We start from the raw sequence: 72,089 nt of genomic DNA, 5'->3' as shown, positions 1-72,089 counted from the left end.
ACCGCGCTGACTTTCAGCATTTTGGATGAGGTTAATCACACAAAATTTGCTTGTAGTGAGCCCACACTGGCTGCTGGTGACTGCAGATTCCTTTCCTAGGTGCTCACAGGCCAGCCCTTTAATCTTCCATTAGGCATTTTTAAAACCTATTCAGTTGCTGATTCCATTTTCTTTCTTGGCTGGAAATCCAAATTCTATTTTCTTGTCTCCAATTTTCCTCACCACTTGCGATCTCCATAGTTCACCAAGACCACCCATAGCAGGTTGGGTGATGTAGTTTGACAGGTTTCTTTTAGTAACATGGGTATAGCTCTCTATCCTAGAATACCACAAATGTCTGTTTCATCATCTATAAGATGGAGACTGTAATAGCAGTACCCCATAGGGTGGTTTGATTATTAAATGCGTAAGGCACCTAAAGGACCAGTGTCTAGCTCATAGGAAACATTCCCCCAACAAGATTTGTAACAAGCCACCATATCCCTTCATTTTCTCCTGAATGTCAGGTCACCCCCTTCAGTTCAATTGGGTTAAAAACCCAATTCTTCTAAAATCGGCATTTTCTTCTAAGTTCCTAATTCTATACATCATGCCATTCCTCTTGCAGCCGCTCAAACTGGACACTCAAAGACATCTTTGATTCATCGCTTGCCTTCACCCCCACATCAATCAGTGCTAAGTCTGGTAGATTTTAAGCCTGCGGTCCCTCAGAAGCCAGCCCTGTATTTCCACCCCACGGCCACTGTGTATTTGCATCTCCTCAAGGTACATATATTGAAGTTCTAACCCCCAGTGTGACTTATTTGGAGATAGGGCCTGTGCAAAGATGGTAAAAGGTAACTAAGGTCATAGGGATGGGGTCCTAACCACAGAGGTTTGGTGCCCATGTAAGAAGAGGAAAAGACACCAGAACCCTCTCTCTCCATCACATAAGGACAGAGAGGATGGCCAGCGACAACCTAGGAAAGGAGTTGTCACCAACAGCCAAATTGGCCAGCACCTTGATCTTAGGCTTCCTGGCCTCCAGAACTGTGAGAAATACAATTCTGCTATTTAAGCCGCTCAGGCTGTGGTTTTGCCATAGCAGCCCAAGCAGACCGCCACAGACCCCACCTTACTTGCAGCCTTCTTTACTTCACACACAACGTGTGACAATAGCCTCCTGATTTTTGCCCTATCTCCAACCTCTCTCCACTCCAGTCCATCTCTCACCACTTCCAGATTAAACTTCCTAAATGCTGACCCCAAATCACCAGTAGCAGTAGTTTCCTAGTGTTTACCAAATTGAATAAACCCATCCCTACTTTCAAGATATTCCAGAGAAGCTCCACATAGAAACCCTCATTATGATCCCAATTTATCCCTGAAAACTCATGTCCTCCACTCCTGATATACCCTTAATTCCAGCCAGATGAAACTTCTCACCATTCTTCAGAAGTATCTTCAATCATTTGCATCTTTTATTTATCTCTACTGTGTTCTTCAGCATGTATTCAGCTGCAAGAAAGAGCAACTGGTTGAAAGTGATTTAATCATTTAAGAGTTTATTATTCTCATATTAACAAGTCCAAAAATGGAAGTTGTGGTTTTCAGTTTAGTCATTCAATAATGCTACAAGAGACCAGGAATTCTTTTCCTTTGCCTTATCTCAAGATTGAAATATGGCTGCCACAGCTCCAGACACCAAATCTATGTTCAATGCATGACAATATGAGAAGAGAAAGGGCATCACAGCCGAGTCAGTCTCTTTTTACTGGAAAAAATCAAAACATTCCATAGCCTTCAGCAGGCTCCCACTTGTGACTCATTGGCCAGAATACTATCACATGGTCACCCTTACCTGCAAGGGAGGCTAGAAAAATGGATATTTCATCTGAGCAAGGAGCACAGTAGTACCCACACAAAACTGGAACATTGTTAGCAAAAAATAAGCAGGCAGCTTGTATAGCTACAAGTACTTGACACTCATTTGGGGTGGCATGATTTTTATCCTTCTCTTAAAACATCTATTGAAATTTCTTGCCCATACTGGTGTTCAGTGCATATAGGTTGGTTGTAGTCCCAGTTTATGATTGCCTACAAATGGTTCCATGCTCATTAAGTATTTGCTGGTCTCCATTAGTTATGTTGTTGGAAGAAAACAAGGAGTAAAGGAAATTATATTTGTCCTTATGTTAGACTAAGTGATTACTGCTAAATTACTTCCCCAAAACACAGAAGTTTTTGGAGCCATTTCACATCCCCAGGACCAACACTCACCTTTGCTCAGCAAAACCTTTCTTCACAGGGTAATATACATAATAATTCTCAGCCTGGGCATGGTCTGAATTCAGATTACTCTCATGTCTGCTTGTCCAGCTTGGTTTCTCTGGCTTGATTAGACAAGGTTTTACTATAGACATATTGAGAAAACTTTGTTGTAAAGCAATGTAATTAAACATTATTGCATAAAGAATGTTAAAAGGCAGAAAGCAGTCATCAAAAATGATGCTACAGAATAGAGTAACAATCTGTAAGTAAATATTTAAGTAAATTCAGACTATAAAGCAGAGCACACAGTGTACATATCCATAATCACTGATAAGATACTTTGTGTGCAGGAGTGTTTATATATAGATAGTGATGGGTCTGGAATAGAAATAAGATGGAAATAAAAACAGAGAGGCTTAAAAAATATTTACCAGAATCATGATAGTGGGGTCATCTCTGAGCATTGCATCATACATGGCTTTTATTTTTCGCTTTTGCTTGTCACTGTTTTCCAGATTTTCTAAAATGAACCTGCATTGTTTTTATAATAAAAAGAAAAAGGTTTTTTGTTTTCTGTTTTTCTTAACTTGCAGGAGTACAAGAGGCAATCTAGCCTTCTGATGCTTCTAGTGATGATCCAAATTTGATTAGATGAGACAAAGGCTAGTGAACTTAAGGAGCCACATATTTGAGAGACTTTCTATTTATTACACCAAAACCATTTGAAGAGCAGGAATGAGTCACTAACTCTTCTGTGCAGCTTTAGAAAAGATATGGAGACTGTAAAACAGTACCCCATAGGGTGATTTGATCATTAAATGCATAAGGCACCTAAAGGACCTTTGGAGCAAGGTCCAATATTTGGCACAAGGGGCAAAATATAAAGTGAGTTTGAACCTGGAAGTAAGTGATACACTACTGAAAATAATTTTCTATGGAGGTTTCCTTACACATTTCATATCTTCAGAGGTTCCCATTCATTGCAAAGTATAACCCCAATACAATGTAATCATTCAGCAGGGAGAAACTATCTTCAATGTTGTGAACGCTAACACCTGTACTTCAAGCCTCCTTGAATAAATAAACGCTGGAAAGCTCATTGCTCCTCTTGCTTTGTTTTAGTAATGGAAAAGCTCTGCACAGGATGGACTCACATCAATTTGACAACAATGTCCATGACATTCAAGTGATTCCTATTTTACATGCAGTGCTGAGCTGAGTGCCTGCTTTATCATACTATTCACAGGACACAGCAGCTGCTTATCAGTTACAACTGGAGCAGAAAAGGCTGGGAAGTCCTAGGGAGTCTGGGCTAATGGCACAGATGCTGCTAGATCTGGTGTCACCCTTGGAAATCCCAGCAAAATCATGATATTACTCTGTTACATTCTAGCTCCAACAAGTTACTCTTCCCACTTACAAGGTGCTGTGGTTAAGACTTGAAAATTATTTCAGTCATGTATCACCTACTTCCAGGTTCAAACTCTCTCTCTCTCTCTCTCTCTCTCTCTATATATATATATATATATATATATATATATGCAATTACTGTAATACATGACACTGAGTTTGAAGATATACTATTATTTTGTATTTTATGAAAAGAAATGGAAAGGGTCAGAAACAATACTCCTGGCCTTAGTCTATGCAGTGATAGAAACCACATAGTGAGAAAAAAGATCTTGAAGGTTTAAAACACAACAGATCCTAGACATCTAGATTTCATTCCAGTTTCCAGCTTCATTAGACATGTTCTAAGCTCAAGGGTGAAAAAATACAGGTTTATTTGGATTTTCTTCTAGGTTGTCCTGCCTGGATCCCAAGACAGAAGGAGGCAGCAATTCAAAAATATGCTCAGCCCAAAAATAAATTCAGCACAATGGGCTGTTCCTCTCTAGAAACTAAATTTGCCGGGAGGGTGAAGGACTAATGCTATAGAAAGGTCAATTATGAAAAGGTTGTGGTCAACTTAGCACTACTAGTGCCCTTGAAGGTCTCCTTAGTTAGGCACCACTTAAGAAAAGCCAGATGAGTTTCCTAGAATGCCCTTCCCCACATGGTACTGAGGAGTTTCCCAATAAGAGGCAATCATTGGAGATTTGGAAGGTGGAAAAAAGTTCATTACTCTCTGAAGCAGATGAAGCAAGACACAGTCACACAAGAGATTTGCTGTCTTCTTAGTGAATTCTTTTGAACCCCCCATTTTGGTGCATCAGGCTAAAATCAGTGACGATGGATTACCACAGACTTCATGTCAGTCCCCTATGTCTTCCAATGGCTAAAGAAACCTCTAAATCCTACATTTAAACTGGACCTGGAGCACAGAGGACTTTTCGGGCAGTGAAACCATTCTGCATGATACCAGAATGCTGGATATGCTGGATACATGTCATGAGAGATTTGTCAAAACCCGTAGATTCCAGTTAACAAATGGGCAGAGGATATGAACAGACAGTTCTCCAAAGAAGAAATTCAGATGGCCAACAGACACATGAAAAGATGCTCCACATCACTGATCATCAGGGAAATGCATATTAAAACCACAATGAGATATCACTTCATACCAGTAAGGATGGCCAACATCAAAAAGACTAAGAACAACAAATGCTGGTGAGGATTCAGAGAAAGGGGAACCCTCCTACACTGCTGATGGGAATGTAACCCAGTGCAACCATTGTGGAAAGCAATATGGAGGTTCCTCAAAAAACTAAAAATAGAAATACCATTTGACCTGGGAATCCCACTCCTTGAAATTTACCCAAAGAATACAACTTCTCAGATTCAAAAAGATATATGCACCCCATATGTTTATCGCCATACTTTTTACAATAGCCAAGATATGGAAGCAACCTAAGTGTCCATCAGTAGATGAATGGATAAAGAAGATGTGGTACATATACACAATGGAATACTATTCAGCCATAAGAAAGAAACAAATCCTACCATTTGTAACAACAGGGATGGAGCTGGAGGACATTATGCTCAGTGAAATAAGCAGGCAGAGAAAGACAAATGCCAAATGATTTCCCTCATTTGTGGAGTATAACAATGAAGCAAAATGGAAGGAACAAAATAACAGCAGACTCAGAGACTCCAAGAAGGAACCAGTGGTTACCAAAGGGGAGGGGTGTGGGAGGGTGGGTGGGGAGGGAGGGAGAAGGGGACTGAGGGGTATTATGTTTAGTACATATGGTGTGGGGAAAAGAAAAAAAAACCCATAGATTGCACAGCACCAAGAGTGAGCCCTGATGCCAGCTGCTAACTCTGGGTGATAACAGTGTGCCAGGGGCTGATCACCTACTACAACGAATGTGGCACTCTGGTGTGGGATGTGGGAGCTCCTGTGGGATGGGAGGACTTGGGGTAGGTGGAAGTTCACTTTGCTGTCTGCTCAATTTTGTTGTGAAACTACAACTGCTCCAAAAAAAGATGAAGTCCAATTTTTAAAAATTTCCTTGGCACCCAGAATTCAGGGAATAAGTTCTGTTTTCCTCACTAAACCTGATGAGCCCATGGATTTGCTACTTGATGTATACTAGAAACCTTAGGAAGAGCCATTTGAAGACTTCCATGGAAAGGTGGAAATCAGATTGTGAATATAAATATGAAGTATGAATCTCTGGTAAAAAGACTCTGGTTAGCATTGTTGCTATATTCTCTCCAAATGCATACAATTGCTTTTTTTTTTTTACTATTTTACAGTGCTGACATTTTTTTCCTTTATTATGTTATGTTATGCTATGTTTTATGTTACCTTATTTTTGGAATTTAGCTACATCTCTCTGTCCATTTTTCTCCAGATTCAAATCTTGCAGGATGTTTCCGAAGGCCCCAAGCACACAACGGAAGCTCCTGCATGTGGAAGCCCCACTCTGCACTGCCTGTGTGATTAAGCATCTCTCCTGCACCTAGGCTAAGAGATCATCCTTTCCTTCAGGGAATTTGTAATCTTTTTAAGAAGACAATATACAGCTAACAAATTAATAATAGAGATTGTAATAGCAATTGAAGGAACATTCCAAGGTAATGTGTGGTTAACTGCCAAAGAGGGAACGCTGGCAGTAAAGCAATAGGAGTTGTGAGATGGTACAGACGCTCCTGAACATTCATCTCATCGTGTTGGAAAACCTGAGGCACTCCTGGAAGACCAGCCGGTAAGAGTGAGCCAAAGAAGTGGAAACCTCCTTTTCCTCCTCAACATTCTCCTTCAGAATCTCATATATCCGGTGAGATTCTTCAGGTTGAATGGAGCCAGGTATCTAAGTGGGTTAATTGTTACTTATAACAACATTTTGAATCATGAAGCATGGTGACCTCCCATCACTTGCTCTCCACTAGATAATTGTGCAAGAGTAATAAACAAATAAACAACACATTCCTCCCTGCCAAGGATGCACGGCTGTCATCTTCCTGCCGTGGTCATCAAGTAAAGGATTAAATAATGAAGGATCTGGCAGAGGTCAGCTATAATATTCAGACTCAAACTCCAAAGATGCTCCATGAACAGCAGTATGGGATTTAAAGTTCTCATTTTCCTTCACCGCCATGAGGGTGCACATGACCATAAACACAACCATGCACAGTCACACACACACACACACACACACACATTTGCACACTGCATCTCCCACATGCTCATTCCCATGTTTCTCTCGCCATTTGTATGGCTTTTTCAATGAGGTACTAAACTTATTAAAATCATGGAGGGAAATGTATTCATCTTGGAGGGAAGTTGCTTTAATCCTTTCGCTTGAAACAGGAGAGCTCTGGTAACCTTGGCCAGCAGTCCCTACCAGGACTGAGGCCAGGAGAGGAAAACAGGCTTTCGAAACATCAAGCCAGCAGACACTCGGCTTGACATGTGGAACCGTGACTCGGAAGAGGGACTGTTGCACACAGGGACTTCCAGCTGCCCAGTGCATTTTCTCCAAAGTCTGGTGAAGCTACAAGTATGCACAAGCTCAGCAAAGATTTAGATAAAGACATGATGCCCATCTATAATACAATACTGTGAGCTTGTTAGAGATATTGATTAATCATAGTAGTAACTTACATTTATAAATCCTTTACAATGGGACAGGCACTCTGCCAAATACTTTACATGGATTATCTCATTGAAGCCTCACAATAACCCTGTAATGTAAATACAACGATTAACCTAGTTTTTGAAATGAGAAACCTGGTGCTCAGGGAAGTTAAATAACAAAAATCACACAGCTTGTATCTGGAGTAGAGTTGAGATTCAAACCAGTCAGATGGATTCCAGAGCCCATTCCATGTCACAGCCACATGCCTAACTCTTCTATTTTTTAGCATTCCTAAACTTTTGAGATTCCTTATACAGAGAAATATACCCACAAACTCTCCCTTGATATCATAAGGATAAACAGACTAAGTATATGCAGGCACAGATACACATGCATGCATCTAAGTGTGTGCATGGGTAGGCATGTATGCACACACACATGTAGCCAAGGAGGATGACTAAGGGCAGGCCAGAGAATTCCCCTAAATCTCTCTCTGCAACCATGCAGGATAAAGCAGATTGAATCAAGCTCTCAGGCACAGTCTCTTCCCATTTCCCTGCTATATCCCAAACCATCAGAATCAGAGGAATGTCACAGGCTTGTTACTACCCCAACATCACGTTCATTAGTCATGAACCTGAAAGTTCATGACACAACACGGACAGACTACATATAGCCCAAGAGCAGGCAAAAAGTTTCCATATGAGCTCACAAATTAATTATCTGCCATCAGCAGCCTCTCTCAGCACAAGGGAATAATGATCCTGTCTTGTGCTTGGAAAACACACAGCAGGGTCCTGAGGTAAAGATAAAGGTGATCCACTCTCAATCCGCTGCCGTTCTACCCAGCACCTGGACAAATAGGACTGTTAGTCTGATCCACCCCCTTTCCTATTCTCCCCACCAGCCCTCCTGTGACACCAGCCCTGCCTGATTTGCTCTAGTTAGCAGTGTTGGCTGAAGGTGGTCCTGGGAAGAGGGCAACAGAGGGAGCAGCTCTATGCCTTCTTAGGAATGAGCATGGCTCCCCAGGCCCAGGGCAACCATGCTGCCTACAGCTCCTTGCAGACCTTGGCTTTTGCCTCCCAAAGGCACATGTGGCATCTGGAAACAGTCCTGTGCCTTGAAATCTCCATCTGCTCCCTGATGGAAGCTGCCCACGCAAAGGCCAAACTCCCCTCTGTTGTTTTCTAAAGAGCAGAGCCTTCTTCTCAAGTCTCCAAATAAACTCCTTCTCTCTCAAACACAAACACTGACATCCAAACGTCTGGTTTTATTGGGTCTCTTATCTCAAGTCACTCACTAGGGGAGCCGAATCCAGCATGGTGTTTTATCAAAGTCCTCTGTACCTGCCAGAGGCACCACTTAAAAGGAACACAGCTGCAGCCAGCTCCCCACCCATGGCCTGACTGAGGTCGAGGGAAACAAGAAGGAAAACACCTCACAGACGTTGCACACTCTGAAGGGGAGGAGATCATGGCACCACTTGGCATTCTTGCAAATGCTAATACATTCATGCAACTAAGTTACCGGGTGGAGATGGGCCCATAAAAGGAGGTCATAAAAGGAAGAAGAAATCTTCCTTCCCAGGTTGTCATGATTTCCACCTCAACACCAAGAAATAATTGTACTTATTTAAATCATAGGTCTCTGCTGAAGTTTGGGTCCCTTAGATAAGAAAGGGTGGTACACTCTTTCTAGAAAAGGCAAAAGGCCAGCTAGGTGCAGTCTTGACTAGAGACAGGGGAAGAACAAGTCAATGGCACCAGAATTCAGAAGCCCTTGGCACGTCAGACTGGCCTCCTCTGCCAGGGAAGCCTTGTGCCAGCTCCAATTCTAGCTGGAGCTCATTACCAGGGCAGAGGAGCTCCTCCTCAGTCTTTGGTTTGCTAAAGATGCCCAATATTTCCTCCCTACCCACATTCCCTTTTTAGAGAATGATCCCAATTACCCCACCCGGACCCTGCAAGGATTTTACATGCCAGGACTGGATATCTGACTCGAAATCATCCTCTGGGCTACAGCTGTTCAATTGTACTCTTTAAGAAGCTTTATCTTAGAGATCCAGATCTGTGGATGGACATGATAACGGGCAACAAAAGGCAATGTGTTTCACAGTTCCAGCTTTGCCATGCCTCAGCTGTGCAGCTCTGGGAAGTTGCTTTGCCTCCTCTATGCTCCAGTTTCCTCATCTGTGACATGGAACTTCTGGTAGTAACCACCCCAAAGGGTTCTTGTGAGAATGACTTCAGGGCTAGCCCTTGGAACAGGACCAGACCTGTGGCAAGCTCTCCCCCGATATTAGCTGTCTGTCATTTTTGGTATCATTTCCATAGCCATCATAATACCACAGGAAACCAGAAGTCACACCAGAATGAGAAGTAAGAGCGCTGGAGATGAATACCGGTCTGCCAAGACAAGCCAAGAAACCAGGTGGCCCCAGAAGGGAGGTGGAAAACATACCACTCAGCTGCTTTTTCAGTTCCTTGGGACCCAATCTTCATCCACAATAGGATGCCTTAGAGTGCCCATATCCTCACTATAAAGATGCTCTTTCCTAAATTAACATGTGTGGGGGTTTCTGTTCCTGGCAGTAACTGATCCCTGTCTAAGTCTCAGGGCCTCCTCCGCCATCCATGCCACATAGTTGGTTCTATCACTAACTCCTCCTGTTAACTGGGGTGCACCTGACCTCCCCCTCCAGGGCACACGGCACATGTAGGGCTGGCTGTCCCTGAAGCTCTGATGTCTGTGTCTCTTCTTTTCCAAGGGCCTGCCCTCACTCTTCTGCCCATATCCTCATCCCTTTCCATCTGTACTCCATGCTCACTCTCTCCCTGGCGTATTAGAACAAATCTGAACATTTCAAGACGAGCAGCCAGCTTGAAGTCATTGAGCAGTCTGAATCATTTCTGTGGAAATTCCCCACAGCAATGACAGTGAGGAAAGCCCACTGAGCTGAGAGTGGCCCAGGTCCTCAGTGGTGGTCTCCACCTTTCCAACTTTTACTCCAGTTTTCAAGTTTACCTATGTGGTCTACATTTTACACAACTGGTCCCAAGGTAGTGACTCAGAATCAAGATATACAACCACAAGAAAGGGTTGTCACTTGGGAGATGTTAGTATGTTCTCTGGTTAAAGAGAGTGCATCACAAATCACCCCAAAACTTAGTGGTATGAAAGCACAGTGTGACTTTTGCTCATGAGTCAGGGATCTGCAGAGGGCATGGCTGGGGGTTCTCATCTGGGAACTTCCCCACAGTTGTGGTCATCTGAGAACTCAGTGGGACTCGATGTCCTGTATGGCTCACACAGGTGGCTGCCACCTGATGCTGCTGTCAGCTGGTTGCTCTACAGGATGTGCAGAAGTAGCCCCTCCAGGGTAGCTGGACCTCTTAAACGGTGGTTGTTTTTCTTGCAGGATAATCCCCCCAGGCAGGGACTGGGTGGTTTTTATATCCTAGCCTCAGAAGTCACGCAGCCTCACTTCTGCTGTATTCTACTGGCTGAATCAGCCACAGAATCCACCAAATCTGAGGGAAGGAGACATTAGACACCCACATTACAGTGGGAGAAGTATCAAAGAATTTGGGGCCAGTATTTAATTGCCACTATGTGATCAGCCCCGATGTGAAGTTGGGAAAACTCAAAGAGGATTGTTAAAAATTGCATTCCCAGAAGTTAAAGGGCTGGGAATTCAAAGCCAACCTTGTCTGATTCCAAATGGAGCATGCCTTTGGCTAGGTCCTGACTGCTGGGTAAACTGGCCAGCCCTGCTTTGGTTGCTGCAGTAATCAGAGGGGGAGAAGGGACTATACATGCACTCTAGTTATAGAAACCTTAGAACCTGTAGAAATTCCTCTTTCTTCTTTTTCTTCTCCTTCTTCTTTTTGTATGCACCAGGTGACCAGGTGACTAGGAAGGCATTCCTGAGTTGTTTCCAAACTAGTAGGTCAATTCTAACCCCCACCTCCATGCTGGCCACCCCAGGGCTGCAGAACTTATGACACCAGGAGGTGACGTCACCATGCTGAAGGCCAGAGCAGAAGGGAGCTCTCCAACTTGTCACCATGCCACCAGCAAATAGTGCCTTCCTAAAGCTGAAGCCGTATTGATGTCTTGCTTGGAAAGGGTGGACACAGCTATCAAATTAGAAGCTCTAGGGTGTGTGGGAATACTCCAGATGGGAAGGCTCAAGGGCCACTCAGACTCCTCCAATTGTTCATTTTGAAAACTCTGAGCTGTTTCCTGCTTGTCCATCTGGAATGAGAAGCACAGGCATTATGGGCATAACATGAACTGCTCATTGGAAGGAGTCCTCATTTCCAAATGATCCTTCAGGTGACCGTAATAGATTATAGACTTAATTGCATCCTGCTCATAGCCATGGAACATTTCAGCTGAGTGGCTTCTGTTGCCAATTTTTTCCCCTGGAGGATGCAGGGGTCCAAACCACCCAGTGCTCTGACCACTGCCTCCAGTGAGTCTAGCAGCCAGGTGGTACTGATAAAACTCTCCAGCATGGCAGCTAAGCACCGGTTTTAAAGTCTTATGGTCCTGGATTCAAATCTTACTTCTGCCACTTATTCAGTTCATTTCTCAACCTTTTTAAGCTGCAGGTGCCTATCACATGTAGATAACAGTATCATCCTCATTTGGGTTGTTTTGAGATCATGCTGAGACTGAGTGACATCATGCACCTAGCACAGTGCCTAACACCTGGTAAGCACTAGTAACTGTTGTTACTATGCCAGAACAACTAGAGAGATTTGGGATAAAATCAGCCAAAGCTCAGGCTGAAAAGAAAGAGGACAAGTCAGGCTTCCGAGAAGCCTCCCAGACAGAACAGTGTCTTGCCAATGGGTTTCAGCCCCTGGCAAGTTCACTATGGATTCAGTGTGACCAAAGAAATGTCAGTAGAACATTCTTGGGGAGCAAGGGTTATACCCAACTTTATTCCCATGGTGGCATGTCAATCACTAAAATCCCGTTCACTCAGAGCAAGTCTGCATGCAGCAAGGCGGTCTCTGTTTCTGGGCCTCTCTACCCACACAGCTGTCCCCTGGGCCTCTGTCCTCAGCGCTGCCACCTCTCTAGCCTCTGCTCTGCTCTCCTGCAGCCTTGCAGCCATACCACCATACCGCGTAGAGTACTGGGCAGGGCTCTGTATATAGAGTCAATAGCAATGTATTCCCCACACATGTGTAGTGAGCTAGCCAACCCGAGCCAGGTTAGAATCCTGGCCACAGGAACTTTCAATTTATCCACAAGCAGTTCTGTGGCATAAAGACAAATCCCAGAGAATCAACTAAGGAAAAGAAGAGGCAGAAAAGTGCACAGGATCTGGTATTTGGAAGATTAAAGAGTCAGCAGGAACCACACTAGTCCCTCCAGCACTGGCCAAAGGCTCTTGTCTCCCTTCCAAAACAATATTCTGAAATGTTGAGTAGCCAAACACCCATTTTGGAAAGAAAGAATTGTAAGGTCAAACAACGTCTAATGTCTTTAATACAGGAAGATACAGAAATTAAGAAGAAGTAACATTTATTAAGTATCTATTATGTGCCAAGTATAGTACAGTCACATCTACATGCATTATATCATCAATTTCTCACATACACTGAAGAATTGGAATCCTTGTCCCTATTTTTTGCAAGGTGAAGAAACTGAGGCTCAGACAGGTTAACATACTCAAGGTCATGGATTTAAGACATGGATAAGCCAGAAGCTGAAGTCCAACTGGCTCTGAAACTTGCAATCTTTTCATTCTGCCTTCCAAAGAAGTTCCACAGACGGCCAGCAAGTATTGAAGGGCTTTGAGAGATGGCTGACTCCTCTGAAGAAGCATTGAAGAGTTGTCCAGAGGCTCTTAGCCACAACTGAAACACCATCTTCTCATTTTTTCCTTCAAAATTCCACTGTCAGATTCCAGTTGTTACTTCCTGTCGGAAAAGCGGAAACATTAGGACTTGACTTTGGATCTGTACTTTCCTGACCTTAGGCATTTACTTCCTTGGTAACCTTAATTTTCAACTTCCATTCAAGCACATTAAGAAATTGTTTGACCTTAAGAAATTGTTTAGCAGCACCCAAAACAGAGACCCTGAAGGTTGGCAATCATGCAAGAAATTTCAACAAATGGAAACACAACTACAAATTGCTCTTCCAGATCTTAACTTGAACACAAATTAATACACACTGGTGTGACCCACCAAATAATGAAAATTAGGTCACAATAATGAAGTGGCTTAAAAACATAGTGTTTTTATAGCCACGCTGAAAAGTTAGTGATGATTCTGTTTCCAGAAAAGCATTGTTCTATAGGACATTTAGAACTGTGGTTTGTCCCACAGAATGCAGCTGAATATCTTGTCTCCTGTACCTAAGACACATGATAACAATATTTATGCATATTCCTCATCCAGCCCCATATATGGAATCAATCTGGAATTATTCTTTAAAGAGGCTTTGAGTTTAGCATTGTACGGGAAATGCCTGTGTCAAGAATTCAATAACATGTTAGCACACTCTGTCAAAACAACTGTACTAGTAGAACATTTCACACTGCACCATCGGAGAACAATAGTTATCACATGAGTGTCAGCAAGTGCCACCTGGTAAAGTTTTCAGAAAATGTTATCATCTGTTTACCTGTGCTGATTGATTTTCTTTACCTACGCGGAGGATTGGAGTCATCACTGGAATTCGGGATTAGCTACTAAAACTTTTTTTTTCTTCCTGCATTTTCCCCCAAAAACACTAGAGAAAACTAAGATCCAATCATATAATGCCAGAAAGAAACTTGCCTGTCTGACCCAAGTGCTGCTTTCTTCAGATAATGAGATGGAAGCCCAGGGAATGTGAACAAGGTACACAAATCCACCCAGACAGGGAATGGTGGAACCGAGTTCAAAACCTGCTGACTTACAGATATGTTTCGGGAGGTAGGTATTCAGGTGGGCAAGACATTAATTCCAAGGGGAGAAAATGAAAGAAAAAGTTTCATCTGGTTTAATTTGGTAAAAAAAAAAAAAAAAAAAAACATGAAAACACAGTTTCTCATATTTAAAAACAAACACTTTGAGTAGGCAAGAAAAGCAGTGCACTTGTGGGGTAGGACAGGAATCTGATTTTATACCAGCTCTACATATGAAATTTCAGATATTATGAAGCAATATCTAGTAATATATAATAACCTGGAAGCTCACATTTATAACATTTTAAGTGTCTAAATAAATTACAAAGGGTATCAATATCATACAATTTTGAGTATCTTACATATATTCTGAGGACAAATAATTTTTTGGCACTTGCTGTGATGAAAAAGGTTGTGGAATAGCAGTCAACAGACTTTGGTATGAGTCTCAGGCTAGACACTACACAGCTGTGTGGCCATGGGAGTTACTTAATATGTCTCGGTCCTAGGTTCTTCAGCTGTAAAATAAAAATGTTGGAACATACACTCATCATGATCCTTTCTCTATCACAAGTGCATAAATTGATTTTTTTTTCCCCAAAAGACAGAGATGGAGAATAGTGACAATATGGATATGACCACAGCCCTAAAGGATGCTAGAAGCCTTGCTCAAAGGGAGAAGCCAACAACAAGGAATCTCACTGGAAGTGAGTCTGTGCTCTTTCCCAAAGACCTTTCAACTTTTCCCTATCTACTACATTGTCTCTCTACTTTCATAAGGGGTAATTTCTAGAACATTTCAGCTTAAGCAGCTTTCAATGAAAACACACATTCAATTCTGCAAAGGGAGGAAAGTGGAAAATAAGATTCCAAAATCAAAATTTCACTCTATGAAAATGTTAGGAAGTTTAAGGGGAAAAGTGACAATTCAGCTGAAAGCTGACAGTAGGTAGTAGCCACTATGTGGTAACTACAGCCTGGCTTGTGGTTGAGGGTGGGGGATACTCTGTTCCACTTTTTAGGAGGTCCCAATATTTGACTTGCATCCAGTCTTCTAGGTTAGGAATTTAGATAACTATGAAAATGGAGTTTTAGCTTCTTAAATTGATGTGTATTTTGGGTGGGTTGGCTCTAATTTGCTTTCCCTGTTTCTTACTTGTCCCTATTCCTCCCCAATTATTCTTTCTTTTAGCACTTCAGGTCTCCCAAACACTCTTCAGTGCTTTGACATTTATTGCTAATAAAAATAATAACACTTATCATCTGAAAGTTAGTAGTATAGTTTGAAAGTTTTATGTATATTTATTTTTCCTTGGATTTATGTCACTCTGTCCTCCAAGCAAAGAATAAATAAAAGCACTTTATCAAATTTATAACCTACTCAAATGCAGAGATTTCTGAACAGGAAACAGACCAGGGAAACTTAGCCAAGATTAACTTAAAAAGAAAAGCAAAACTCTGCATAGGGGGCTTTGAAGAAAGATGTTAGTCTTTAGAGATTGTGTCCACACAATGAAATGGGAAGTGGGTAACCAGAGCAACTGCCTCTCTAACAGAGGCCTTTGAGCTTTACCTTTTCCCAGAAATGCTCAGGTGACAAAGGCAAAAAGGAGTTTTCTGGTCTCAATTATATCCTAATAATTGTTTCAATTCTCTGCTTCCTTTTGAGTGTGAAGATCCAGGCTAAAAGGCTTTAAGAAAAACAGGCTGAAAGGTTTCCCAGACATGAAATAGATTTTACAAAAGAAACTTCTGGCACGTTTAATGTAAGTAAATCAGAAACATATGGACTATGTTTCCCTTCAAATACCCATGGGTTTGAAAGCCCAGAAAACACATAAAAAGTAAAGGGAAACTGTTTTCCAAAGCTGAGCTTATTTGAGAAACTGCATGCTGTACCAGAAAGCCTGGCTCAGCAGCCCCAGAGCAGGGATTGGAGCCAGTGGTCAGGCAGCCCCCCAGCTCCTGCCCTCGTGCTTATGTCAACAGTCCCCACTTCTAAGGATGCTGTGATTGATGGTGCCTTGGCCTGTGCCTAAGGCTGTGACTGAGAAAACCATTGCTCAGGGCTTCCCATACTGAAGACATGACTTCATAGCTTCTTTGCAACCATCTGTAGAATATGTTTACACAGCCTGTTTCTATTCTTGAGGGCCTCTCATGCTGAATGACCAGGCTGGTGGTAAGCATACATTTACTGAACGCTTAGCATGAGCCCCATGGGGAAGGATAACAAAGAAACGGACAATCCTATGCCAAGCCAGGAGATGAATTATAGACTCAGACTTGGAAGGGACTTTAAGATTCCTGAGTTCCTCCTTCCACCCCCTGTGGGAATTCCAGGTACAGCTTGCAGTCCAGATATTGGAGGGGGAGACTCGAAAAGTAGCTCAAATGGAAAGAACACAGTTTAGAGGGTTAGAGGACATGATATGAGGTCTCAGCAATGCCACTATAGCTATTATTTGACTACTCAGAGTCTCAGTTTTCTCATCAGTGAAGTGGGATGAACAGTCAAATCACCTATTGGGGTTGCCAAGGGCAGTTCAATAAATATTAAGTCTCTTCTCCACCCAGGCTCTCAATAAGTAGAAAAACAAAACAAAGAGGAAGATGGAGACCAGAATTTTCACCTTTATTCCTGAGAAAGACTAGCTTGGAAGACAAAGTAGAATAAGAGATAAAGGGGCCTGTCCCTGGAATAAGGCAGATGACTCATTCAGTGCCAGGCCACAATGGACTGGGGCAGGCCTCCACACACCAAATTAAGGCTTAGGGCTTGAGGAATAGAAGAAACCTCAGACTCTTGGTGGAAATAGGGGGGCTGCATGAGCTGAGCATGTCCAGACTATCTTCCCAGACTACCAATCAGATAGATCCCTCTGGTCCCATGAAGAGGAGTGATGAATGGGCAGAGAACAGCCAAAGGTGACCCATAAGATGTGTTCCCTCCACCTAAATGGAAATACCAGGAGAAGCCAGCTAAGCAAGATAAAGCATGTGAAAGCCCTCGTGCAAACAGTAAAGCATTATGTGCATTTTATGCCTCCACTCAATCTACATTTATTGAATATCTACTATTTGTTCATTCCTGTTACTAACTTTCAGGAAATTAGACTGAATAAGACATTGTTCTTTTACTTAAGATTAGAGTCCAGCAAGGAAAGCAGAAAAGGAAGCCAAAAAGTGCATGATACTGAAGTCTGCACAAAATGTCGCAAAAATGCAGAGGAGGGACATCTGATTGAATGGACAGCTAGGTAAGCATCTTTGTGGACATGACATTCAAGAGTTGAGAGCTGAAGAACACATAAGAACTAACTGCTCAGAGAAATCGGGATTGGGGGTGACTTTGAAGACAGAAAGAAGGCCAGAAGTAGGCATGAAGGAAAAGGATGGGGCATTCCAGAGAACTGGAAGTCATTCTGTATAGCTAGGAGAAATTGCCTTAATGTTATGGAGAATGATCGGCAAAGAGCATTACAATCTAAAATAGCATGGTAGGGTGCAAGAGTCAGAACACTCAAAATACGAGGATGAGAAGGTAAGTACTGAATCATTGCTCAAATGTGGCAAAGTACGAAGGTAGAAATAAGACCAAATGAGGCAAATTTTTTAACTGACTTGAGTTATTCTAATTTCTGCTTTATGTAAAACAGAAATGGACTATTTAAGAAAGCTAAAGAGAAAGAGAGAGTGTTTGTGTGTGTGTGATAAGCAGAGACTGGAAGAATGCATCCCAATCTGTTAACAGTGGGTGTATCAACTAGGGGAATTGCTAATTATTCTTTTTTGCTTATCTTCATTTTCTATCATAAACATTTATGATGTTTTAAATAAAATAACTAATAAAACTGACCTGCTAATACCAAAACGAGGCAAAGACCCCACCAAAAAAGAAAACTACAGACCAATATCCCTGATGAACGTAGATGCAAAAATACTCAACAAAATATTAGCAAACCGAATTCAAAAATACATCAAAAGGATCATACACCATGACCAAGTGGGATTCATCCCAGGGATGCAAGGATGGTACAACATTCGAAAGTCCATCAACATCATCCACCACATCAACAAAAAGAAAGACAAAAACCACATGATCATCTCCATAGATGCTGAAAAAGCATTTGACAAAGTTCAACATCCATTCATGTTAAAAACTCTCAGCAAAATGGGAATAGAGGGCAAGTACCTCAACATAATAAAGGCCATCTATGATAAACCCACAGCCAACATTATATTGAACAGCGAGAAGCTGAAAGCATTTCCGCTGAGATCGGGAACTAGACAGGGATGCCCACTATCCCCACTGTTATTTAACATAGTACTGGAGGTCCTAGCCACGGCAATCAGACAAAATAAAGAAATACAAGGAATCCAGATTGGTAAAGAAGAAGTTAAACTGTCACTATTTGCAGATGACATGATACTGTACATAAAAAACCCTAAAGACTCCACCCCAAAACTACTAGAACTGATATCGGAATACAGCAAAGTTGCAGGATACAAAATCAACACACAGAAATCTGTGGCTTTCCTATATACTAACAATGAACCAACAGAAAGAGAAATCAGGAAAACAACTCCATTCACAATTGCATCAAAAAAAATAAAATACCTAGGAATAAACCTAACCAAAGAAGTGAAAGACTTATACTCTGAAAACTACAAGTCACTCTTAAGAGAAATTAAAGGGGACACTAACAGATGGAAACTCATCCCATGCTCGTGGCTAGGAAGAATTAATATCGTCAAAATGGCCATCCTGCCCAAAGCAATATACAGATTTGATGCAATCCCTATGAAACTACCAGCAACATTCTTCAATGAACTGGAACAAATAATTCAAAAATTCATATGGAAACACCAAAGACCCCGAATAGCCCAAGCAATCCTGAGAAAGAAGAATAAAGTAGGGGGGATCTCACTCCCCAACTTCAAGCTCTACTATAAAGCCATAGTAATCAAGACAATTTGGTACTGGCACAAGAGCAGAGCCACAGACCAATGGAACAGACTAGAGAATCCAGACATTAACCCAGACATATATGGTCAATTAATATTTGATAAAGGAGCCATGGACATACAATGGCGAAATGACAGTCTCTTCAACAGGTGGTGCTGGCAAAACTGGACAGCTACATGTAGGAGAATGAAACTGGACCATTGTCTAACCCCATATACAAAAGTAAACTCAAAATGGATCAAAGACCTGAATGTAAGCCATGAAACCATTAAACTCTTGGAAGAAAACATAGGCAAAAACCTCTTAGACATAAACATGAGTGACCTCTTCTTGAACATATCTCCCCGGGCAAGGAAAACAACAGCAAAAATGAGTAAGTGGGACTATATTAAGCTGAAAAGCTTCTGTACAGCAAAAGACACCATCAATAGAACAAGAAGGATCCCTACAGTATGGGAGAATATATTTGAAAATGACACATCCGATAAAGGCTTGACGTCCAGAATATATAAGGAGCTCACATGCCTCAACAAACAAAAAACAAATAACCCAATTAAAAAATGGGCAGAGGAACTGAACAGACAGTTCTCCAAAAAAGAAATACAGATGGCCAACAGACACATGAAAAGATGCTCCACATCGCTAATTATCAGAGAAATGCAAATTAAAACTACAATGAGGTATCACCTCACACCAGTAAGGATGGCTGCCATCCAAAAGACAAACAACAACAAATGTTGGCGAGGCTGTGGAGAAAGGGGAACCCTCCTACACTGCTGGTGGGAATGTAAGTTAGTTCAACCATTGTGGAAAGCAGTATGGAGGTACATCAAAATGCTCAAAACAGACTTACCATTTGACCCAGGAATTCCACTCCTAGGAATTTACCCTAAGAACGCAGCAATCAAGTTTGAGAAAGACAGATGCACCCCTATGTTTATTGCAGCACTATTTACAATAGCCAAGAATTGGAAGCAACCTAAATGTCCATCAATAGATGAATGGATAAAGAAGATGTGGTACATATACACAATGGAATACTACTCAGCCATAAGAAAAGGACAAATCCAATCATTTGCAGCAACATGGATGGAGCTGGAGGGTATTATGCTCAGTGAAACAAGCCAAGTGGAGAAAGAGAAATACCAAATGATTTCACTTATCTGTGGAATATAAGAACAAAGGAAAAACTGAAGGAACAAAACAGCAGCAGAATCACAGAGCTCAAGAATGGACTAACAGGTACCAAAGGGAAAGGGACTGGGGAGGATGGGTGGGTAGGGAGGGATAAGGGGGGGAGAAGTAGGGGGGTATTAAGATTAACATGCATGGGGGGGGTAGGAGAAAAGGGAGGGCTGTACAACACAGAGAAGGCAAGTAGTGATTCTACAACATTTTGCTATGCTGATGGACAGTGACTGTAAAGGGGTTTATAGGGGAGACCTGGTATAGGGGAGAGCCTAGTAAACATAATATTCGTCATGTAAGTGTAGATTAGTGATAAAAAAAAAAAAAAGGGCAGTTCCTGTGTGGTAACCTCCAACGAGTTCTACACAAGGGTATAAAGGGCATATAAAAGTGTAGGCAAAGGGTCTGTTTGTGTTTATACAGAGGATCAAAGCCTAATTGGCTACCCCGAAAATGAACTAAGATACGATATGAAAAAGAACTTCCAACATCTGCACTCTCTGGAAGACTCATGCCAGAAGATGATCATCAAAAAACCCCAACAAAGATCCACGCACTGCTACAGCTGTAGATGCACTCATCCCACCAGTTCCTGGACTTGCCGTGGGAATGAGGAAGGAGATATCTAAGCTGGCCTGTGCATACAGTAAAACAACAAAATTGGACTGGATCTATACTGTTGGAACTCAACCAAGAATTTGGAGAAGTGCAAATTGTAGCACTCCAAAGTCTTACAACTACAAACTATTTACTGTTAAAAGAACATATGGCATGTGAACAGTCCCCAGGAATGGGTTGTTTTAATTTGTCTGATTTCTCTCAGACTGTTCAAGTTCAGTTGGACAATATCCACCATATCATAGATAAGTTTTCACAAATGCCTAAGGTGCCTAACTGGTTTTCTTGGTTTCACTGCAGATGGCTGGTAATTACAGATATGCTTTGGTTATGTAACTATACTCCTATTATGTTAATGTGTGTGTGCAATTTAAGTAGTAGCTTAAAACCTATACATGCTGAAGTTACTCTACAAGAAGATATATCAGAGAAATAATCAATCTTCCCATGTTTTCTTCCGCCTGCTACTTCTATAGCTTTTCTTCTTCCTTCCTAATTACAACCCTTAAATAGAATTCGTGCCTCATATCAAATTTACCGAGTATCATAATTCTTCCAAGTGGTAAAGATACCTCAAGACAAATGCTGGGCATAGAAGCCACAGGGCATAAATATGCAAAGAAGTAAAAAGCTAACTTTTTCAAACAATAAGGCTTCTCTCTCACTTACCAACTTCACATTTCCCTGTATGGCCCCGGAAGATGACTGGTTAGCCAGAGACGGGTAAGATTCCTCAAGGGAGGAACAACCTAAGACAGGCACAGTCGCAGGGGGGCCATCAGGTGAGAAATTGGGGATCAACAGAGGTGAGGCTTAGAACCTCACCCCCCCGTTGTGAGAGAAATGTTCTGCATACGTGGATGTTTTATTGCCCTGGTCTAGCTTGGATTAACACATAGTCTACAGGCACACACCTGATCATCTACATTTGCTCTCTTACAACACTAAACTATGTTTTCTACCTTTATCTTGTATCTACCTACCACTTCAGCATTTTATTAAAAATAATAATAATAAAGAGAGAAATGTGGTATCCACATATAAATCAAGTATAAAAACCAAATGAGTATTCATATTTGAACTGACTGTTTAGAGTACATAATGCATGAGCAAAACCGAAAGTTTCTGTGATGACTGCCCTTGTACTGTTCACTATGTAACTTATTCATTATGTAAGAATTTGTTCTACATGTAAAAACTTGTTTGTTATGCCTCAGAAGATTGGAGACTGACAAAAATTAGGCTTGGGGTGGATTAATGATTGTGCATTGAGCATTGACTCCCCTATACAGAATTTTATTGTCGTTAACAACCATTTGATCAATAAATATGAGAGATGCCCTCACAAAAAAAAAAAAAAAAAAAAAGTACAGACTTCCAATGGTAAAATAAATTAGTAACCGGGATGTAAGGTATAGCATAAGGAATATAGTCAAGATATTGTAACAGCCTGGTAGGGTGATAGCTGGAACCTAGAATTATGTATATAAATGTTCTACCACTGTGTTGTACACTTGAAACTCATGTAATGTAATACTGTGTGTCAGCTACCCTTCAATAAAAAATAATTATTTAAAAAAAAAAAAAAAAAAAAACTGACCTGGTCACAAGAGACTTTATGTATAAATTACCCTTTCGAATGGTACCAAGTGTCAGGTTCTCTTATATAATGTTGCTGGCTGTTTCTGGCAATCAATAATCAACTCACATGGCCCCAGGTTATATGGGCCCTAGTTCTGCTTCTCCATCACTGCAACTGTGATCTTTCAAAATATTTGCAGTAAACCTCAAGTGCCTGCAGTGGTGCAGCCACTCCCTGGTTCCCACCAGCTCCAGAGGGAGGTCAAATTTCCTCGTTCATTTATTCATTCAACAGTGTTCACTGGGACAGACCCTAACATAGGTACTGAGAGTATAACAACAAACAAATTAAACTTGTCCTCACATAACTTACTGAAGAAGGGAGTGTGGAAGGCCCATGTTTCACCCCAGCAAAGACTAAATATCAGTATGCGTTCCTGCAAACACTGTGGTACCATTTCATCTCCTTTGTGTCCCACAGTTAAATAAAGTCTGGGTCAGCCCAAAATACTCTTTTTAGATATATGAATGAATTTGTTTCTTTTTATTTAACATAAGCACTACATACACAATGAAAACTACCCACATTCCTCTCCACTTGCATTTTTCACTTAAAAAATATATCTTGAAGATGCTATCAGATCAGTACATACTTCCTTTAATACTTTACTTTCTAGAAGTAAAATGTGCAGAAGGGATTTTGATAGATATCACTAAATTGCTCTCCATAAGCATTATTCCAATTCACTCTCTCCCCCAGTGCCTGCTCTCCAGTACCCTCCCTAACCCAGCAGGGTATCAAACTCTTGATCTTTGCCCCACCAATAGGTAAAAAGTGATAGCTCATTTAGCTTCCATCTGCATTTCTACTGTGAGTGCAGAATATGCTTGAACAGGATTAAAGAGCCATTTTGCTAAAAGCCTGTTTACTGCAACCAAATACAATCTCTTTAAGAGACAAGGACTGCAGACTCTCCAGGAAAAAAAAAAAAAGTGCAACAGCAGGCAGTATAAATCTGTTTGCAACCACCGTGAGGCACTGACTATGCATTCCTCCTATAACCTGAGCATTCAAAAGCTGCTTTCTGGATCACGACAGAGACATCACAGAGTAGACAGAAACCAATAAGAGGGCGCGTGCTATACGCCAGGCACCAAGCCCCTTACACACGCTCATTTAATCCTCCTAACATTTTTAATCCATGAGGTTCTGAGAGGTTAAGTACCTGCCCAAACTCACACACATTATAAATGGCAGAGGAAGAATGGAGCCCAGGTCTAAACACCAATGCCCATATTTTTTACACTACACCACACTGCTTCCTGTTAACCTGACACGGAGGTGTTTGCAGTCCATTAGCCAGCATCCTGAGATTCAGATGCTAAGAGGCCATCTTTTGACTTTAATCACGACCCTCTAAGCAGAAGTATATTACGGTCTTGCCTATCTGGAGCACAAATAGAGACCTTGAGAAGATTTCTCATGATCCCACCTTCCCTGAAGCCACTTCAGACTGAACATTGAATTAATGAATAGAATTGCTGAAGACACCCAATGATCAGCCCCAGAAATTACTCAGAGATCACACTATGATTAAGACAAAAAAAGGGGGCCTGAAAATTGGTATATATGTTGCAGAGCTGTGCCATTTAACTCAGCACGGAAGCCCACGGGATTTCTTGGTGCTTCACTTAGGGAATGGGTACAACACAGCGCAACCAGCCCGGTGAGAGAACCAAAGCTGCAGATAAGAATTCTAGCCAATAATGTTCTGTTCCCTGGCATCGGAGTTCCTAACACAAGTATGATAACAGAAGGATTGGAAGACAGAAGCTGGGTAATAGGTAGAGATTAGCTCAGGCAACTCAGTCCCCTCCCAGGGGACGAGGGGTAAAGAGTCAGGAAGGTAAATATTTGTCTTAATAGAAAATATCTTTCAAAAAAGTTCTATCAAAGTATGGCTCCAAGCAACTCACCCCTACAGAGAGGCTACTCCGGGTGTGGTCCAGGACGATGTGACGAGATAATTACAGAAACTGGAAGTAAGCATTTAGAAACTTTTTTAGAGCAATTTGGCAGAGTCATTTTATCTTTGTTGACTCTAATAATTATTTTTTAAATAGAGGCTTATAAAACATTTGTATTAAAGCCATTCAAACGGTGTTTTTGACATGTGACAAGCGCTCACAGGAAGGGTCGCAATTCCTCAGGAGAAGGAAGCCCAGGCATTCTTTTACATGAGGAAGAATTTCTGAGGCCACTGCATGGCCGGAGGGCCTGATGCAGGGTGCCTTCACAGGGGATCAGTAGCATTGTGAGCCACAATTCCTCTGCTAAAGGCCTTTAGTGAAAGTTGGAACTACCACCAGGCTACCATCATACAACTGGTGCAATTAAAAGTTGTTTTAATATTGTGCAAAGTGGCTTCTTTGGACAGAAACTTCCAATCAGCATTTCAAGAGAGGCCAGAGAAAAAGCCTCTGAGAAAATAATTGAGGAATTATGTCACATACTTCAGAAATCTGTATCCAAGAAATTGGGAGAGCCAAATTCCTGAGAGCTGTCAAGAATTCCAAGGATATGCTCAGTGAAATAAGCCAGACATGAAAGGATAAATATGAATAATTCCACTTATACGAAGTATCTAGAGTAAGTAAACTCACAGAGACAGAAAGTAGAAAGGAGGTCCCAGAGGCTGAAGGAAAGAGGCATGTGGGGAGTTATCGTTTAATGAGTAGTTTCTGTTTGGGAGGATGAGAAAGTTCTAGAAATGGATAGTGGTGATGACTGCACAATACTGTGACATATTTAATATCACTGAACTGCACACTTCCAAATGGTTCAAATGGTAAATTTTATGTAAATTTTACCACAATAAATAAATAAGAATTCCCACTGTGCTTTCTGAGTACGAATTGTTTATTCAAAAACAAAATAGAATAGCTTCCCATAAAGCACCCTCTTTCTGAGGCCTGAGTGTAATTAATTAAAGCATGGGGGTACCCCATCTGGATCCAGTTATTGTACTTGTAAAACAGAAATATACCTTTTGCTCACAGGAAAAGACCAGAGAGTAAAAAAAAACTTTATTTTAAAAAGCATTAGGAATTCTACCAGAATTAAAACACCAGTGATTCTCTGTGTCATTTGATGCTCCTAATCATCTCATCTTAGTGAAATTTTCTCCATTCCCATGCTAAATCTGTCTCCTTGCCTGTTACCACAGCTGACTCAGCTAATCATATCAGCTGGGTTGAGACCACTAGACTTCATGTGCAAGACTGAAAACACTGAAAACTTTATGGAGGGAATCACTCCAGAAAGACAAGGTCTATTTTTCATTTAAGATATATAAGTAAGAATTCCCTTTAAGAGTCTCCAAACAAGTTCTTAACAAACTCTTCTCTGTTAATTTCAGTGTTTTTATAATCCTCTGGGGCTCTTATATCTCTCTCCATCCCTCTGGGTCATTGTGAGAACAGAGATTCTCCATTCTCCTTGTCTCCATATATTCTCCCTTGGTAATCCCATCTGTCCTCTCAAATTTAGTAAGCCTCATCCTTCTCACTATCTGCCTACTGGACAGTTCCACAGCGATGTTCCACAGCCACTTCAAGCTCAGCCTGATGAAGCATTTATCCCTTACCTCCTAAACCTCATCCTCTCCCTGTGTTAGGCACTTGTACAAATGACACCACCACCATCCTTCCAGTAATGCAAGCAAGGAACCTCTCTGGAATTCTGTGCTACCCTTCTATGTTATGCCCCAACCTCCTGGCTTTCTTTCCCTCAATCCTTCAGGCACATTCCTCAGCCTATCTAAAGTGTCAGAAACCAAAGCAATAGTTGATCATTGCCTGCAAACATGAGACAGTTCCAAGGACCTCAAATCACCACAATCCAGAGTTCAATGAAGGCACAGGTATGGGAAGCTGCAACTTGCCTGGAATTCATGAACAGGCCCCCAGAAGCTAGAGATACCCCACCTTTCTGCTGAAGCTGAAGACATTACCTCTGATATTCAAAAGGGCAGTGGTAATTGCAGTACAGCCTCCCAGCATTATAAGATGGAGGACAGCACCACCATCAGAAAAATCTAGAAGAGTTGGAGACTTTGCAGGATAGGACAGGGCCAGCTCTTCAATCTGTTGTCAGGTATTGAGCATCACTTGTGTGCCAAGTACTGTATCAAGGTGCTGAAGATGCAGAGAACCAAGCCACATCCTTCAACAAGTCCCAGTCCAAAGCAGAGACACAAAATTGTGATACAGGATGGTCATGCTTCACTAGAGATATCCACAGGACACTGGAGGGCAGAGGGAAGGGTCCCCAGCACTCTTGGGAGCCTAAGTGAAGTGATAAAGATAGTGCAAGACTTCTCAGAGGCTGCTACCTCTGGGATTTGAGTTAAGAGTTAAAGGGTAAGGAAAGAGTACTTTAAAGGAGAACGGCCTCCCAGAAAGAGGAACCACATCTCTGAAGACATGAGGGCACATGGGTTTTTAGGAAATAGCTAGTGATACAGCATGACAGTGAAGGGTAGTGGCAGGGAGTGACACCACAGGCAAGTTCAGGTCCACAATCATGCAGAACTTTGTAGCAAACTAACCCAAACTCTTGACCTTCTCCTGTGACCCAAGGAGCAAGGATTACCAATCACAATTAGCCCTTAGAGGTGGGCATGAACTTACATACTTAGTCACATCTAGTCTACTCCTCTTGTTTCATAAGCTGAGGGAGGAGTTACAGTGAGAAGAAGCAACATGTTCAGAGCCTTCCGATGATCCATGCATACTACACCTCCCGTGCACTAAAAATGCCACACACAGAGCCTCTACTAACAGTGAGCCATGGAAACAGACTCTGTGACATGAGCGGGGTGAGCATGCAGCAAGGCACCTGCTCCAGGGCACTCCACTGGAAAGCAAGTCCAGGAGGAAGAAATCACCATTTGCAGAAAGAATAGACTGCACATGGACTTAATGAGGAAAAATAAACACCTTTCAAAAGCAAGCCAAACACTCCCTGTGAGTCATCCCCAGCCAAATGTGCCAAACCCCAAAATGTGCTAGCAGCACTTAAGGTCTGAATATCCCTAACCAACCATAAGATAAACAATTAGCCTTAGTCATAATGGAGAACAAATGGGCAGAATACAAGCACATGCTCTCTAATTTCAAAATTTTAAAGGATCACTTTCTCTTTTTTTTGTTTGTGTATTTGCTTCAGGAGCAGCACACGGGGTTCTCAGCACAGTGTGAGGGTTTGCAGATGTGAGCCCTTATACAATTAGATGGAGACAGTGGGGACATAATCAAGCATGAACTTTGCATCTAGATGGAGCAAGGTTTGCATGTAAGTTCATTCATTCGGTAAGTGTAACTTTGAGCTGATTTCTTGCCTCAATAAGCTTCTTTAAATTGCCTGGCACACGGATAGCACAAAGTAGGTGCTCCAATATTCGTGGGCTCCCTTTCCATCTGCCATGCCACCGGGGAAAATGTTTGCAAAATTTTTAGCTGCAATAATCCCCCTCTCTGTATCTATGTCCCTTCCCACACCTGCTCTTGGCTTGTAGGTGACTTGTTTTGACCAAATATATCACAAGCAGAGACCTAAACAGTGCTTGTGTGCATTAGAGTTTTTCCCTCTTTTGTTACTCTTGAGACTCTTTTAACCACCACAATATGAACAAGCTTAACATGCAACCAAATCATCTTATTCCACCAACTGACACCAAGCCAACCATCAGACACATGAGGTGGCCATCACAGACCATCTGGCCCCCACTCCAGAAGCCTCACCCAGTGAGACCACAAATCACAAGAACAAATGCTTGTTGCTTTAAGTAGTCTCTAAGTTTGGAGTGTCTTGTCATGCAGCAAAAGCTGACAAATGTACCCCTCAAATGTTAGAAGACCCCTAGTTTATGGCCTCCGGTCTTTGCTTAGTCAACATGGGAGATCAAGACATTAACATCAAAATGATGAATCTGAAGGCTATACCCCAAAAAGGTCTCGCTTGCTATTGGCAATTTCATTATACAACTTTTAGATACCTCAAGTCAAGGGCCAACACTAAACTCATTATATTCCCTACAAAACAAAACAAAAATGTTCCTCATTACTCTGCTTCCAATATGTGAAACATGAAGATTGTTTCCAACTCTTCCTCTGCCTCATTCAGCCACAAGGTCCTATCAACTCAACCTCTTAAAATACCTACTGGCTCCTTCCCTTCTTTTTTATCCTTATGGAAATCTCTTACCATTTTACCAAACTATTGCAATAGCCCCCCAAAATTTCCAGCTTTCAGAATCTTCCCCCACCAATGCAACATCCATCTGAACATGCTACTCCTCTGCTGAAAGGAGATTCCCAAATGCCCTAACTTTTCACATAAAACCCTTCCCCAGCTGGCCCCCCCACTGCCACTTCCATCCTCTATCATGTCCCATAGCACACTTAGAGAATCTCCAGCCTGCCAGGATGCTTCATGTTCTGGGGTCTTTGCACATGTTGTTTGCACAGGCATGGAATGTCTGTCCTCTTTTAACTCTTTTTGAATTTCTTCTCACCATAACATACAACTCAGAATAATATAAAGCACCCTCCCACCCCTACCCAGGATAAGTTAATCTCTTCCTCCATGCTGTCACTAGGCTTGTACATTTCCTTGAATGTTGCCATTACCATGCTATGTCAGAGTGGTCTGTTAATAGTTCTCCCTCTCCCACCATCTCAAAACCTTTCTCTGAACTTCCTCACTGCGCTTCTGGAACAGAAACTAGTATATAATAAGGAACCAAAAACAGTTTGTATGTCTAATGAATGAAATCTTAGCATCCTTCCCTTTTCCCTTACAATAAGCTAGCCTCATGGTCTGTCATTAATAACTTCCAAAGGCAAATATGCTCCTTTTACAGAATTTTGAACAAAATTACTAACACAAAAAATATATACTTAAAAAAGATCTTCAGACTTAAGATTTCTGTTTAGGGTGTATCTGTTTTGATATTAGTAACCCCTGGTGAATTATAATTATGTAATCTGGCTCCGTAAGGCAAGGTATATCTTTGACCCAAAGGAAGATGTTCTAAGAACAGAGTTTGATGGCACCTATAGAAATTCTTCCATTCTGAGGAAAATTCTAATCAAAGTGAGTAGTAAGAGATGAAGACAAGCAGTAGACTCCAGGTTCAGAAAATACCATAAAACTTTGGAAGCGCCATATGAAATATTCTAAATCTCTTCCCCAATAGGATGATGTCCTGGTGAGAATATAAGGGTTGACTTCAAGTCTCTGCTGCTGTATACTTCTATGTCCCCAAGCAAGGCTCATAACTTCTATTTCCTCATCTATAAAATGAAGGAGTTGGACCAAATCATTTTAAAATCCTACTGAGTTCCACAATTCAGTGGGTCTGAGTATATGACAATGATTCCTAAATCTGCCATGTCACTTGAAAAGCTTTATAAATACGCAGCTTTCCAGGACTCCTTCTTAGAGATTGTGATTCCATCCAATGGAAGAGAGGTCTGGAAACATCACAGTTTTCAAAAACCCAACAGGTGATTGTGACACAGAGCCCTGTTTGGAAGCGGAGCCACCATACAGAAACTTCATCTGCTATCATTTTTCAGCTACATCTACCACCTGAAGAATAATGTTTTCCAATGGGAATATAATTCCAATTTCATAATAATGGTTAAAGGAAAGATAAGGTTCACTTTACATAAAGTCACCTCAGGGGCATTTTACTGGGACACAGCTATTGCTCAAATATGAAAATTACCTTTGGGGTTTTGTGTTTCAATATCTGTATTATCACCATTTTAAGTATGTGATTGGGTATAATCTTGGGCAAACTAGTTTCTATGTAAACCCATCCTAGTTTTCTTTTTTTAATGAAAACCAGAGAAAAATCAGATTTTCATGTATAAATATTTACAGCCACTAGCCAGAGACATGCCTAACTGCAGATATGACATACATCTGTGACACAAACCAGTAGCAGGGTAAAAAATGTACCAGCTACATGTAGCTATAAACTGTAGTTGCCTATCCACCCTCAGTGTTTTTCTTACTATCAGGACTTACCCATTTCCAGGCAGTGAATCATGATGAGAATAAGTTAATTCTGGACAATCTTATTTGCTTTGACAAGATACTAATTTTGGGAGTCCCTCTTGCACCTAGGGGTAGTCATGCGATCAAGCACCAGACAATGAGATTTGGGAGCCAGTATGCTGATGGGCTTCTGGGAAATTTATTTTTTCCTCCTTGGTCCTTTTTTGAGGGAGGACCATTTTTGTCATCTGGAGCCCTGCTTCCTTTCTTGCACATAAAGGGCTACAGCAGCCATATGGTGACCATGAGGTATTAACCTCTTGTTAAGAAACTAAGTGTCTTTATTGTTAAAAATCACTGTGAGCCATGATTTCTATTACCTGCAGCTGAAAATACATCTGTTTAACTGAATCAATTTCTAGTCAGGATTAAGTATAATTTGCAGATGTCAACTCGGCATAGCTGGGGTTAAACTCCCATGCCATAGGTTAGAGAAATAGCTGTCACTAAGGACGAATCATTTCAATAACTTCTTGATGGATGGGCAAAAGATAGGAGGAAGAGGGTTGAGGTAGTAATAGCTTTGTGGAGAAAGCTTGAAAATGAGAGTAAGGAATAAAAAGGCTTCAAATTTATCATTTGACATTCTAGTAGGGGAGGAGTCCTTACAATAGAAATAACTCACCTAGCATAACATTTCCCAAGAATAATCTAAGTCAAAAAGTTGCAGTAGTCACATATTCAACCATTTCCATTGAAGGTTCTGTCTATGACCATGCATCCTGCCCAATGGCTCCACCCCTGCAGATTCTTCATTTCAGGTACGAGAACTCATTCTGGCACCCAGGTTGGCTCCTGGCCACTGGAGCCTGGGCCCCTTTGACTTTAATGTCCTTACTCCAAGGAAGCCCATCGAGTTCTGGGATTCTGAGAGCCATGTTAGGATAAGATTCTTACATCTGGAACTAGTTTCTGGAAAACGTCAAGAAATGCAGCACACACTCTCTCTCCTCTCCCTTGTTCTCATTCTCTTGCTAACACTTAAGGAAATTAAAAAGAACCTATTGGCGTATAGCATATTTGGCACATCAAAGTCCCCAAAGGAAAATATTTGAATTTCTTCCATCTATTTTCCTCTCCTGTTCTCTATGCTTCTCAATGAGAAGAAAGGTAGAGCTTACATTTTATGTCAACACAAAAGGCCTCCGTTTGTGTGCATTACTTATTAAAGTAGTCAGCGATTCAATGTCAAGGTATGTATTATACATACTTTTTTTTTCTAGGCCATTATCAGCTTTCTTACAACACTATTATTCTTCAGCCCAGCTAATGCTTCTGTCAAAGATTTAGAAACAAGCATGGAAAATGTCAAACAGTGGGGAAGAAACCTAGCTGTTTCCACAACTGCACAAAAAGCCGTAGTCGTCTTTTATGGAAAAGCAGCATAATTCCGCTACGAACACCAGTGGATGTTTTATCAGGGGACAGAGTAGTACAATTGTTTATTTGTTTTTCTCCGCACACCTGAGTCCATCTCCTCTGAATAAGTTTCCTTTCTTCTTTTGCCAATATACTTAATAAAATAGGGCCTATGTTGTTATCATTTCACCCTCTCCCCAGGAGGTATCTGGCTTAGAATGTGACAGAAATCAACCGAGAGAGTCAGTCCTGTTCTGTGTGCAGAGCAGTGTGATAAGATTTAAGGAGCACTAAAAGGCTCCTCTGGAGAAAAATATTTCCCCAACCTGCTTACCAGGGTGCCTGAAATTACAACCCTTCTGCTTTAAGGCATTGAGAGCCTCCATTAAAATGCAAATATGTTAGGTGAGTTATTTTATCAAACTATCACATCTTAGCTTGAATTAGTTTATGGCTTAATTCAAAATCCTAAAGTGATGGAACACAGGGCCATTAAGTTTAGATGTGAGCAAAGATGATACAAAGGTTTAGGGTTTAAAATGTGTTGCCTTAAGAGCAGGCCCAGGTAACCAGACAAAGTGGGAAAACTGAACAAAATCCTATGGCACCAAAAATGAGGTCCGGGGCTAACACACACAGACAGATGCTCTAAACCATCCTGGCTGAGCAACAGGCTGGCCCAGGTGGTCAAGAAGTTGTCATCCTCATGCTTCAAAGATAAACATGAGGAGGTGTCATTGTGTATATGGCTTCTTCTCTACTGCTTGGATTGGTGTCTTTAGTGGGATTTTCTTACTCTTTCTTACCTGAGTGTGCTCAGAACTCAGCCACTCCCTCCCCACCAGCTAGGGGCCACATACAGCCAACAGTAGAACTGCCAGAGCTGTCCAGTATTTCCATTTCTCTCCCCTCCGGCCCCCCTGAAGTTGGTCATGGCCATATGACTGATTTTAACCAATGAAATGTAAGCAAAAAAGGTATGTGTCTCTTACAGGCAGAAGCATTTAAGAGCTGGCTCATGACTCTCCATGCTCCCTTCTGCCATGGTGAACTCTGAAGCATGGTGAACTTGATTAAAGATGCTGCAAGGTCAAAGCAGTCAAGAATGGTGGACACTGAGAACAGCTGCCTGGAAACCTGCTCAGACTTGCAGATGACAGTAATTGAGCAGGAATAAAGTTCTATTGCTAGACAGACACTGATATTTTGTTGTTAGTACTTCAGCATAACCTAGTCTACCCAGACTGATCAATACTCCTTCAATAACCCCTTAGGAAATCTCATCAGGTCCCCCCCAATGCTGTATATTCATCATTCGACAAAAACTTATTGAGCATCTACAAAGTGCCAGATGATATTATAGGTCCCAGGGATTTACCAGAAACAGTAAAGATGAAGTCCTTGAGCTTATGGAAGGTATGTTCTAGTTAAGGAGGAAAAATTGTAAATAAGTTTATCTGTTAGGAAAAGATTTGGTTAAGCAGAGCAGAAAACCTGAATAGTATCAACTTAAACAAATTATAGGTCTAGGTTCTCTCACATAAAGTAAGTCTGGAGGTTGGCAATCCAAGCTTCATAGGGTGGCTCTACAGTGTCATCAGGGACCCAGATTCCTATCTTTCTGATCCATCATCCTTAGCATGTGCCTTCCATCTTCCAGAACACCTCATATCCCCAAATGGCTGCCACAGCTCCATTGTTTTACCCACATCTTATTAGGAAGAAAGTGCAAACTCTACTTAAATAGCCCAGTGATTACACTAAAGTAAGCTGTGGGTTCAAATCCATATTCCATCTGTGTCACTGTGAACAATTACTCAACTTTTTTATGTCTCAATTTCTTCATCTGTAAAATGAAGGTATTAATAATACCTACTTTTATGAAAACCAAATGAATTAATGAAAAGCACTCAGAAGAGTACATAGCAGAGTAAACCTCTCCATTAAAGTTATCTGATGTTATTTATTATCTTCCTGCATTATTCAAATTGAACCTCATTCCCTCTTAAAACCTACCTTCCTACCCCAGCCTTTGTTTATCTACTTACTCTAACTTGTTTTAAGCTCACTATGCAGAACATGTAATCTGATTCTTACAACATGCTGTCCTGTTCTCTGTTGATATCACTCAATTTGGCATTTGAATCCACACTAATTACTGTATGCTAGTATATAAAATCATGCCCGGTCCTAATTTTTCATGTGTGTGCCTTAGCTCTTCTCTCCAGCTATGCCAGAAGATTCCCGCGAGCCAATCATACTTCTCTCACATCTTCATGGTGGATAGCACAGTGCTAGACAGGTAGAGCAGACATGATAAGCACCAGGGTATGGAAGGAGGGCCTTTCATCTGGAGAACTCCAGAAATCCTGTGCATCCGTGAATCAAACGGAAATGGGAGAATGCTTCAGAACTGAAACTGACTTATACAAACCTCTAGTTAGGCCAACAGTTCTCTGGGCTGGACCTATCTGTCCTGTGAAGAATATTGTTATTATCTTCTTGAAGATCTCCAAAATACTTCAAGAAATTGCCGGACCTATTCAAGATCAAAAACTACAACTGTAGCCAGATCCTCAGGCCTCCTGGGCCAGCTGGGGGAAATACCTGATAACATAAACAAGCTCTCCAGGCCGTCAACCCAGAGCCTCTCCCACTGTAGATAGAAACAGCTAAGCAGAACTCATGAGCACACTGAGAAGCTGCCCTGCACCGAATCCTCTTTTTGGGGGAGGGCTGCCTAAGCTGAATAAATAGCCCCACAACACTACACAGGAGCTCTGCAATGCTGAGCAGTAACGGTTTCCCACCACACAGTCTCACCACATGTCCTTTAACTGCAGCTAATGGTGCTGAGCAGAGGTGGGCAGCAGGGGCCAAAAACCAGAATCCACAGCCGGACTGCCAGAAGGCAAAGCACAGCCCTGCCCCTCACCAGCTACCTGACTCTGAGTTACTTTAACCTCTCTGTGCCTCAGTTTCTTCATCTGGAAAGTGGTAGTGATAAGAACTCCCAATGCTTACAGTTTTTATGACGGTGAAAACGTTTTAAATGATTATGGTGCAGTTTAAACTACAATGCCTGGCTATAAACATTATCCACATGTTTGTTAAATAATTTTTTAATCATATTTGTTCATGTGCGTGCGTGTGTGTGTGGGTGTGTATGTGTGTTTTGAGCATTTCTAGGAAATTTCTAGGAATTGTGAAGGTAAAGATGAACAAGACTCAGTCTTTCCTTTGAGAAACTCACAGTGTGTTTAATAGACAGACAGGGTTTAGCAGCTCTAGTGGTGGTATTGGCAAAGTGCTGGGAGAACACAGAGGATGTGAACCGCTCTGCCCACGGGTAAGAGGAAAGGCTACAAAAAGCTGGCATCTGTGATTGAGTAGGATTCAGAATACTTCAGTACTTCAAGGTGTAACAGGAGGTCCTTTGCAACAGTGGTTCCTAAACTTCTCTTGCACATGCATCACCTGGAGCACTGTTAAAACCTAGATTCCCAAACCTCCCTCCAGATTCTGATGCAGTAGGTCTGGGTGGGACCTGAGAATGTGCATTTCTGGTAAGTTGCCTGGTCCAGACACCCACTTTGAGAACCACTGCCTTTTGGAATCAGAGAGAAGCATGTGCATAAATGTAGGAATGTGAAATAACCTGGACAGCTCAGGGGAGGGAAAGTAGTCTGCATGAATGGATCAGAGAGCAGGGACGGGAAAAGAAAAGGCGGGAAAAGGAGGCAGGCACTGGTCCCACGTGGAGTTGCTTCTTCAGGCAGGTCCATACACGTGGACGCACTTCGGGAGCAGGCAGCCTTGAGTAACAGGACTGGTCTGTATTTCCAGAAGTACTGCTTTGGCATCAATGTGGAAAATGGACTGGAGGAAGGAGAGTAGAGGAAGGGAGACAAAAGACTGTCATTAGATAGAGGCCAGAGCAGAAGCAGCGACGCAGAACTGGTGCAGCCACAGCACGATTAGATAAAAGAAACAGAGACCTTTGGGCCAGGACTGAGCAGTTGTACGGAGGCCTGGACGGGATGCGAGGGAGAAGGAAGAGCTGAAGGTTATTCGGCGCTGGCCAGCTCTGATGCCAGGACGGAAGAGGTCCCATCTGCTGAGGCAGAAATGCAGGGGACAGAAGAGATTTGGAGAGAAGAGGACTTCATCAGTTCAGTTTATGAGGATTCTGAGGCATCCGCAATGACATTTAGGCAGCTAGAAATCCCGGTGCGGAGTTGAGCAAGGAAGTCAGAGGTAGAGATAAAGAACTGGGCACCCCTGGGCCAGGCTGGAATCAAGGTTGTGGGCAAGGTGGCCAAAGGAGATGGAACTGACTGACCAGGACAGAGACTTGCCTGGCCTTTCTAGAACGTGCTTGGTGATCCAAGGCAGGAAAGGAGTCAGGGAGGATGAGAAAGAGGTACAGGAGTCATGGCCCAGCAGACTTAGCAAAGATTTCACAGCATCCTTTCTAGCAACTGATCTTTCTAGCAATACAAACACTTCGATCTCACCCATGTTGAGGGGAAGGTGTCTGTGCCGGGCATTGTCTGTTATCAGGTTCAGCCAGATCCCTGCAAATTACATTCCTCAAGCGACTGTGCCAACTGGCTTCTGGTTAATTTCTGTGTAAGAGAGGCACTGTCAAGAGACAGGGGTAGGAGAGTAGTTAACAACCAGGTTATTGTCCTCTCTTTCCTCCTCCACCCTCCTCCCCATCTCTGCCTTCTGTGGCTTCTCCTCAGACCTGTGCTTCTGGTTCCCAGCAGATGCCTAGTTCCTGGGGTCTGGCAACAGTCCTTCCTTCTCCCTGAGTTCCCCAGCTTCTGAGCGTGGGGAGATGCAGCAGCCTGCTGCTGTTGCTCATCTCTGCATTGACTCACCAGCCCATTTGGCCCTTCACCTTTTCCAACACCTCACAGCTAGCTCCCACATGAATTCCTTCTATTGAACTTGCTGGTGTGGGCTCTGTCACCCTGACTGGTCCCTGATTGATAAACATGTAATGATAATGACATCAGTTTCTTTCCCCATAACTTGTTTCAGGCTTGAGAATCCTATTCAAGCTGGGATTATCCCAGTTGATATTAACAAAACCTCCTATTTTAAAGTTAAGAGGAAAAGTAACTCTAAAAGAGGCAGTAAATGAAGATAAAAGCTTCATTTTATCTTCATACATAAAGCGGTAGAATGATAAATTAGTTAAAATGCTGTTTGTGATAAGGCTACTAAAATAAATCTCTGACAAATATTATTAAGGGAACATTTTTAATTAGAAATGGGAAAGGAGATGGGACCAAATACAGAAAACAGATTTTTTTCTCCAAATCCAAAGAGAATTGTATACACCCTTGTAGGCTAACAAACTGAAATCTCCAGTGAAATGAGTAATTTCTAGAAAGATACAGATTATGAACAATAACTCAAGAAATATAAATGCAAACAAAATAATAATCAAGGAAGAAATTGAGGGAATTATCTGATTACAACCTAAAAAATATAGCTGGTCCCAATGTTTCCACCAGAACAATTTTCATACTTTTAAGAAACAGATGATTTCAATATTGTATAAAACATCCAGAGTGCAAACAGATAAGAGTACCTTTATGTCCATTAGACAAGCATGATCTTCTTCCTGAAGCCTGATAAAGATAAAACACACAAAAAGAAAATCATAGTCACATCTCACAAGTGAATAAGGATAGGAAAAGCTTAAATAAAATCCTCACTTCTAAAAAGGAGCTTGTTTTACTGTACTGCTTCAGATCTTTAGAGGGAAGATAAGGTGTTTTTGTAACAGTTTTACTGAGATATAATTCTTATACCACAAAAAATATGGAATACTTCATGAATATATGTGTCATCCTTGCACAGGGGTTAAGCTCATTTTCTCTATATCATTCTAATTTTAGTATATGTGCAGCTAAAGCAAGCACAAAGGATGATAACTTTTTAAGTTGAAAGAAATTACAAAGGGTGGCCAGTTTGTATATTACAGAAGTAAATAACTATTTGATAAAACTAGTATAACTACAATCAAAGGGAAAATATCATCTGGAGAAAACATTCACAGCTTACAAAGAGAGTTCATTTCTATGTTACATAAAGAGTTTATATACACTTATACCAGAAATTTAAATACCCAGTATGTGAACTGCCAAAGAACTTAAGAAGACAATCTATGAAAACAGAAATACTGTTAGTAAACAAGCATGTGGGAAAAAGTTCAGCTTCACCTGTCATCAAAGAGATGCCCATTCAAATCAGGTGCAGCATCTTATACCCACTCCATAGAGGAATTTTAGAAATTATACAGTATTACAACACTGTGGTAAAACCAGTCCCTTCACACACTGTTGAAAGCCACATAAACTGGTACCATTTCTTGGCCATACATGTCAGGAACCATCTTAAAATTCCATAATATACCTTTACCCAAAGGAATGTACAAAGAATAAAAAATAGAGTTACATGAAATGCTCATGGCAATGCCACTCTAACAACCTAAATAATAATACATAAAAGACAATCTAAATCCAGCAACAGAATTATTAAGGAAGGGTTATAAATTATTGCTTGTAGCTATAATAAAAAATATAAGTTCATCAAGCACCCTCATATACTTGTTTTAGCCCTCAACAGTCCCAGGAGGCAGGTGGGAATTACTAAGATTCAGAATAAAATAAGTAACTTGCACAAAATCGCACAAGCAGTGGCTGTCAATGCCTGTGACCAAATCCCATGCTCTGTTCACATGAAAGGGTGGTTATGAATATCTGCTTTGAGCCTCGGTTTCTTCATCCATAAAACAGGACTAATAAGAATGCCCTTGAGAGTGGTTATAGGGATCAAATGAAGCTCTTAAATGGCTGTGACACTCTAAGCGCAGGGTGTGGCACACAACCAACTTTCAGTAAATTATTAAGAATAATGATAATACAAAATAGCGTCAATCCAATGAGCATGACAATGTAAACACATCTGCAAGTGGATGAGGATCAGAGTAAGGAATAAAATAGCGAGTGAGCAAAGCAGGAGGGTAAATCACTTTCCTCTTTTGCAATTATTATTTTTAGTACCGTAGGTAGAAATCTAGAAGTTATCAAAGTTAGAAAATACTAAAACCTCCTAGAACGAATTTGCATCTTTTGAGGAGCCTAATACTAGATCTGGGATCAGGGCATCTCTGACACTTGAAACTGCACATGCGCCCCCTGGAGACGCTGTATGGGGTGCGAAGCCCACCAGCGGATGGCGCTGTTTCACTTGTCCAAGGGTCCAAGGAGGCGTTTATTGGCCTCAATTCAGGGCTAGCGATAGTCTTCCTTAAAGTTGAGTTCACTCTCTCTCTTCTCAGTGCAGCAGCCAGAGGGATCCTTTTAAAACCAAAGTGGGGTGACCCTTAAAAGAGCAGATCATAAAATAACCAACAAATTGGGTTTCATTGAAAATAAAGGGTTTTCTACAGAAGACATTGTTAAAATAAGAATTAAAGAAACCAGCCACAGATCAGAAGAAAATATCTGCAAAGCATATATCTGACAATGGACTTGTGTCCAGAACATATAAAGAAATCTCAAAATTCAAATAAGAAAATAACCCAAATTAAAAACTGGACAAATGATCCCAACAGACACCACCAAAAAAGATATGTGAATGGCAAATAAGCTCATGAAAAGTGCTCAACATGAATAGTCATTTGAGAAATGCAAATTTAAACCATAGTAAGATACCATTACCCAGGTATTAGAAATACTTAAATTAAAATAACTGATCATGCAATATATTGTCAAGGATGAGGAGCAACTAGATCTCTCAAACTGGTAGTAATGTAGAATGGTACAATTTATTAGAAAAGAGTTTGGCAACATCTTAAAAAGTTAAGCCTATACTCACCATATGATATAACCATTTAAATACCTAACTCCTAGGTATTTACCCTAGAGAATATAAAGCATATGTCCACACAAAGACTCGTACAAGAATGTTCATAGCAGCTTCATTTTTAATTGCCAAAATTTAGAAACAACTCAAATATGCAGAGAAACTGGACAAACTGTGGTGTACTCACACAATGGAATAGTACTCAGAAATATAAAAGAATGAAGTATTGATACCACAAAAATGAATCTTAAAATAATTATGCTGTGAGAAAGAGACCCAATAAAAAAAGAGTACATACTATATGATTCCATTTATAGGAAATCTAGGGGAAAAACAAACTAATTTATAATGACAGAAACCAGATCAATGCCTACCTGGGGACAAGAGACAGGGAAGGGGTAGGGAGGAGCAGAAGGGACAGATTACAAAGAGGCATGAGGAAATTTCGGGGGGTGTTGGGTATGTTGACTATCTTGATCATGGAGGTGGTTTCACAGAGATATAGATATACAGATACACACACATCAAAACTTACCAAATTTCCACAGGCAACAAAAGTAAAAATAAATGAGATTACATCAAAAGCAGAAACATCTGTGCATCAACTCAATCAACAGAGTGAAAGTCAATGTACAGAATGAGAGACAATATCTGCTCATCATGTATCTAATGAGGGGTTAGCATGAAGAATATGTAAATATTCTTCTCAACTACAAAATAATATAAAATAAATGACCAAATTAAAAACTGGGCAAAGGACTTGAATAGACATTTTTCCAAAGAAGATATAAAGATGGGCAGCATATACATGAAAAGATGCTCAACACGACTCATCATTAGGAAGATGCAAATCAAAACCACATGAGATACCTCACACCCATTAAGGTACCTACTACCAAAAAGGTTTTAAAGAAACAGAGAATAGCAAGTGTTAGTGAGGATGTGAAGAAATTGGAACCCTTGTGCACTGTTGGTGGGAATGTAACATAATACAGCTACCATGGAAAACAGTATGGCAGTTCCTAAGAAAAGAAAAAAAAAGTAAAGTTTGAATAACCATATGATCCAGCAATTCTACTTGAGGGTTTATATCCAGAAGAATTTAAAGCAGGGTCTCCAAGAGATGTCTGTACATTCATGTTCAAAGTAGCACTATGCATAATAGCTAAATCATGGAAGCAACCCATGTGTCCACTGACAGACAAATGGATAAACAAAATGTGATCTCTATAAACAATAGAATATTATTCATCTAAAAAGGCAGGAAATTCTGACACATACTACAACATGGATGAACCTCAGGGACATTATGCTAAGTGAAATAAGCCAGTCACAAAAAGACAAATACTGTATGATCCTACCTATATGCTACACCTAGAGTAGCCACATTCATAGTGACAAAGTAGAAAACAGGTTGCTAGGAGCTAGGGGTAGGGAAGAACAGAGAGTTGTTATTTCATGGGTATAGAGCGTTTGTTTTGCAAGATGATACTGGTTACACAACAATGTGAATAGTTTTAACAGTAATGAACTATACACTTAAAAATGGTGAGGCTGGTAAACTTTGTGTGTATTTTACTATAATTAAAAATATTTTAATCATTGCTTTAAATATGTACAGTTTACTGAGTGTCAGTTTTAGTTCATTAAAGCTGTTTAAAAAATTTTTTAATTATGTCTAAAAAAACTGAGTAGAATCATATCCCTCCTCTGCTTTAAACTTTCCATGGGCTTCCCATCTCATTCAGATAAAAAGCCAAAGGTCTTGAAATAACCTGTGACCTGACATGACCTGGCTGCGACACCAACATGCCCTCATTCCCATTTCTCTCTGCCTGTCTCCACTCCAGCTACCTGACCACCTTGCTGTTCGTCAGACATGCCTGGTGCACTCCTGGAGCATTTATACAGCCTGTCTGCTTTGCCTGGAAGGCTTTTCTCCCAGGTACGTTCATGGGTCACTTCCTCACCTCTTTCAAGTCTTTACTCAAATGTCCTCTTCTCAGTGGGGCCTTTCCTGACATAGTGTTTAAAACTGAAACGCCTCCCCACCCCATAGGTCCTCGTTCCCCTTCCCTGTGTTATTTTTCTATAGAGCAATTATCAGTCTCTGAATACCACATTTTACTGACTTATTTTATCTGTATTTCTACCTAGAATTGAGCTCAAAGAGATAAGGATTTTTTATTGTTTTGTTCACTGATTATATAACTGGCAAAGTGCCTGGTGCATAGTAGATGATCAATAAATATTTGTTGCATAAATGAAGGGAGGAAGGAGCATTATCTGACCTTGACAACCAAATGTAAGGCTTCTTCATGAAATCACCCAGTCCAGTCTCTTTCACTGGGTACTTGTCAAGCTTTATGGTTTAAATTCTCTTTAAACAGACTGTCTTTGCACAGACCATTTCCAACCTTCACAAGACAGCTCTGATACCATGCCATCATCACTCCCTTTCTATGTATAAGGGGAGGCTCAAAAAGGTTAACTTGTTCAAGATCAAGGGGCTGCAAATGGCAGAGCCACCATTTAAAGCAAGAATTTGTCTCGGCCACCGAATCCCATGATGTTACCCTGAGCACCTAAATTGTTTCAACTTTCATATCCTTTCATCTCATTCATAATGGCATTGCTGACAGATTTTAACAGTTCAGTAGTTAACCCTTATGCCATAAATTTCTATTTGTCACACCCAAAACTTGATATTTTAGAAGGCCACCCTTCTGGTTTTTAAATGGAAATTGATGACATGGCATGCAGGAGCATAGGAGCTGCAAACCCCCTCCTGAATCTCTCCATCTACCTGGAGACAAAAATAGAAAAGTCAAAGCACTCAGAGCTGTAGGCCTTCCCCTCTCCAACACAGAATGCAGAGATACTATCTCAGCAATACAAGGCCCAGGCACTCCCCATGCTTAGGGGGCCCCAAGGCTTGGTTCAGCGGCCAGGGCTACAAAGAAAGGAGGGCAGCTAGGGCCACCCATTTGTGGACAGTGCTCTCCTGTCACTGCTCGAGGTGGCCTGATGTCTCTGAGAATACAGAAAGAACACAAACAAACAGATTTTTATGAGGGCTGTAACCCAATTGACAAAGGCGAGCTCTCTCAGCCTGGAAATGTCCCTGCTCTGAACCAGTTGCCTTGCCAACAAGCCACATGTTTCCACTCTGCAGAATCCAATTTCTGAGCAATGTGACAGTGACAGGTCCAGAGACATGATACACAATTCCAAGGTGCCTTTGAACATCTGCTGAATAGCTAAGAACAATGTGGATCCCTGGATATCCTTAGCAACACAGGACATGTGCTGGGCAAATGCAGGTCATGCCCAGTTTATGCAACAGCCCCCACCTATCTCACCCCACTCCAGCATCTTGCAAACTACAGATAACACAAAGGCAAGCCAAGTTCTTTATCATCATTATTATATTCATTGGAAACACTAGCATGGGACTCATTCTTTAAATATATTATTTAATCCTCATGACAACCCTATAAGGTAGATATTATTAGCATCCCATTTCAGATGAGGAAATAGATATAGAAAGTATAAATAATTTACCCTAATTCCCACAGCAGGAGTAAGGGAGAGCCAGAATTTGAACCTAGACTGTCCACCTCTAGAGTCCACCTCCTTAAACACTTGCCTATATTACCATTCTCTAATATTCTTTAAATGGTAAAGCTGAATGTCTAGTTATCATTGCTGCATAACAACACACCCCAAAAATTCACAAGGTAAAAACCTATTGTATTATGCTCATGGAAGTGTGGGTCAGGAATTTGGACAGGACACAGTAGGGACAGCTTATCTCTGTCGGCAAGGTCTTCCTGGGGCATCAGCTAAAAAGATTTGAGGATGAAAATGACTCACTAGCTGGGGATCTGTACCATCTGAAGGCATCTTCCCCAAAACGTCAGACAGCTGATGCTGGAGGGCTCCAGTACTTAGATGGGTCACTCTGCCAGAACACTTACGGGCAGCCGCTCCATGTGGTTTGAGCTTCCTCTCAGCTTGGTGGCTGGGTTCCAAAAACAAGTGTCCCCATAGGCCAAAAGCAGATCTGTCATTTTCTTAAGACTGAGACCCAGCAACTGGCACAATATCACTTCCACCATATTCTATTGGTCAGGAAGTCACAGAGTCCCAATTCAGTGGGAGGGGACACAGACCTTACCTCTCAAAGAGCTTTGGGTCATTTCATAAACAACCAATGAGATAATTTAGTCCAACCTCTTCCAGTTCTAGCTGGACAATCAAAGCTCAGAGATGTGAAATCCTTTGTCCAAGATCACATAACATCTAAGTAAGTGTTAGTCACAGGACAGTACCCAAATGCCTTCATACCCTGTCACTCTACGGCACAGCTTCTCTCTTGGCTGTACACTGGAGTCACCTGGGGAACTTTAAAAAATGCTGATGTCTGGGACCCACCCACAGAGAATCTGATTTGTTGGGAGGAGAGCCTGGGCACCACCAGGATTTATAAAATCATCCCAGGGACTCTAATACGCACCAGTGTGAGAAACACACTCTGTGCAATACCCAAAGATGGTTCCGTGCAGGTGACACCCACAGCATCCCACTGCAACTTGGCAGGTCCTGCCCCGCCATGGGGATGGTCCCACTAAGACCAGACTTTTGACAGCTTCACCTGGTTCACAGACTTTTTCTGAACCATTTGTCCTCCTTGACACACTTCTCATCTCCTCTGTTCCTGCCCCTCCTGCCCCCCAGGTACCCCTCAGAAGTGACCCTGCTCTTTTAACACTCAACTCAACCTCTTGGCCATCAAGAGTCAAGTACACCTCTTGGCCATCATCTACCAGCTGCAGGAATTCACTTCTGCTTTGGGATCCCTTACTGGTGCAAGCCCAAAGGCCAGGTTCTCCTGCTTAACCCACCTCCACCCCTGGGTGTTCCCCTCCAGCTCCAAATATGTCTTCCTTCTGCTTGCTGGGCCATAGCACTGGGGTAAAAGTGCTGTCTAAATCATGCTTTAAAAGGGTGATTCTGTGAAACCACTGCTTTGGCGGGAAACAATATCTATCAACTTAAGTACTTCACTGAAATAATTGGTCAGTTGCATCATACGTCATGCATAACAAACAGGCCAAAAGCATTGGCCTAAATAAATATTTTCAGTGTTTCTCCTTCGATTTAGAGTCTCCTAAAGGCCAAATTTTAAAAATATACAAAAGAAGGAGCCTTTCTGATCTTGCTATTCTATTGGGTTTACTGATTTATATCAGGTCAGGAGAAGATGTCCATAGTTTTATCAGATGTAGATATTTCCTGATAATAATTTTATAAAATATATTTATTATTCATCTTATGCAAAGAGGAGTCTTTCTAAACTTCCCAGGCAATGTTTTTGTAAGCTGAACTCTATTGTAAATGTTCCAAAGAAGAGATATTTAAAGGAACTCTTCATCAAGGTTTATTATACTATTCTCTTTACTTTTTTTTTTTTCCCATAACAAAGTTAAAAGAGGGAGAGAGGAGAGAGGAGGTCTGGTGAGCCTCAGGGCATTCTATAGTAAAGTAAAAATTCTTCATATAAGATAATGCAAGTAATACCCTTCCCCCAAAAAACAAACCTGTGTTTGTTATTTCTGTGTATGTGTGCATTTTCAAGTTGCATATACCTATACAAAAACATATATAAAGCATATGTGTATTTTCATATATATCATGTATCTTTATCATGTATATCATATATGTGTTTATAGCATATATATCACATACATGTTTTATAAATTCTAATTTCTCTAGTCTGGGGCTCTAAAAAACATCTAAAATAATTATTCTTATGAAGCCTTCGTCTCTAGCGGTCTTCACTTTTTCTCCCTCCCCCTCTTTAGGTCTCGCTGCTGGGCAAGTGAGAGGTTCACATCCACCCTGGTTTCCCATCTGCTTTCTATACACATGCATACACTTTAAGACATAGTCACCCTTGGGTGGCACAGTGACATTCCCTGCAGCCTGTAATTACTTCTTCCACCTGGCCCTTTGTTTCTTTGGTTTTCCTCTATAAATTTCTGGTCCTACCCCAGTCTATGATACGGAGTTAATCAATTCTTCCTCAGCACCCTGTCCACTGACATAAATTCTGAAAGGCACTGCTGCGTGCAGACCAAAGTGGTTATAAGGCACTGCCCTGCATGGATTCCGTGGGCTTGGAGAGACGAGAAGGGGAAGCCAGCAAGAGTGTGAACACTGTCAGGTCCCTGAGGCCCAGGAAAGCACAAGCACGATGTCGGAAGCAGGACCAAGGCAGCGCCTTGAGAGCCACGGACAACACCCCCAATGCCAAGATGGTGTCTCACTCCCTCAGTTTTCTTTTTATTGCCTTCTTTCTCTCTGCCTCACCCAGTTGGCAGGCACTTAAAGCCCAGTTGTCAAAACTCAACAGCATATGACCTGATCCCCCATTTCCTTGCCCAGGTTCCCATGACACAGCATTTCCATCAACAGCATGAACTAAATAAAAGACCCAAAGGCAATGTTTAGCCCTTAGTCCATAACCATGGTTTCCTTAGAACAGGTGAATCCTGTAGTCAGAAATCCTAAATCCTAAGAATCCTAAAATCAAAGAGAATCCAGATGTCTCCAATTCCTTTCAGAAGCATTTGAGGACAAAACCGCTAAGGACAATTTCCCAAAGGGGAGAGTTGTACATTATGAACTTGCCACAGTCTCTTGGTCTTTTTTTCAAATACTTCCTTTATACCCAATATATCATGACTAATGTCATCCACTCACTTTTAAATATTTTCTTAAAAAGGGGGAATTTTTTTAGCCAGTCAACAAATGCCCATACAATAATTTCTAGCAAAATCTTGGGCAGAAAAAGGCATAATTATAAATGTTGAAGTGGTAAGCTATGGGATGGTCATTTCCATATATAAATATGTAACAGAGTAGAGCCCATGAAGGGTATATATCAGACACTGGCCTGGCTGAAAGTCCATGTTTAAGTTGTCCAAGAGTATGTGAGGGGTTAACCAATGCTTAAGTGAACAAAAAATATTGAAAATACCAACTGGGATAGTTTTCTTTCAAATGAAATAACCACAAAATGGAAACTGTATAAATTCTCAGCCCTTTATTTTCCAGCTCTTTATGTACTACTCTCCCAAGAAAATTCCTTGAATTAATGCATCTTATCAGCCTGTGGCAGATTGCGTTTCTCAAAATTGCCTTAATAATACCACTTATCTTACATGTTCTTCTTACAACATGATTTCAGCACTCCTGTTGAGAGGTGGGAGTCAGTGGTCCCTCCTCTTGAACCTGGGAGGGATTTGACTGTGGTGCTTTGTGACTTCCAAGACCAGGTCAAAAAACACCCGGCCGTCTGGGGATGCTCACTCATGAAACTGAGTCGCCATGCTATGGGGAAGCCCAGGCCACATGGAGAGGCCACATGTGGGTGCCCTAGTCAACAGGCAACAACCACAGAGACACAGACGTGTAGTAAGGAAGGCTTTGAGATAACTCCAGCCCCAGACATCATCTGACTGGAACTACAGAAGAGACCCGGAGCAAGAATTGCTAGCTGAGCCCAGATAACATCCAGAACCATAAGAAATAATAATACAGTATCTATTGTCATTTTAAGCCACTAAGTTTTATGGTAGATAATCATGTAACAATAGATAACTGGAACATACTCATTGTTAAACATCAGCTCTAACACAACTGAATATTATGCATACAATGGTAGTCAAGAAGATATTAGAAGAAAATTTAATTTCATCAAGACCAGTGACCCACCCAAAAATGAGCCTGTTTCAATAAAACCTTAGTCCTTTACAGTATTCAAAGCAGCAAAAGCATCTTCTATTTTGATACTGAAAAAGCAGTAACACGCTTAATAATTAAGAATTTAGACTCCAGAGCCAGACATACTGGATTGGAATCCCTAGTCTGCCACTTTCTAGCTGTGTAACCTTGGCCCAGTCACTCCAGTCCTCTGTTTCCTCATGTGTAAAATGGGGATAATAATAGCATCTGTCTTACATGGTTATTACAAGTGTCAGCTGAGATGATATGTACAAAGTATGGTAGCTAGCACAGAGTAAGTATCCAGTAGATGTGAGGTCCTGTCATTGTGGTGGTGAATGCTGATGTTATTATCACTATTTCTCAAAATTAGCTTGTAAATATATTTCACATCATATCTGTCATAATCCTGAGAGGAAGGACTTATTATTCACAATTAAGGAAACCAGTTCAGAAAGGTCACTTGACCTGCCCAAGATCACACAGCTTTGGGGTGGGTGAAGTGGAAGTAGAACAGGTATGTAAACCCTGGTGTCTCCTAAGCCACTCCTCCCTTTTACAGTATCCACCTCTCTACCAAGAGGTTTCCCAGCCTGTGGTTAAGCACTTTCAGTGATGGGGAGCTCACTGCCACTGAGGCAGCCCTGACAATCCATCTTTCAATAGCTCTGTCTGTGGCATGTTTATCCTTCCAAAAGGCTGGAATCTGTCTCCATGTAATGTCTATTCACTGGTCTAACTGTGCCCTGCAGGACCACCAGGAACAAATCTGCTCCCTTTCACATAACAGCCCTCAAATTTTTTAAAGTCCCCATCATGTAATCCCCACCAAGTCCTCTTTGCTCCAGACCCCACATGCCCAGGTCCTCCAGCCATCCCTCCTCCAGCGCCTGGTTGTGAATCCCCTTCCCACCTGGGCCTCCTTCGCTGCCTCAGGCTGGGCGGGAGGCATGTGCTATTGATGACCAGACAAGTTTTTTTCATCCTGCCCCCAGAGGCTTTTAATACATTTATGCTCTCTCAGGATGACACTCCAAGAGTACTAAGAACTGCTGTCACTCTCTCTGTCATCATTTAGGACTCAGGCATTTCTCCATATAATCATTTTTTTCTCTCCCAAGAGGCTGCCTGCTTGAAGAAACTGTCATATTCTCCATTCAAGGGGAGCCAAAATGTGCTGAGGCACACGAGCATACCTCTGCCAGGTGGCTCCTTCCAAACACTTTTCTGATGTACCAGCTTGTGGTAAGGAGGTAAACTAACCTGCAGTCACGGGCACTGGCCTTATCCCAGCTCCCTGAGGCCTTACTACCCCAGAGAGGAAGGAAGTATTTTTGCAGGCTAGGTTAGATTATGCTGTGGTAACAAAAAACCCTAAAATCACTGTGGTTTAGCTACAAAAATTCATCTTTTATTCATGAGAAGCTCACTGTGGAGCTGGCAACACCCTAGGGCAGTTTCCTTTCAAGTGGTGACTCATGGGTCCAGGGGACCTGCATCCTATAGTCACACATGTGGAAGTCGTGGCTCCAGGATACCAGGCCAAGGAAGAGCCGGCTCTGAATTGCTTCAACCTAGAAGCAGCATAGATCACTGCTGCTTATAGTCCACTGGCCAGAACTAGTCACAGAGTGCGTCAGCCCTACCACTAACTCTACCCACCTGCAAGGGAACTGGGATGTGGGTGAGCATGTGGATATTCAAGCAGCAGTAAAATGTTCTGCCATAGAATCTCAGTGGCCTTTTGACTCCGAAACACCTCCCTACACATCTAGGTGAATCACTGAGTACAAAGCTTCCCACACCCTCTCCTGATTGTTCATAGGCTCTTCAGCATCCTCAGTGTTTGATGACTGCTGTCATCAGTGTCACTCTCTGAGCCCCTGCATGATGGCTTTAACTGGCAGCTGCAGATGACTCCCTCCCATCTCTGTCTCCTGCCCTTGGCTCAGCTGAGGCCCTCATCATTGCTTTCCTAAGTCTATCATCATAGTGTTCTTAGCTGATTGGCATTCCTCTTGGCCACACCGTCCATTATCTTTTTAAAATTCTAATCTGAGTGTATACCCTTACTCCACTTCAAACCCTACCATAGCTACAGTGCCAACAAGATAAATCCCATTTCCTTAGAACTGCATAAAAAATATTTTTTAGTGTGGTCCCAAAGATCCTTCCAGCCTTATTACCCAATGCCCCACTCCTGTGTTCCCTGTGTTCAAGCTACCCCAAACTCACATCCTTTTCTCCAGGCACCATATTGCCCAGAGAGCTCCTCCCAATCAGCAGCAGCTGTAGAAACTCTACTGCCCTCACCACCCCCCGCTCAAGTGTCTTGTCCTCTATGCCAACTTCTCCATTTCTCTCCCACAGAGCTAACTGTCCCCATTCCAGATTCCAGATACCCTGTTAGTGTACCTCAATTGTACTTCTGCGTTGGTGTATCCATCTCTTCCACTCAGTGGATTTTTCACTGGCAGTGGCCAGTCCTTATTCATCTCCATATCTCTAGTGGATAGAATAATTCCTGGCCCAGGGTATGTGTCAATGAATGTTAAATAAACCCATGTTATGAATGGCCCCATCCCATCTTATACTGATGAGAAAGAAGTCATTCCTTCATATACTGCTGTTTTTATTCCAAAATCGTGAAAGAAACAGTAAATGGAGAAAATAACAATAATACAGCTCACAGCCTGGGCTAGGAGCTTAAAAGGAGAGTATTAAATTCCCTAAAATTTTCCCAGCACTCAGAAGACCCAAGGCCCCTGAAGTACTGTTTTCACTTTCTGGATCATTCTGTAGTGGTCTCTCCTTCACTTGGAAAATTCTTATGAGGGTGGACTGAAAATAGTTGTTTGATTAGCCCTGTATTGAGCTATTTCAGTGCACTCCTCCTGAACAGAGAGATTGCATGCACTGAAATGAAAGGAAAGCATGTATGAAAGCTCTGATTATTCAGAGGAGGGGGATGGGAAGAAATAAAAACTCTCCAGAAAGCCTTCAGCACTGTAACTAAATGCTAATGTTTAGAGATATACCAATATTTCAGGAAGCTATTGGTAGTGCCACACTAAAGCTCATTCTAGTTTTAAAGAGAAATATTTGACTTGGAGGGATGGACCCCATGCTGGCTCCAAGATAAACTTTCCTAGCTCTCTCAGGCCAATTTTAATGCTAAGAGCAGCTCCACCAGAGTAAAAGTTCATTTTTGAGAGCCAAGCTGTGAATTATGCTACAGGCTGAGCTGAGCAGTTGTCTTTTGCTGATGAAGGCAGAAGCCGGAACATGATACAGAAGTGGAGGGGGACAGTCAGGGACATGCAGGGGGGATTATCACAGAAGGTCAGACTAATTAAATCGAAAGAAGTCACCAGAGAGCTTGCGCCCCCCACACACACACACACCATATTCAAATGCTCTGACACATGCAGTGGTTGATAAGAGAGAGAGGGTTGAATTGCCACTTTCATCTGCCTGGAATGACAACAGTCAACCAAATAAAACTTTTTAGTATTGGTTTAAGCCCAGGTGGGGACAGAAGAATTGAAACTGCTGCCAATTCCTAATTATGCAGTTGAATCAGAGACAGGGAGTTAGGAGAGGCAAAGTCCAATTGCCTTTCTGATTTAGCTATTTAACACACAGTGGTTGCACAACTATTGTGTGCCCGGCATAGCACTGGGTGCAAGGGATAAAACAAATAAGAAATGTTCCTTGCCCTCAAGGAGCTCACAACTGATAAACATTTATGTAATAGTACTGTACAGTGTGATCCATGCTCTAACAGTTATCTAAAGATGGCAAGGAGCACTTTAGCACCAACTACCCAAGTAATGTTGGGGCCAGCTCCATAAAGGAGGTAACACATGAGCAAGCCCTGAAGAGTGGGTAAATATTCTACCATGGTGAGCAGAAGAAAGGCAAGGAAGGCAGAGGCCATACTGCATTCAAAGGTCAGAAGGCTTGAAACCATGACCTCTGCAGTATTTGGAAGTATAGAGATGGTGAGACGTTGAATCCATGCCAAAGAATGCTGGAGATGCAATTCATAAGGCAATCAGGCACCAGAGCCTGAAGGACTTGAATTCCCTGCAAAAGCATTTAGAATTCATCTTTTAGGCAATGGGGAGCCACTGAAGATTTGTAAAGGTGACATGATCCAAAATATATTTGAGAAAGATCACTTGGCCACAGATGGATGATGGAAAAGACATCTGGGAGATAGTCTCTTTCCAAAGGTGCTAACAAATGCCCCGCTGGTGGTCTAAGCAGCACCTTCTCTCTGTCCTCTCTTTTCCTGCTCATCCTCATAATGGAGATGCTGCCAAACAAGCAATTCCTGAGAACTTAGTGTGTGAGCTCAGCCATGTACTGTTTGCTCTCAGATCCATAGAGTGTGCTAAAGCCAGCTTATACCAGTTCATACCAACTCATACAGGCTCATGAGAGCCAACTGTGCACATATTTTTGGCTTCAATGACACCCCATTGGTAGCTTGAAATTGGCCATTGTGGGAGGTTTCTTACACCTCAGAATCTGCAAAGACTATAAACGAGGACTTTTTTCTGTTCCAGAGAGCCATTTATTAAACATCTTATCAGCACACCACTTTGAAAAGATTCAGTCCCAGCCCCCCATAAGAGCAATATCTATTTAAAGAGAATAAACCAGTACATATGAAATGATGCAAGAACAATTCAGTTCAGAGTTTAGCACCCACTAAAGGAATCATGAAGCACCGGGGAGTGGGGGCAATGGTAGAAAAGAAATAAAAGGCCCTTGAGTGACAGCCAGGCTCTCCTCGCCTCAGACTCTGTCACTCTCACCCAACCTGGGGGTTAATCAATTAGGTTCCATCTGGGAGTAATTACATCCTGTATGGTGTCATGACTAGTGATCTCCAATTATAGTTCTGTCACCTGAGATGACAAGTAACCTCAAAACTAAGTGTGCTGTCACAACTGAAGACTTAGAAAGAACCTCAGAGGAGAATACAGCCCAAGCCCCATATTATTCATCCATTAAATGAGGCATCCACTCATAGTGACTTAACTAAGGACTCACAGCTTTTAACAGCAGACTACAAACATGATCACAGGGCTCCTCTCAGCTCAGCAGACATTCCAGTGCCCATGCCAGTTTACATTGTAAAGGGATGTCCCGTAAGGACAGCCAGTCCTTTCTTTAGACCCTCTAAATATATTTTATACAGTATTGCCCAAGACTGGCATACTCTTCCTGTCTTCAGTACTCCTGGGAATACCTGGTATCCAGGAAATGCATACCAGATACTAATAATGTTAACAGAAGGGAAATTTAATCAATAACATATACAATCAGCAAATCAGCAAACACATATGCAGACTGACTTTTGAGGCTCCATGAGGAGTTTGGCCATGAAGCTTATGCTGTGGCACCCCAGAACTTGGATCTCATATACCAAAATATTTTTCTAAGAAGTTTTTTGGTGCTAAAATAGAATTGCCAACTTATTCTTTTGCCAAAGCAAGAAAAACATACTAGCACCATTTCATGAAGTAATAGATATTTAAAGCCCCCAAATTTAGAATGAACAAATTCTCAGAATAAAAACATTCATGTAAATGTACTATGTATGACCACATAAAAAACATACTATGCTAGCCATTACTTTGCTCACTGCACCATGACTGCTGGAGGAGACCTGGTGGGAGGAAGTGCCAAGCCAGTGTAGACATATTTGGAATCACCCAACTCTTGTATGTACATGTTCTTCATCTCACTTACGGTGGCTGAAGAGCAAGAGCATTCTCTTGGGTTGTTTCATCCAGGACCAGGTGGTGAGCATCATTGCTAGAATCCTTCAGGCCTCTTCCATTTACAGAGCCTGGTTCTGTGACATCCTTGCTCCCACATTACAGCCTAATATAAGAAGGAGGAAGAAACCCCAGTTCCTTTGCCTTATGAAAGACCATCTTTGCTCCTCTGTTTCTCAAGTGTTAGAGATTTCAAGAACAAACTAAGCCCACAGTTAGCAGAAGGAAGGAAATTACAAAGATCAAAGCAAAAATAAAAGAAATAGAGACCAAAAAAACAATAGAAAAGATCAACAAAACTAAGAGCTGATTTTTAGAAAAGATAAAATTGACAGATGTTTAGCTAGTCTAAGAGAAAAGAGAGAAAACTCAAATAACATAAATTAAAGAGGAACCATGACAACTAATATCACAGAAATGCAAAGGATCATAGGAGACTACTATGAACAAGACTATGCCAACAGATTGGATGACCTAGAAGAAACAGATAAATTCCTAGAAACATACAACCTACCAAGACTAAATCATGAAGAAATAGAAAATCTGAACAGACCAATCATGAGTAAGGAGATTGAATCACTAATCAAAAATCTCCCAAAAGAAATTCCAGGACCTGATGGTTTCCCTGGTGATTTCTACCAAACATTTAAAGAAGAATTAACCCCAATCCTTCTCAAACTTCTCCAGAAAATTGAAGAGGAGGAAATACTTCCAAACTCATTTTACAAGGCCAGCATTACCCTGATACCAAAGCCAGACAAGGACACTAAAAGGAAAGAAAACTATAAGCTAATAACCTTCATGAATATAGATGTAAAAACTCTCAACAAAATATTAGCAAACCAATTCAATAAAACATTAAAAGGATTATATATCATGATCAAGTAGAATTTATCCTTGGGATGCAAGAAGGCTTCAACATACACAAGTCAATAAATGAAATACATCATATTAATAGAATGAAAGACAAACATCATAAGACATCCCAATAGATGCAGAAAAAGCATTTTACAAACTACATCCTTTCATGATAAAAATTCTCAACAAATTGAGTATCAAAGGAACATACTTCAAGATAATAAAGGCCATACATGAGAAGCCCATAGCTAACATTATATTCAATGGTGAAAGTTTAAAAACATTTTCCTTTAATATCAGGAACAGGACAAGGGTGCCCACTCTCTCTACTCCTATTCAACATTGTACTGGAAGGCCTAGCCAGAGAAATCAGGCAAGAAAAAGAAATAAAAGCCATCCCAAGAGGAAAGGAAGAAGTAAAACTGTCTTTGTTTCCATATTATGTAATTTTATATCTGCAAAATTCTACAGATTCCACAAAAAAACTGTTAGAACTAGCCAATGAATTCAGCTAAGTTGCAGGATACAAAATCAACATATAAAAATCTATTGTTTCTATATGCTAATAATGAAATATTTGAAAAAGAAATAAAACAATTTCAGTCACAATGCTGTCATAAACAATAAAATACTTAGGAATAAATTAAACCAAGGAGGTTAAAGACCATACAGTGACAACTATGACTTTGATGAAAGAAATTGAAAAGACACAAACAAATGGTAAGACATCCTGTCTTCATAGATTAGAATAATTAATATTGTTAAAATTACCATACTACCCAAAGCCATCTATAGAGTCAATGCAAGCCTTATCAAGATCCCATGGCACTTTTTATAGAAATAGAACAAAACAATTCTAAAATTCTTATGTAACCACAAAAGACCCCAAATAGCCAAAGCAATCCTGAGAAAGAACAACAAAGCTGGATGTACCACAATTCCTGCTTTTAAGCTATAATACAAAGCTATAGTAATCAAAACTGTATGGTATTGGTACAAAAATAGACTCATAAAACAATGGAACAGAATCAAGAACCCAGAAATAAACTCTTTCCTATATGATCAACTAATATATGAGAGCCGAGACTACTCAATGAGGAAAGGATTCTCTCTTCATAAATGGTGATGGGAAAACTAGATAATCACATGTAGAAGAATGAAATAGGACCCCTATCCTATACTACTCACAAAAATTAACTCAAAATTAAAGACTTAAACATAGGACCTAACACTATAAAACTCTTAGAAGAAAACATGGGACTTGACACTGGTCTTTGCAATGATTTTTTGGATAGGACACCAAGAGCACAAGCAACAAAAGCAAGAATAAAAACTGACACTGTATCAAACTAAAAAGTTTCTACACACCAAAGGAAACAATCAACAAAATAAAGGGGTAACCTACCAAATGAGAGAAAATATTTGCAAATCATATATCTGATAAGGGGTTAATATACAAAATATATAAGGATCTTAGCAAGTCAATAACAAAAAACAATCTGATTTTTAAAATGAGCAGAGGAAATGTACATATTTTTCCAAAGAAAAAATGCAAATGGCCAACAGGTTACATGAAAAGATGCTTGGTATCATTAATTGTCAGGGAAATGCAAATCAAAATATCAGTGAGATACTATCTCATACCTTTACGAACAGCTATTATCAAAAAGACAAGAAATAACAAGTGCTGGCAAGGTTGTGGAGAAAAGAAAACCATATTGGTGGGAATGTAAATTGGTGCAGCAACTATGGAAAACAGCATGGAGTTTCTTTGAAAATTAAAAATAGCATGACCATATGGTCCAGCAATCTCACTTCTGGGCAGATATCCAAAGGAATTGAATTTAGGATCTCAAAGAGATATCTGCCCTCCCATGTTCACTATAGCATTATTTACAATAGCAAAGCTATGAAATCAAACAAACAAAATGTCCAACTGCAGGTGAATGAATAAAGATATAGTACATATATACAATGGAATATTATTCAACCATAAGAAAAAAAGAAATCCTGCCATTTGTAACAACATGGATGGGCTTTGAGGGCATTATACTAAGTGAAATAAGTCAGATGGAGAAAGACAAATGCTGTATGATCTCACTTGTATGTGAAATCTAAAAAGAGAAAACCAAACTCAGAAACAGATTAGAATGGTAGTTGGAGCCAGGGGGTGGGAGAAATGAGATGTCAGTCAAATGGTACAAATTTCTAGCTATAAAATGAATACTTCTGGGCATCTAATGTATAACATGATGACTATAGTTTACAATACGATATGATATACTTCAAATTTGCTAAGTGAGTAAACCTTAAATTTTCTCATCACAAAACGTAAGTGGTAGTTAGATGAGATGATGGGGGTATTAGTCACCCCCACTGCGGCCCTCATTTTCACGGTACATAAGTATAACAAATCATCACATTGTACACCTCAAACTTACACAATGTTATATGTCAATAATATCCCGATAAAGCTGGGGCAGGAGAAATGGTAGAGATTTCATAAATTAAAAAAAACATTCATTGGCTCTCTCAGTGCAGGTGGATGTAGTAAATTCACAAAATATAATCTCAAGGCTCAAAGGCTCCTAAAGCTTTAGGTCTGTGCTGTTGCTGGCGCTTGAGTTTAAAACTTGGATGGATGTTTGACATCTCCTGAATCACAGAGAGTAGGAAAAAAAATAGCATCCCAGGGCATGTGAACATATTGAACTGTACAAGGTCCACAGTTGTTGGTAAGTTATAGAACCCTAAAATGGCAGTAATGAAAGTGTCCTTTTGGAGTAACTAGTCCAGGGCTCACAAATCGGTTTCATTGAACATGTATCCTCCATCTGAGCAGGAGGGGCAGCCTGGGGTGTGGAGGAGAAATGAGGCTGCCTCTGGGCTCAAAGGGGGAAATACTGTGGTCAAGTGAGTTACATCTGCCATGGACTCTGGAAGGAGAGAGGCTGAGCTCATCGGGGACCCAAGCAAACTTCCTTGTTACAATTAGGAAACAAGGCAGTGAAGTGATTCTTCCCACCAGGCCCTCCTACCCCGCAGCTTTGGCTACTGAGCTTCCCACCACGGCAGCTCCATGAACCGACCTCATTCTCTCCTTGGTTCATATTCCCTCATCCGTTCACACCCGAACCCTGGGTTATACTTGCCAGCAATTGCAACTCCCTGAACTTCCCTTCCAGGCCTTTCTTTCTCCTTCTGTGACAGGCTGGAAATTCAGTCTCCAGTGTTCCACCTGCTCCGTGAGGCCCTCCCAGGAAGTGAGGAACAGTCAGCCTCCCTGCCTGAGCCATTCCCTGCTTGGCATGTTTTTGAGATGTCTTTAATTTAGGCCCCTGTGCCCTTACCTAGATGGGTTTGACTTAACTGGTGTTTGAGCCTTACCTGTTCCTTAATTTATAAGCGACAAGGTCCTGTAGAGAAGAGGTTGGGTCTTTGTATTCTATGCAGTGCATAATAGGGAACAAAATAAATATTTGTGAAATGAGAAAATGAGAGGATTTAATTAAGTCTCGTGTTAACTCATTTGAACTTTGGAGCTTCAAACCCAAAGTACAAAGCTTTAAATCTGCCATGAGACATGCATGTCACCTCCTTCCTGCTGTAGATCACAACCCCCATCCACACTACTGAAGTTCTACACCATTTTTCCAGGGAGTCTGCGTGGCTGCCCCTATGAGGAGTGTGGTGGTTTCTGAATTTTATTTTCCCAGCAGAACTCTGGGGTCAGATGAAATAACTCACCAACCCCCAAATATAAAACAGCAAAAAGCAGAGAAGTGAGGCTCCCTGCTTTTACTACCCCTTGATCCTTTCAGTAGCCCCTGACCCACTCCCACTGTCTCCCTAGGACCCCCCCAGGACCCCCCAGATTCCTAGAGCTCAGTGGGCCTCCCAAGGGCTTCCCACTCAGTCCTTTCTCTCCAGGATCCTTCATCCAGCCCAACCCACACTCAGCTGCCAGCCCAATGTTAACACTGGTCTCATCTTAACACCCCTTTCAGCCTGTCACTCTGTGGTGCCACCAAGACCAAACCCTCCAGCCAGCTCCATGGCCTGAATGAAACACAGCCCACCTATGTCCCACTCCTTTCCTCTGCTCATGTTGCTCAGCTCCAGTGGGGTGCCTTATCCACACCACGCTGTTCTCACTCACAGGACTTCCTGAGCCTCGGCTTCTCACCCACTGCTCTCCTTATCTAGTCCTCCCCGTGAACAATTGGCCCTTTATCCACCCCACCCTCAGCTTCTTCTTTTGGATTCCATAGCCTGACACCACCATTCACTCATGCTAAAATCCAGAGAGTCACCCTAAACATTCCCTTTCCTCTGCCTGATCTTATACATCCAATCAACCACCTGTGTATCAGAAACCTATGCCCCTCTCCTCCTCATTGTCATGGCCCTATTTTGGACTCTCTTTTCTCTTTCAAGGATTCCTAGAAAAGCTTCTTGATGGGTCTCCCTCCCTCACCAATCCACCTTGTCGCAGCTGCAGGACCATCCACCTAAACCACAGGGCTCTCCCGTAGCCTGCCTTCCAACTGCCCCCATTGGCTTTGTGTTAAGGTCCAAGCTCTAAACTCACTATAAAAGGCTATTCGTCCTTGGCCCCCACCCGCCTTTCCGACCTTGTCTTCTACCACTGCCACAGGCTCACCCAGCAGTTCAGCTGCCCTAAGCCGTCACCGCTCTTCTCTGGGGCCATTTCCCTCTCACTCAGAGCAGACTGACATTCCACCAATAAGGACTGGTAGGACAGAATCGGTCTGTAAGCACAGAAAGGCTTTTGAACAAATTGATAAACAGTCACTGGCCCAAAGCCCCAAGTGCCCTGCTACCCAGCCCCTACCCCGGCAACCACACGATGACTGGCCCAGCAGAAGCCAAGCTCTTCAGTACCTGGACTCTCACCCCTGCCTGGAAACACCTCTGCCTGGATCACCTTCCTACCCCTGATGTCCCCTACTTCTCCTTCCCCCCGCCTCTCAGGCACTCTCTATTCTGTGTTCCCTTAGAACCTTCTTTGGGTTTCTATTATGCAACTTGTCCTGTTACATTGCGATTTCTTACACATCTCTCTCTCCCACTCAACCAAGAGCTCGTTGGAAGCTAAATCCACATCATATGCTCAATGAGTGTTTGGTGAACTAGGCCTTCTGGCAGTCTGGAAGAGTCCTACCTCCTTAAAGCTCTCCAACTCCTGATAGTCATAACTCTAGATTTTTGAATATCTAGTGCCTCCCCAGGGGTTACTTTGTGCAGAGCTAAGCACATAGTAGGTGCTTAATAAATACTATTTCTAAGGCTGATATGTATGTATCCCTCCCCACAAAATGAGGCTATAGCCCTTCTGAGCTGAAATCAAGAGATCCAGCTGGGGCCAAGGAAACCAAGAACTATGTGCCAAAGACAGCTAAGCACACTTGTCCACACAGCTGGCGAGCCAAGAACCACTCACACAGCTCTGCCTGTAAAGGAGGAACACTTTGCCAGCCCCCCTTCCTCCACCCCTCCAGAAGCTTTTCCTCCTGCCTCTGTTGAGATCCCAAATAAGACAGCCCAAAGCCAGGCTAGAAAAAGATAAAGGAGGGGATCAAACAAGGATCTTGTTTAGGCTGCATGATGCTGTGTGATTTTAAAGGAGAGAGAAAACAGAATCAAAAGCATGTCTTTGCTCTTTCAGAGACAAGCACAAGCAAAATCACCCAGGCTTTCTACCTTCAGCAGATCTCTGCTAACAGGCCTGGTAACACCACGAGGATGGTAGGTGTTGGCTCACGCACCTCCTTTGTGAGGCCTGGAACAGCTAAATCTCTTCTGTCATCAGTGCTCCTGGGAAGGTGGGGGAGGGAGCGGGAGGGAAGAGAGGAGGAAGGGAAAGAGTCTAAAGGAGGGAGGGAGGGCGGACGAGTGCAATCAGCAGCTACTCCAGGGCAGGCACTCTGCCAAGTACTTTGCACATGCGTCCTCTCCCTGAACCATGAAAAGAGCCCTCTGAGCCGGGTATTGTCCCTATTTTAAAGCAGAGGGAACTGAGGCTGGGTGAAGCCCTTTGATTTGCCAAAAGGTAAAAGGCTAGCAAGTGGCAGAGCTGAAATCGTTAGCCAAGATGTCTGATTGTGGTTCTAACATGCTGTCCGGGCACTGCCCCCTCCATCCCTTCCTGCAGATTTCCCCAAATCTCCAGCAGGACCAAGCTTTACTTGACATCCAGTCACTCTCCCTACTGTCTGCTTGGCTAAGCAGGTCCACACCCGCTGTGGCTTCTAGTCATCAAGGGAGTTTACTCAACACCCGCATGCATGCATGTGCTTTTCACAAGGTCAGGGTCTAAGATTAATGGTGGATGGGGATTAAGGAGAGCACCGTCCCCATGAGCCCAAGGCAAGTGGCACACTAGGCTCGCCCCTTGTTGGAGCATCTGTTTGAAATGTCTCCTACACAGGCCAGGCCTTCCTTGGTTACACTGACCCATCCCCCAGCCTCCTCTCTATCACAACACGCCTTTATTTTCTCCTATTCCCTCACCCTGGTCTGGAATTACTCTTCCTGTGTGTTTCCTTGTTCAGTGTCTAGCTGCCCCCGCAGAATATAAAGCCCAGCTCTGACAGGCACGGCAGCCTGTCCAGGAGGTCTGAGTCAGACCAGATGCCCTTGTTGGCTTCTTCCACTGGCCAAGGGATTCTTCCCCAGACCCTCCACCTGGCATATCTCCCTACCATGCAATTCACTCGACTTATCATGCCTGGGAGAGATGCATAAAATATATTACCTAATGTGAACTACCTCCAGCTGGATGTAGAGTTTGAATACTACCGCTGTCTGTGAGAGATTTTTCCAGAAGCCAGGCACATCAGCCTAGACCCTAAAAATCCACTGCAAAATTGGACAAGGAATCCTCTCCAAGCAGCTGCTCCCAGGGGCATCTGTGCCCTGGCCAGCCACACTCTCCATCAGATGGAAGTGGGCACTTCCCACCACTTCCCATGCACCTATTGTTTTCCAGTCATAGGTATTTGTCCATAAGTTTAGAGCAATTCCTGAGTTGCCTTCAAAAACTCAGATTCCAGGGCTCTGAACTGATTCTGATCTTTTGTGACCTTAATTTTGGATGAACTACTTCCTTTCCACTGAAGAGTGCAAAACAACCAGAGTGCTACCTTGTTACACAAAACAACTCCTGGAACTGGTCCTCAGAGTGAACCAAAGGTAACCTTGTTCTCCATATAAAATATGCTAAATTCAACAAATTATGTCAACAGAGCTCTTTATTCTCTCCATTCCCTCCTAGGTGTGGGGTATCATCAGAATGGCACTGTATTTCTAAACTACGTTTCTCTCCCCAAGCTCATGCATGAGCTCTTTTAAGTGTCTGGCTTATGCAACTGCCAGCCCCAGCAGTGTCATACACCTGGCATTTCTACTCCTCTGCTTTCACCTTTCCAGTCAAGAACTCTGCCCTTAAGTACTTATTCCCCATTAAAGATCACTTTCTTGAATGTAATGTGACAACCCAGTTCAACTCGATCCACAAGCATTATAATTCCATTCAGTACATTTGTACCTCTCAGTCCATAATTAAGATGGAAATATGGTCCATGTAGCCCCTACGTGTTATAGCAGGAAGAAAAATGTTTATAGCTGGCTTAAAATGAAAACTCCCAGCAAGTTAAGACCCAAAATTCGGATCATGAGTAAAGAGTTTGCCCTTCTTTAGGTGTTTTCTGCCCTGGCCAAGCGTTCCTTCATCCAGCCATTCATGTGGGGCACCTTCCCAGCTATCTATCTTCTATATGAGTGGAAAATTCAAGGGCCAGAATTAAACAATTGGTGTGACTGAGCTGCAACTGTGGGCCCTAACTCCAAGACACTACCTGTCTCAATCTTAACAGCCATCCAAGCACTTACCCAGAGGTTCATCTCCATCAATAGCTCTTTTGTTTCAGGTTTCGCAAACTCACCTGCCAAAGGCAGTTGCCCTTGGCAGATGTGAACAATAGCAGGGCTGGCTTCTGTTTCTTTCCTAACCAAGCTGTTGGGTCCTCCTGCTTATGAGAAATGCTTGAATGACACCTTTGCCATCCAGCAATGTGCTGGGCCTCCTCTTCCTGTCTTCTCCTTACCCTACTCCCCTCATCTGGGTCGTGTTCCAAGTGTTTTTGGTTACTGTGGCAGGTTGCCTGTGAATGTTAAATATTCAGCAATCTTTGGGCTCCTTAGTGCTTTTGTGCAAATAGGTGGGCTTTAAGAAAAGAACAAGCTGATCTCAACTAAAGGGAGCAACACAGCAAGACAGCAGAGTCAACAGTTCAAATGAAGTCACAAAGGAAGAAGGCTGCCTATTCAACAGACACAGTACAGCAGGGGGAGGAGCAGTGGGGAGGGGGCATCTTTCAGGGAGATGGCACTGGTGGGAGGAGGCCTGGAACTCAGGACTGGGACTGCCAGGAAATGAATCCTGCAGGGCCTTGGGAAAATATGAACCTCGCTGGGTCTTGGTGTCCTCTAAAATGAGATTTCTACCAATCTGATAGGATTGTTTTGGAGATTTAAGTAAGAAGAGGCATGTGCTTGGCTCAGTAACTGTGAGTTCTTATTAGTAACCAAAACACACTGCTTAGGGGAGATCTGAAAGTTATCCAAACTCAGCCTCTATCTGCAGATATTTCAAATCTGGATGTTCAGAAAGTGATGCTTAGCATGTGTCTTCTATACACACATACACCCCACACACACAACCCATGTTAACCTGTATTCTTTTGCATCCCTTGCAATAAACAATGATTACCATAATAATGGTAATGTGGCTGCCACTACTTGAGCACTTACTAGAAGTGCCAAGCACTGCAATAGGCACCTTATCTACACTCCTTTCATCTTCAAAATAGCCTTTGGAGAAATTACTATGGTCCCATTTCAGAGATGGGTCATTTGAGACTTAGAGATGAGAAAATAATTTGTCTGAATACCCAGTAGTCCGTGGCAGATCCAAGATTCACTTCTGGGCTGCCTGACATTCATGGCCAGGTTCTTATCACTACACTGCATGACCATCTTAACGAGCAAAAGCTGCTAAGGGCAAGTAGGAAATGTCCACCCTGGGGAGCCTCTGGCTTCCCAGATGCCAAACATTATGGAAAACTGCTACAGTTCAGAGAAAAGTAGATTTCTCCCCATTCATGTTCCTAGTTTGTGCTGACAACTGACATGTTATAAAAGAACTACCCAGTTGGTTCCCCTCCCCGCAGCAAACTGCCCAGGGCTCCCTGGTCCCAGTCCAGGGCATGACCTCTGCCCAGTGCACAGAGACAGCTTATGTGCCCAGGGAGCCAGGACACTCTCAAAGCACTGCCACATGCCAGGCCTAATTAGCTTGTTTTTACCTACGCTGCTCCTCCCAGCAGTGTCCAGTCCCTGCAGCCAAAAGGCTAAGAAGCCGGCTGCCAGCATCTCTGCAGCAGCTCCTCAGAGCCTGTTCGTAATTAATTTTACAAAGGGCCTTGGCTCCCCAGCCCCTTTCCATGTGCCTGATTCAGGTGAGATCATGACAGTGAGCATTGACAAAGCTCTGTCCGGCGGAATAAGTGCTCCCTGGTATGTGCACGTACGTGTGCACATGTGTTTGTGATCGCATGTGTACATGAAAGAGAGACAGACTCCTCAACACAGCCAGAAACTGACAGGCAAGGCTCTCATGCTCTTCAGATCCTGAACTGGCCTGAAATGGTACTTTTATCTTTCGATAATTTATTCAATAACTGGGAGCTTTCTGTGTGCCCTGGACATTAGGGATATAGATGTGATTCACACATATGATTTCTGTCCTCAAGGAACATACCATCAAATCTACACATGGAATCTACACGTGGAAATGACAATGCAGGTAGTCAACAGTATGAAGAAATTATCTGAGCACAAAGAAAAAACATCTCCGTCAGTCTTAGGAGGTATAGAAAAACTTCCCGAAAACCACCAAAAACTCAGAATCTAGCACAGAACCTGGCATAGTGTAGGTACCCAAATATTTTTGGATTAAATGAAGTGTCTTCTATGTGTTAACCAAAAGTGTTTTCTACATTGACTCCCTGAAAACCAAATAAGAATTAGTTAAGCAAGGGGAGAGAATTTTATTTATATCAGCTAGGAATGCTTGCCTACATCAAGTAGCTTAAACAACTAGGGGTTTATTTTTCTCATATAACAAGAAATCCAGAGGTAGGTTGCAGTTGGTACTGGTCCAGCATCTCAAGGATGTTGGAAATGACATCTAAGTGGTTCTCTTGATCTCTTCCTTATGGTCACAAGTTGGTTCCCATAGCTCCAGACAGCACATCTACTTCCAGAGCACAAGAAGAGAGTGAAGCCTGTCATCAATATTGGCTTCTTTTAATAAAGAAAAGCTTTCCCCCAAAAATCCTTCCAAAAGTTTTCTGCTTCTTGGCCAAACCTCGCTACATAGCTATCTCTGCCTGTCAAATAACCCAAGAAAGTGAGGGTTTTTAAGGCTCCATGGTGAAGGCAAGTATGGGAGCAGGAAGTCAGGATGACGGGCCTTAGATATGACTTCTGCAGGGTCAACCATAGCATTCCCAAGTCTATTTTTCTTCAGCACTTCTTTCTTTCATTTTACAATCCATCCGACTGATTAACATTTATTATATGTTCTTTGTGTTAGGTTCTCTGTGAGGCATGAAGTCTCTGCCTTGAGATGCAGACAAATCATGACAATGTCTTATAGTAAGAATAGTGATAGAGGTGGGTGAAGAGAGCGTGAGGGGAGCTTTTATGGAAACGTCTTCACCCTCTTCGTGTACCTTTTCCCTCCCATCCTCCTTCATTTCCAATACTCAAGTCCTACCTATTCTTTTTTTTAAATTTGAACAACTTTTTAATTGTCTAAAATACACATAACATAAAATATACCATGCTAACCATTTGTAAGAATATAGTTCACTAGCATTAACTACATTCACATTGTTCTACAACCGATCTCCAGAACTCTGTCCATCTTGTAAAACTGAAACGCAGTACATGTTAATCAACAACTCCGCAGTTACCTCTGCCCCCAGCCCCTGACACCAGCATTCAACATCTCTATGAATTTCACTACTCTGGCTACCTCACAGAAGTGGAATCATATAGTACCTGTCTTTGCAACTGGTTCATTTCACTGAGCATAATGCCCTCAAGGTTCATCCATGTTGTAGTGTGTGTCCGAATTTCCTTCCTTTTTAAGGCTGAATTCTGTTTCCTTGTATGTATACAACACATTTGTTCATCCACCCATCTATCAATGGCCATCAAGTCCTACCTATTTTTTAATGCCCACACAAAAAATGCTTTCTCCCCTGATAACCAGAACATTAGAGCCCTCGGTAACATTTTTCACTGTAGACATTTCTCTGTGAGAGGCAAACAAACATCTGTTTGTTTAAGCTACTGATATTCTGCATTTTCTGTTAGTCCAAGTCAAGCCTAATCTTTATTAATATACTTTATTTACCAAATGAGTATATTCATAGTACCTACCTCCAGGGGCTGATACTCAGATAGTATGTAACTATGTGATCACACCAGTTGTTAGAATACTGCATACCAATCATGAAAAGAAGCCACCCAACCCCTAACTGACACAGCCTCCCCTGCCCCACCTTATAATCAGAAGGTTAATGCTAAACTAGTTGTTAAATATTTGTAATATCCACACTACTTCTATCATAAAACTGTTGTGATAATTAATTGAAATAATACCTATAAAGTACTTAACACAGTGCCTGGAACCTAGTAAATAATAAATGTTTGCTCTAATTAAATTATAATTATTATAGGGCATTTAGAGCTCCTGCACTATAAATCACTTAGAAATAATGTGACAGTACTTTTTAGGGAAACATTCTCTCCAGACACTGTGTAAATCAGCTCAACTTCAGAGAATTTGTTCCCAGTCTGCCTCCTCTGCACGGAGGGGGAGAATTTGCTGGAAGCTCTAAGAGACCGCTGGCTGGTAGGGACTCTTCTAGGTGGTGAGGTCCTGGGTGGGTTAGCACGGCCAGCTTGGCATCCTGACTCGACTGCTATGCTGGCTGCTATGTGGGCCTAACTTATTTCTCCGAAGCTTTCTGTTCTAGCTTAGCCGTTGCCTACACACATGGAAAAAATATGAAAATTTCAAAATTGATGTAGGATTCACCAATTTTTCTTCAGCTTTTTAAATAGTCACAGTGAACAACTTGGCTTCTCATCTCTCCCAGGCTGTCCACATGCCTGTGCTCACTGCACAGGACACTGCTTAACAGCATTCATCAGGGACAGCAAACCTGCTCTCTTGTTTACAGAAGTAATGCCAAAACCATCAACCTGACAAGATGTTCCACTCTCATCCAGTGGTCTTCACATCCTCCCCACCCCTGCATCTCAGAACAAAGACTCAGCCTGTGTGTCCCAAAAAAGACCTCGGATTCAAACTCAAATCTGTCCAGACTAATCTTCACCAGAACTGTGGCTTCCATGCTTTTCACTCTTTCCCTCTGTTTGGCTGATTAAAATTTTTTAATTCCCCCAAGAGGTGAGTCAAATTAGCAGGAGGCAACATGTTGCAGAGATGATTCTGGAGGGTTTGGCCAGTTGGTTGGACCAAATGAAAAATCTACACGCCAGCAGACCATGAGAATGGCCTTGGTGCAATAAGAACAGAGAACCTCAGCCTGCGCTATGCCAGGCTGCCCAGCGCAGCGGTGGGGCATAAGCATACGGTGACTGAGAAAAGAATAGGGAGCCTGAAATGATCTGATAAGGAACAGGTCCCACTGCAGAATCTTAAGCAGAGCAGAGGCGTGATCAGAATGGTGATGGGGACTGCATTCCATGGGCTGGTGAATGAAGAAGGAGAGAAGCAGGAAGGGCAGCCAGGACAGATGAAGCAGCAGTCGGCTTGAAGGGGACAGATCCTGACCTATGTTGGGTGACAGTAGAAAGAGGTGCTGCAGAGATTCTGCTCAGGATAAATTGCAGGGGAGGACAAGGAATTGAAGACTGCCTGAGTATGGGGTATGGAAGTCACAAGCATCAGAGAACTGACAGATGTCTCCCCTGAGGAACAAAGAAGGTTGTGGGACCCAAATCCCAGCTCTCAGCAAACAATTGAATGAAAGGGCCACAGTTTGACATAGGAGAAAAGGAGCAGAGAAGCTCTCTGATCACAGGCTAACAGGAAAAGAGTCTGATATTTAAGTTTGCAGCAGCATATCTAGTCCAACCCCCAGATGTAATAATGGCCCACAAGGTCATGGAACAAAAATAGGCAAACACATGGCCAAGACTTGCCTTAAAGTCAGTGTGTTCTAGAGCCAGCTTTCACCGGAAATTGTGCACAGCCATTATAAAAAGTAAATTTTATGAACTTGCAATTAAATAAGTTGTATTAAAAAACAAAGATGATAAATATTTAAAACTTACCACTTCCTAATTATTCTACTATGTTTTACCATTGCTACAATCTATGCTATTGGGGTCATTTATGTGTGTTGTATCAATATTGTGGAAATCCTTCAGGATGGTGCACCTCTCTTCCCAGCTCTGGGGTTAGTCTTGCCATGTGAGTAGTTTGCCATCAGGGGTGGTAGGATATTTACACAGCAGAAATTGGCACATGCTACCTATCAGCCCTTCCAGGTCAGGGCTCTGGGAAGCAGCTTCCTGCTAGCATAGCAGCTGGGCAGAGGTGGGCTGTTCCTCATGGAGCCATGCCTTTGCAGTGCCCTCCTCCACTAAGGCAATGCTTGGTCATTGGAAGCCTCCCCATCTGGTCTTTGGGTGCCAGGCTTGTGGCAGCAGATGGCCCTTAAATGGCTTGCATTAAAGCATTGGTTGTCTTCAAGATCTCCAAACTCCATCCAGGTCTCTCATTTGTAGTTTTAAGGACAGCAGTACATTCATGGCAGCAGGCTTTTTCCTGCTGCTAAAACTACAAAGACTTAAGACCCTGGGTTAAACTGTGTTCCCAGAGATATGGTGTCAGGGCCTGCCAAGAGGGCAAGACACTCTCTGGACCCCACACCTGGTCCACTCGTGTCAAATGGCTTTCCCCCAAGAAACCTGGCTTCTGCAGCTGAAGGACAAAGGGAGTCACCAGAGGGCAGCTTAACAGGCCTTTTTGAAAAGGTAGATGGAACTGGTCCAGCTTTGCTAGACAGTTCTGGAATCCAAGCCCCCACCTCCACTCAGGTGCCCATCTCTGCTGCCCCACATTCTTGTAACAGATGTCTACCTTATCTCCCGGTTTCTGCTGTAGCATCCCCTGCCCACCCCTCCCACCTCCGCAGGGCAGACACCAGTCCTTCCTAGATGGGAATATGATCAGGTCCACCATTCCATGGCTGGTACACCAGGCCCTCCAGAGCTGGTCGCCATATGCTCTCCATTCTCCTCTCGGCAGCTGCCCCTATTCCCACGCTCTCTCCTAGAGCGCCATCCCTGGCTCCCTGGGCCTCTCCACAAGGCCTTACCCGCTCCTGGCTCGTTGGCCCATCCTCAGGACTCAGCTCAGAGGTCATCCTCTTCCCCAAGACTGGGTCAGGTGTCTCTCTTCTGGGCCCCCAGCCCCTTAGGATTCCCACCGTCATGGTACTTGTCACCCAATATTGCCAGACCAGACTCTCTTGCTGCATTCACCACACCCCCACACCGTGCCCCCAAGCCAGAGCAGAGGCTTTTTCATGACAAGACCTTATTCTCACATTTAGCTTGGCCTCACGCATGGTAAACACTCAGTCAGTAAATGTTTGAATGAACAGATGGATGAGATCAGAATCTTGGTGTGTTGGCACTTTTAAGTATATAGTCTCAAAGGGGAGGAGGTGGGTGGTTTAGGAGCACATGTTTGGGAAGGGCTTGGAGGCATCTTCCAGCCATGCCAACCATTCACTGTGTGGCCGTGGGACCATCCCTAATGTGCGCTTACTAAGACTTCTCTATAAATTAACTCATTTAATCCTCACAATCCCTCTATGAAGAACATACTGCTGTGATTATTACTTGGTTTGCTTTTCTTTTAACAGAGGAGAAAGTAGAGGTACAGAGAAGGTAAATAATTTGATAAATAGGAAAACCAGGATTTGACATCTCACACTCAACCAGGAGGCTATACTTGCCCATCAGTAACTTGGCACAAGGTCAGGCATGCTACAAGCACTCGAGATGTGTGGGCTGCCATCAGACCGCAGCCTTGGGGACCCCCAAACTTCAAGTCGGTTTCCCACATCCAGGAGAGCACTCTGCCTGACCACTCTTTCGCTATCATCCACCAAAATAAAAATCTTCTAACATTTGCATCATTTGTTGTCCCAGTACCATCGCTGGGCAGGTTTCCTTCACACAAGGGAAGCCATGTGGGTTGTCATAAAAATGACTGTGAAGACAGGGCAAGGCAGACTTGGCATCCCTAGAGCTCCGTTACCTCATCTGTAAAACGGAGTGGAAATGAAGGCATGGAGTACTTTGCAGGGTTGTTCTCAAGTTTAAACGAAGTAAGAAATGTTAAAGTGTTCAGTAAATTATGTAAGACCTAATGTTGAGAAGTAAGCACGGGCAGAAGAGCAGCCAGCAGGTTTTGCTAGGGACAGATAACACTCAAGATTTCTGTGCTGGCAGTTGTTATAGACTCAATGCTTATGCCAGCACATATCCAACAGCTCCTGGAGGCCAATTCATATTCATTATTAAATCTCAGTCCTCAGTGTGATGATATTTGGAGGCGGGGTCTTTAGGAGGTAATTAGGTCATGAGGATGAAAGCCTCATGAATGAGATTAGTGTTCTTATTTTTAAAAAGGTCCCACAGAGCTCCCATCCCCCTTCTGCCATGTGAGGACACAGTGTAAAGACAGCCATCCCTGAATCAGGAAGCGAGCTCTCAACAGACACTCTTAATCTTGGACTTCCCAGCTTCCAGAAGAACTGTGAGAAATACATTTCTGTTGCTCATAAACCACCCAGTCTATGGTATTCTGTTACAGCAACCCAACTAACCCCAACTAAGACCAGAGTTATCATGTTATTTTTAATTGACATCATTTCCAAAAGCAGATCCAACAGCCATGTAACTATTGTGACCTTGACACCATCATGAAAGAAAAGAACTCCAAAACAATAACCATAACACACACACACACTCCCATCAAGCCAGTATTTAAACCTGGAAAAGATTTCCTGGTGAAGGCCAAGTCATAAACTTATTCCACATAGGAGTGTGTTTGCTTGTTGGTTTGTTGTAACGCAGAACCATTAGTTGCTTGTTTTATAGGATTTGAATTACTCAAAAAACTATTATGAATTGATAGGGATGGGGTGGGCAGCCTGACTTCACAAAGCAGACCTGAACATTTGCATTTTCTGGCTTTTATTATGCTTAAGTTCACAAATCAAAGTCCTAGTCAACAAGCTTTTTACATTTGAATAGATTACAAAGTGTTTATAGGTCTGAGTCCCTCCAAGACAGTAGTTAATTGGCCTCACAAACAACAGCAGGAGAGTCTCATTATCCTGATTTAACAAAGGAAGACCCTTCATCCAGAGAAGTTAAGGGACTGGATCCAGGCCCTGGCGCTGAGTCTAATCATCATTGTCATCAGCACCATTATGGTCTTCACTGACCTTTAACATCCTAGGAGGCAGTCCAACAATCTGTCCTCACCCTCCAGGAGCTCATAGATTAACAGACCTTTGATGTAACCATTTCTCAAAGAGCTAAATAGGTGATAAAACATAAATATTTATTGAAAGTAAGACTCTGTTACCTTAGGCCTCCATTCTTCATTAGAAGAAGTCAATGGAATCAAATACAAAACTATGAGTGATCACCTCTCTGCTGGGTCTCAGTTTCTCCACCTGAAGTAGAGAATTAGTACCAACCGACCCTGTCTTCTTTCCTAAGTATCAGCTGAGACACTTGTTAAAAACCTGGATTCATAGGCCCCTACATCATAGGTCTGAGGTGGGCCCAGGATCAGAGTCTATGGGAAAGGCTGTTTTAACTAAGAATGTAAGTGAACACAGGACAAAAGCTTTGGGACCAAAGGTATCCAAGGCATTGTCATTGTTCACTGTGGCCCTCACAGCTGCTGACCCAGAAATATACTTATTTTTAGATGTTTGCACAAACCCAGAGCCTGGCAGGTCATTTATTCCATAATACATAAAACTGAATTCAACAAGAGCTTGAATGGATAGCAACATGATCACCTAAGCAGGACTGTGATGAGGTGCCTTGTCCGTGGGACGCAGACTACCCAAAAGTAGTCAGAAGGGCATAACAAGGAGGAATGGTCCAAGCCAAACTGCTTGGGCTTCAAGTGACGTTGGACAAGTTACTTACCTTCCTCAAGCCTCAGTTTCCTCATCTGTAAAGTGCAATTAATGGACAATGAGGATAAACCTTGAAAACATTATGCTAAGTGAAAGAAGCCAGACACAAAAGATCACTTAATATATGATTCCATTTATATGAAATGTCCAGAGTAGGCAAAACTACAGAGACAGCAAGTAGATTCGTGGTTTCCAGGGCCTGGGGGGTGTAGGAGGGAATGGGGAGTGACTGCTTAATGGGTACAGGGTTTCCTTATGGGGTGATTAAAATGTTCTAGAATTACATAGTAGTGGTTGCATGCACAATATTGTGAATGCAATAAATGCCAGTGAATTATAGACCTTAAAATGGT

General features: G+C 42.1%; 1 long non-coding RNA gene and 1 other non-coding gene across 2 annotated transcripts; both read right to left on the bottom strand.

Moving 5' to 3' along the window:
- Positions 1-12,804: 12,804 nt before the first annotated feature.
- On the bottom strand, positions 12,805-60,222 carry LOC130685149 (uncharacterized). Its single transcript, XR_008999526.1, has 2 exons — positions 60,095-60,222; positions 12,805-13,219 (listed from the first exon to the last, which is right to left on the bottom strand). It is a non-coding gene; the product is annotated as an uncharacterized LOC130685149 (long non-coding RNA).
- On the bottom strand, positions 37,872-37,978 carry LOC118923755 (U6 spliceosomal RNA). Its single transcript, XR_005029319.2, has one exon. It is a non-coding gene; the product is annotated as a U6 spliceosomal RNA (small nuclear RNA).
- Positions 60,223-72,089: the final 11,867 nt, after the last annotated feature.

This window comes from Manis pentadactyla, chromosome 10, assembly GCF_030020395.1.
Source record: "Manis pentadactyla isolate mManPen7 chromosome 10, mManPen7.hap1, whole genome shotgun sequence".
In the NCBI taxonomy this organism is placed as follows: domain Eukaryota; kingdom Metazoa; phylum Chordata; class Mammalia; order Pholidota; family Manidae; genus Manis; species Manis pentadactyla.
The sequence above is the reverse complement of the archived record's forward strand: the minus strand, read 5'-3'. Positions and strand labels throughout refer to the sequence as shown.